This window comes from Falco cherrug, chromosome 10 (assembly GCF_023634085.1).
Source record: "Falco cherrug isolate bFalChe1 chromosome 10, bFalChe1.pri, whole genome shotgun sequence".
In the NCBI taxonomy this organism is placed as follows: domain Eukaryota; kingdom Metazoa; phylum Chordata; class Aves; order Falconiformes; family Falconidae; genus Falco; species Falco cherrug.
In genome coordinates this window covers 38,977,393-39,049,481 of record NC_073706.1, presented here as the reverse complement: position 1 = coordinate 39,049,481, position 72,089 = coordinate 38,977,393, and the positions used below count along the sequence as shown (strand labels likewise).

At 46.5% G+C, this 72,089-nt stretch overlaps 1 protein-coding gene and 1 non-coding gene across 2 annotated transcripts; both read right to left on the bottom strand.

The window, feature by feature from the left end:
• Positions 1 to 20,708: 20,708 nt before the first annotated feature.
• On the bottom strand, positions 20,709 to 37,322 carry LOC129736969 (aprataxin and PNK-like factor). Its single transcript, XM_055722594.1, is given in 6 exon segments — positions 20,709 to 21,487; positions 27,545 to 27,591; positions 30,078 to 30,203; positions 36,919 to 37,014; positions 37,016 to 37,088; positions 37,091 to 37,322. Coding segments are annotated over 6 exon segments (714 nt in total). The 3' UTR covers positions 20,709 to 21,347.
• An 8,549-nt stretch (positions 37,323 to 45,871) lies between these two features.
• Positions 45,872 to 45,956, bottom strand: LOC129737023 (small nucleolar RNA SNORD45). The gene has a single exon (XR_008734356.1). It is a non-coding gene; the product is annotated as a small nucleolar RNA SNORD45 (small nucleolar RNA).
• Positions 45,957 to 72,089: the final 26,133 nt, after the last annotated feature.

Genomic DNA, 72,089 nt, shown 5'->3' with positions numbered 1-72,089 from the left:
CTGGGGAGGCGCCAAGACACGCTCCTCCGACGGGGCGACAACAAGGACGCCTGCGCAACGGCACTAGCACGGGCTCCTCCAGCGCAAAGCAACAAATGGCTCCTCCAGGGCGCTGCCACCATCGGCTCCTCCTCGGCAGCGTAACAAAGGGCTGCTCCTCTGCGGCACGACGAGGGGCTCCCGAGGCGCTTTGCCACCAATCGCTCCCCTGCGGCGCTGCGCTACAGGGCTGCTCCGGGGCGGCGCCACTGGGGGCTCTCCAGGAGCAACGCTATCAGCATCTCCTCTGGGGTGGTGCGAGCGCAATGCAACACGACTCATACCACGCTGGAAAGAACAGACTTGAAATACAATACGTCATACCACGTATTACAAACAGCCCAGCAGAAAACACAAGACGTACCATAGGTTACAAAATACAACCCTACGCACACCATACCCACTAGGCCGGAAATACAAGATACAGCTCAAGAGACCCTCAGTACAATAAGCACTAAACCACGCAAAACCAAAACAATACATACAGCACAAAATACAGTCCAGATCAGATCATGCAATACTCAGTAGGCACAGGACGACGCACTATGGAACACAAAACCAACTACAGTATGCTCCACCATGTACCCCCCGCCCTTGCTACAGCCCATCCCCGACAAAGGACATTGTACAGACCACTTAAGAGACACAGAAGATGCCGTACAATCAAATACACCAAACCAAACGCCATACAAAAGAGCAAACGCAATGATGCGGCGATGACAGGCTCCTCCGGTGACATCTGGCAAAGGGCTCCTCCGGGGTGCCGCCATTCAGGGCTCCTTCAGCGCGGGGCGACGAAAGGCTCCACAGAGACGGCCTGGGCTGTGTGATGAACATGTCCTCTGGGGCTGGCACGATGCAGGGCTCCCCAGGCTAAACAACCCCAGCTCCCTCAGCCTCTCCTCGAGACACACACCACCGAAGAAATCGCAGGAGCCAGTACATTACAAACCATAGCGCATGTCACAAGACACTTCCAGAAACAGCGCACAAAACCAGACGCAAAAGACAAGACAGGAAACAGAATCTGGGCGGGAAATACCTCAAAAGACAATACGTACCAGAAAATACAGGCAAAACAAGACAAAACCCAGTAAACGACACACAACAGAAGGTACTATGCAATACATATAACATACAACAGAAAACAAAACACGAATACATACCATCAAAATCATCCTGCACAATAAAAGACAGCACAAAGAATACACAGAATACTGAACAGACAGTAAAAAATACTCTACAGAAAACAAAATCCATCCCATGCAATGTATACCATACAGCACACACTGTACAAGAACTACGACTCCATACACACAATACATATGCTACAATACAAAATACAAGTACCACAGTAGAAAAATACAGGCCAACTACAATGCGACACCATCCCAGACTGGACAGGAGATACCACAGGCAGGGACCAGACCCACAGTACCTACCCTAGGGTACGTACCAAATCACCAGCGTCAGGAAGATCTCCCGTGGGGCACTGCGATGCAGGGCTCCTCCAACATAAGTTGACACAGGTGCCCTAGCAGGCCGCACGAGAAGCGGCTCCTGCGGGGCGGCACAAAGAAAGGCTCCTCCAGGGCTGCGCAACCAAGGACTCCTCCAGAGCGGAAAGACAAAAGGGCTCCTCTGCCGCCAAGCCATCAGGGGCTCCTCCAATGCTGCACCACCAAGGGCCCCACCAGCATAGCACCACCAACAGCTGCTCCGCTGCACCAAAGGGGCTCCAAGAAGAGCTGGGCATCAAACAAACTGCTCCTCCGGCGCTCCCTGCTAACCACTGCTCTGCTGCGGCGGCACAAAGCCAACCTCTGGGGAGGCGCCAAGACACGCTCCTCCGACGGGGCGACAACAAGGACGCCTGCGCAACGGCACTAGCACGGGCTCCTCCAGCGCAAAGCAACAAATGGCTCCTCCAGGGCGCTGCCACCATCGGCTCCTCCTCGGCAGCGTAACAAAGGGCTGCTCCTCTGCGGCACGACGAGGGGCTCCCGAGGCGCTTTGCCACCAGTCGCTCCCCTGCGGCGCTGCGCTACAGGGCTGCTCCGGGGCGGCGCCACTGGGGGCTCTCCAGGAGCAACGCTATCAGCATCTCCTCTGGGGTGGTGCGAGCGCAATGCAACACGACTCATACCACGCTGGAAAGAACAGACTTGAAATACAATACGTCATACCACGTATTACAAACAGCCCAGCAGAAAACACAAGACGTACCATAGGATACAAAATACAACCCTACGCACACCATACCCACTAGGCCGGAAATACAAGATACAGCTCAAGAGACCCTCAGTACAATAAGCACTAAACCACGCAAAACCAAAACAATACATACAGCACAAAATACAGTCCAGATCAGATCATGCAATACTCAGTAGGCACAGGACGACGCACTACGGAACACAAAACCAACTACAGTACGCTCCACCATGTACCCCCCGCCCTTGCTACAGCCCATCCCCGACAAAGGACATTGTACAGACCACTTAAGAGACACAGAAGATGCCGTACAATCAAATACACCAAACCAAACGCCATACAAAAGAGCAAACGCAATGATGCGGCGATGACAGGCTCCTCCGGTGACATCTGGCAAAGGGCTCCTCCGGGGTGCCGCCATTCAGGGCTCCTTCAGCGCGGGGCGACGAAAGGCTCCACAGAGACGGCCTGGGCTGTGTGATGAACATGTCCTCTGGGGCTGGCACGATGCAGGGCTCCCCAGGCTAAACAACCCCAGCTCCCTCAGCCTCTCCTCGAGACACACACCACCGAAGAAATCGCAGGAGCCAGTACATTACAAACCATAGCGCATGTCACAAGACACTTCCAGAAACAGCGCACAAAACCAGACGCAAAAGACAAGACAGGAAACAGAATCTGGGCGGGAAATACCTCAAAAGACAATACGTACCAGAAAATACAGGCAAAACAAGACAAAACCCAGTAAACGACACACAACAGAAGGTACTATGCAATACATATAACATACAACAGAAAACAAAACACGAATACATACCATCAAAATGATCCTGCACAATAAAAGACAGCACAAAGAATACACAGAATACTGAACAGACAGTAAAAAATACTCTACAGAAAACAAAATCCATCCCATGCAATGTATACCATACAGCACACACTGTACAAGAACTACGACTCCATACACACAATACATATGCTACAATACAAAATACAAGTACCACAGTAGAAAAATACAGGCCAACTACAATGCGACACCATCCCAGACCGGACAGGAGATACCACAGGCAGGGACCAGACCCACAGTACCTACCCTAGGGTACGTACCAAATCACCAGCGTCAGGAAGATCTCCCGTGGGGCACTGCGATGCAGGGCTCCTCCAACATAAGTTGACACAGGTGCCCTAGCAGGCAGCACGAGAAGCGGCTCCTGCGGGGCGGCACAAAGAAAGGCTCCTCCAGGGCTGCGCAACCAAGGACTCCTCCAGAGCGGAAAGACAAAAGGGCTCCTCTGCCGCCAAGCCATCAGGGGCTCCTCCAATGCTGCACCACCAAGGGCCCCACCAGCATGGCACCACCAACAGCTGCTCCGCTGCACCAAAGGGGCTCCAAGAAGAGCTGGGCATCAAACAAACTGCTCCTCCGGCGCTCCCTGCTAACCACTGCTCTGCTGCGGCGGCACAAAGCCAACCTCTGGGGAGGCGCCAAGACACGCTCCTCCGACGGGGCGACAACAAGGACGCCTGCGCAACGGCACTAGCACGGGCTCCTCCAGCGCAAAGCAACAAATGGCTCCTCCAGGGCGCTGCCACCATCGGCTCCTCCTCGGCAGCGTAACAAAGGGCTGCTCCTCTGCGGCACGACGAGGGGCTCCCGAGGCGCTTTGCCACCAATCGCTCCCCTGCGGCGCTGCGCTACAGGGCTGCTCCGGGGCGGCGCCACTGGGGGCTCTCCAGGAGCAACGCTATCAGCATCTCCTCTGGGGTGGTGCGAGCGCAATGCAACACGACTCATACCACGCTGGAAAGAACAGACTTGAAATACAATACGTCATACCACGTATTACAAACAGCCCAGCAGAAAACACAAGACGTACCATAGGATACAAAATACAACCCTACGCACACCATACCCACTAGGCCGGAAATACAAGATACAGCTCAAGAGACCCTCAGTACAATAAGCACTAAACCACGCAAAACCAAAACAATACATACAGCACAAAATACAGTCCAGATCAGATCATGCAATACTCAGTAGGCACAGGACGACGCACTACGGAACACAAAACCAACTACAGTACGCTCCACCACGTACCCCCCGCCCTTGCTACAGCCCATCCCCGACAAAGGACATTGTACAGACCACTTAAGAGACACAGAAGATGCCGTACAATCAAATACACCAAACCAAACGCCATACAAAAGAGCAAACGCAATGATGCGGCGATGACAGGCTCCTCCGGTGACATCTGGCAAAGGGCTCCTCCGGGGTGCCGCCATTCAGGGCTCCTTCAGCGCGGGGCGACGAAAGGCTCCACAGAGACGGCCTGGGCTGTGTGATGAACATGTCCTCTGGGGCTGGCACGATGCAGGGCTCCCCAGGCTAAACAACCCCAGCTCCCTCAGCCTCTCCTCGAGACACACACCACCGAAGAAATCGCAGGAGCCAGTACATTACAAACCATAGCGCATGTCACAAGACACTTCCAGAAACAGCGCACAAAACCAGACGCAAAAGACAAGACAGGAAACAGAATCTGGGCGGGAAATACCTCAAAAGACAATACGTACCAGAAAATACAGGCAAAACAAGACAAAACCCAGTAAACGACACACAACAGAAGGTACTATGCAATACATATAACATACAACAGAAAACAAAACACGAATACATACCATCAAAATCATCCTGCACAATAAAAGACAGCACAAAGAATACACAGAATACTGAACAGACAGTAAAAAATACTCTACAGAAAACAAAATCCATCCCATGCAATGTATACCATACAGCACACACTGTACAAGAACTACGACTCCATACACACAATACATATGCTACAATACAAAATACAAGTACCACAGTAGAAAAATACAGGCCAACTACAATGCGACACCATCCCAGACCGGACAGGAGATACCACAGGCAGGGACCAGACCCACAGTACCTACCCTAGGGTACGTACCAAATCACCAGCGTCAGGAAGATCTCCCGTGGGGCACTGCGATGCAGGGCTCCTCCAACATAAGTTGACACAGGTGCCCTAGCAGGCCGCACGAGAAGCGGCTCCTGCGGGGCGGCACAAAGAAAGGCTCCTCCTGGGCTGCGCAACCAAGGACTCCTCCAGAGCGGAAAGACAAAAGGGCTCCTCTGCCGCCAAGCCATCAGGGGCTCCTCCAATGCTGCACCACCAAGGGCCCCACCAGCATGGCACCACCAACAGCTGCTCCGCTGCACCAAAGGGGCTCCAAGAAGAGCTGGGCATCAAACAAACTGCTCCTCCGGCGCTCCCTGCTAACCACTGCTCTGCTGCGGCGGCACAAAGCCAACCTCTGGGGAGGCGCCAAGACACGCTCCTCCGACGGGGCGACAACAAGGACGCCTGCGCAACGGCACTAGCACGGGCTCCTCCAGCGCAAAGCAACAAATGGCTCCTCCAGGGCGCTGCCACCATCGGCTCCTCCTCGGCAGCGTAACAAAGGGCTGCTCCTCTGCGGCACGACGAGGGGCTCCCGAGGCGCTTTGCCACCAATCGCTCCCCTGCGGCGCTGCGCTACAGGGCTGCTCCGGGGCGGCGCCACTGGGGGCTCTCCAGGAGCAACGCTATCAGCATCTCCTCTGGGGTGGTGCGAGCGCAATGCAACACGACTCATACCACGCTGGAAAGAACAGACTTGAAATACAATACGTCATACCACGTATTACAAACAGCCCAGCAGAAAACACAAGACGTACCATAGGATACAAAATACAACCCTACGCACACCATACCCACTAGGCCGGAAATACAAGATACAGCTCAAGAGACCCTCAGTACAATAAGCACTAAACCACGCAAAACCAAAACAATACATACAGCACAAAATACAGTCCAGATCAGATCATGCAATACTCAGTAGACACAGGACGACGCACTACGGAACACAAAACCAACTACAGTACGCTCCACCATGTACCCCCCGCCCTTGCTACAACCCATCCCCGACAAAGGACATTGTACAGACCACTTAAGAGACACAGAAGATGCCGTACAATCAAATACACCAAACCAAACGCCATACAAAAGAGCAAACGCAATGATGCGGCGATGACAGGCTCCTCCGGTGACATCTGGCAAAGGGCTCCTCCGGGGTGCCGCCATTCAGGGCTCCTTCAGCGCGGGGCGACGAAAGGCTCCACAGAGACGGCCTGGGCTGTGTGATGAACATGTCCTCTGGGGCTGGCACGATGCAGGGCTCCCCCGGCTAAACAACCCCAGCTCCCTCAGCCTCTCCTCGAGACACACACCACCGAAGAAATTGCAGGAGCCAGTACATTACAAACCATAGCGCATGTCACAAGACACTTCCAGAAACAGCGCACAAAACCAGACGCAAAAGACAAGACAGGAAACAGAATCTGGGCGGGAAATACCTCAAAAGACAATACGTACCAGAAAATACAGGCAAAACAAGACAAAACCCAGTAAACGACACACAACAGAAGGTACTATGCAATACATATAACATACAACAGAAAACAAAACACGAATACATACCATCAAAATCATCCTGCACAATAAAAGACAGCACAAAGAATACACAGAACACTGAACAGACAATAAAAAATACTCTACAGAAAACAAAATCCATCCCATGCAATGTATACCATACAGCACACACTGTACAAGAACTACGACTCCATACACACAATACATATGCTACAATACAAAATACAAGTACCACAGTAGAAAAATACAGGCCAACTACAATGCGACACCATCCCAGACCGGACAGGAGATACCACAGGCAGGGACCAGACCCACAGTACCTACCCTAGGGTACGTACCAAATCACCAGCGTCAGGAAGATCTCCCGTGGGGCACTGCGATGCAGGGCTCCTCCAACATAAGTTGACACAGGTGCCCTAGCAGGCCGCACGAGAAGCGGCTCCTGCGGGGCGGCACAAAGAAAGGCTCCTCCTGGGCTGCGCAACCAAGGACTCCTCCAGAGCGGAAAGACAAAAGGGCTCCTCTGCCGCCAAGCCATCAGGGGCTCCTCCAATGCTGCACCACCAAGGGCCCCACCAGCATGGCACCACCAACAGGTGCTCCGCTGCACCAAAGGGGCTCCAAGAAGAGCTGGGCATCAAACAAACTGCTCCTCCGGCGCTCCCTGCTAACCACTGCTCTGCTGCGGCGGCACAAAGCCAACCTCTGGGGAGGCGCCAAGACACGCTCCTCCGACGGGGCGACAACAAGGACGCCTGCGCAACGGCACTAGCACGGGCTCCTCCAGCGCAAAGCAACAAATGGCTCCTCCAGGGCGCTGCCACCATCGGCTCCTCCTCGGCAGCGTAACAAAGGGCTGCTCCTCTGCGGCACGACGAGGGGCTCCCGAGGCGCTTTGCCACCAATCGCTCCCCTGCGGCGCTGCGCTACAGGGCTGCTCCGGGGCGGCGCCACTGGGGGCTCTCCAGGAGCAACGCTATCAGCATCTCCTCTGGGGTGGTGCGAGCGCAATGCAACACGACTCATACCACGCTGGAAAGAACAGACTTGAAATACAATACGTCATACCACGTATTACAAACAGCCCAGCAGAAAACACAAGACGTACCATAGGATACAAAATACAACCCTACGCACACCATACCCACTAGGCCGGAAATACAAGATACAGCTCAAGAGACCCTCAGTACAATAAGCACTAAACCACGCAAAACCAAAACAATACATACAGCACAAAATACAGTCCAGATCAGATCATGCAATACTCAGTAGGCACAGGACGACGCACTACGGAACACAAAACCAACTACAGTACGCTCCACCATGTACCCCCCGCCCTTGCTACAGCCCATCCCCGACAAAGGACATTGTACAGACCACTTAAGAGACACAGAAGATGCCGTACAATCAAATACACCAAACCAAACGCCATACAAAAGAGCAAACGCAATGATGCGGCGATGACAGGCTCCTCCGGTGACATCTGGCAAAGGGCTCCTCCGGGGTGCCGCCATTCAGGGCTCCTTCAGCGCGGGGCGACGAAAGGCTCCACAGAGACGGCCTGGGCTGTGTGATGAACATGTCCTCTGGGGCTGGCACGATGCAGGGCTCCCCAGGCTAAACAACCCCAGCTCCCTCAGCCTCTCCTCGAGACACACACCACCGAAGAAATCGCAGGAGCCAGTACATTACAAACCATAGCGCATGTCACAAGACACTTCCAGAAACAGCGCACAAAACCAGACGCAAAAGACAAGACAGGAAACAGAATCTGGGCGGGAAATACCTCAAAAGACAATACGTACCAGAAAATACAGGCAAAACAAGACAAAACCCAGTAAACGACACACAACAGAAGGTACTATGCAATACATATAACATACAACAGAAAACAAAACACGAATACATACCATCAAAATCATCCTGCACAATAAAAGACAGCACAAAGAATACACAGAATACTGAACAGACAGTAAAAAATACTCTACAGAAAACAAAATCCATCCCATGCAATGTATACCATACAGCACACACTGTACAAGAACTACGACTCCATACACACAATACATATGCTACAATACAAAATACAAGTACCACAGTAGAAAAATACAGGCCAACTACAATGCGACACCATCCCAGACCGGACAGGAGATACCACAGGCAGGGACCAGACCCACAGTACCTACCCTAGGGTACGTACCAAATCACCAGCGTCAGGAAGATCTCCCGTGGGGCACTGCGATGCAGGGCTCCTCCAACATAAGTTGACACAGGTGCCCTAGCAGGCCGCACGAGAAGCGGCTCCTGCGGGGCGGCACAAAGAAAGGCTCCTCCTGGGCTGCGCAACCAAGGACTCCTCCAGAGCGGAAAGACAAAAGGGCTCCTCTGCCGCCAAGCCATCAGGGGCTCCTCCAATGCTGCACCACCAAGGGCCCCACCAGCATGGCACCACCAACAGCTGCTCCGCTGCACCAAAGGGGCTCCAAGAAGAGCTGGGCATCAAACAAACTGCTCCTCCGGCGCTCCCTGCTAACCACTGCTCTGCTGCGGCGGCACAAAGCCAACCTCTGGGGAGGCGCCAAGACACGCTCCTCCGACGGGGCGACAACAAGGACGCCTGCGCAACGGCACTAGCACGGGCTCCTCCAGCGCAAAGCAACAAATGGCTCCTCCAGGGCGCTGCCACCATCGGCTCCTCCTCGGCAGCGTAACAAAGGGCTGCTCCTCTGCGGCACGACGAGGGGCTCCCGAGGCGCTTTGCCACCAATCGCTCCCCTGCGGCGCTGCGCTACAGGGCTGCTCCGGGGCGGCGCCACTGGGGGCTCTCCAGGAGCAACGCTATCAGCATCTCCTCTGGGGTGGTGCGAGCGCAATGCAACACGACTCATACCACGCTGGAAAGAACAGACTTGAAATACAATACGTCATACCACGTATTACAAACAGCCCAGCAGAAAACACAAGACGTACCATAGGATACAAAATACAACCCTACGCACACCATACCCACTAGGCCGGAAATACAAGATACAGCTCAAGAGACCCTCAGTACAATAAGCACTAAACCACGCAAAACCAAAACAATACATACAGCACAAAATACAGTCCAGATCAGATCATGCAATACTCAGTAGACACAGGACGACGCACTACGGAACACAAAACCAACTACAGTACGCTCCACCATGTACCCCCCGCCCTTGCTACAACCCATCCCCGACAAAGGACATTGTACAGACCACTTAAGAGACACAGAAGATGCCGTACAATCAAATACACCAAACCAAACGCCATACAAAAGAGCAAACGCAATGATGCGGCGATGACAGGCTCCTCCGGTGACATCTGGCAAAGGGCTCCTCCGGGGTGCCGCCATTCAGGGCTCCTTCAGCGCGGGGCGACGAAAGGCTCCACAGAGACGGCCTGGGCTGTGTGATGAACATGTCCTCTGGGGCTGGCACGATGCAGGGCTCCCCAGGCTAAACAACCCCAGCTCCCTCAGCCTCTCCTCGAGACACACACCACCGAAGAAATCGCAGGAGCCAGTACATTACAAACCATAGCGCATGTCACAAGACACTTCCAGAAACAGCGCACAAAACCAGACGCAAAAGACAAGACAGGAAACAGAATCTGGGCGGGAAATACCTCAAAAGACAATACGTACCAGAAAATACAGGCAAAACAAGACAAAACCCAGTAAACGACACACAACAGAAGGTACTATGCAATACATATAACATACAACAGAAAACAAAACACGAATACATACCATCAAAATCATCCTGCACAATAAAAGACAGCACAAAGAATACACAGAATACTGAACAGACAGTAAAAAATACTCTACAGAAAACAAAATCCATCCCATGCAATGTATACCATACAGCACACACTGTACAAGAACTACGACTCCATACACACAATACATATGCTACAATACAAAATACAAGTACCACAGTAGAAAAATACAGGCCAACTACAATGCGACACCATCCCAGACCGGACAGGAGATACCACAGGCAGGGACCAGACCCACAGTACCTACCCTAGGGTACGTACCAAATCACCAGCGTCAGGAAGATCTCCCGTGGGGCACTGCGATGCAGGGCTCCTCCAACATAAGTTGACACAGGTGCCCTAGCAGGCAGCACGAGAAGCGGCTCCTGCGGGACGGCACAAAGAAAGGCTCCTCCAGGGCTGCGCAACCAAGGACTCCTCCAGAGCGGAAAGACAAAAGGGCTCCTCTGCCGCCAAGCCATCAGGGGCTCCTCCAATGCTGCACCACCAAGGGCCCCACCAGCATGGCACCACCAACAGCTGCTCCGCTGCACCAAAGGGGCTCCAAGAAGAGCTGGGCATCAAACAAACTGCTCCTCCGGCGCTCCCTGCTAACCACTGCTCTGCTGCGGCGGCACAAAGCCAACCTCTGGGGAGGCGCCAAGACACGCTCCTCCGACGGGGCGACAACAAGGACGCCTGCGCAACGGCACTAGCACGGGCTCCTCCAGCGCAAAGCAACAAATGGCTCCTCCAGGGCGCTGCCACCATCGGCTCCTCCTCGGCAGCGTAACAAAGGGCTGCTCCTCTGCGGCACGACGAGGGGCTCCCGAGGCGCTTTGCCACCAATCGCTCCCCTGCGGTGCTGCGCTACAGGGCTGCTCCGGGGCGGCGCCACTGGGGGCTCTCCAGGAGCAACGCTATCAGCATCTCCTCTGGGGTGGTGCGAGCGCAATGCAACACGACTCATACCACGCTGGAAAGAACAGACTTGAAATACAATACGTCATACCACGTATTACAAACAGCCCAGCAGAAAACACAAGACGTACCATAGGATACAAAATACAACCCTACGCACACCATACCCACTAGGCCGGAAATACAAGATACAGCTCAAGAGACCCTCAGTACAATAAGCACTAAACCATGCTAAACCAAAACAATACATACAGCACAAAATACAGTCCAGATCAGATCATGCAATACTCAGTAGACACAGGACGACGCACTACGGAACACAAAACCAACTACAGTACGCTCCACCATGTACCCCCCGCCCTTGCTACAACCCATCCCCGACAAAGGACATTGTACAGACCACTTAAGAGACACAGAAGATGCCGTACAATCAAATACACCAAACCAAACGCCATACAAAAGAGCAAACGCAATGATGCGGCGATGACAGGCTCCTCCGGTGACATCTGGCAAAGGGCTCCTCCGGGGTGCCGCCATTCAGGGCTCCTTCAGCGCGGGGCGACGAAAGGCTCCACAGAGACGGCCTGGGCTGTGTGATGAACATGTCCTCTGGGGCTGGCACGATGCAGGGCTCCCCAGGCTAAACAACCCCAGCTCCCTCAGCCTCTCCTCGAGACACACACCACCGAAGAAATTGCAGGAGCCAGTACATTACAAACCATAGCGCATGTCACAAGACACTTCCAGAAACAGCGCACAAAACCAGATGCAAAAGACAAGACAGGAAACAGAATCTGGGCGGGAAATACCTCAAAAGACAATACGTACCAGAAAATACAGGCAAAACAAGACAAAACCCAGTAAACGACACACAACAGAAGGTACTATGCAATACACTATAAGTGCAATAAGCACTAAACCACGCAAAACCAAAACAATACAGCACAATATACAATTTTGACAAAGGTCGTGGAATACATACCCATGAACACAACACATTCTTTAGAATACACGCAAAACGCCATACAAAAACTACACTACACTACATTACATATGATGGAAGATATAATACAGGACATATACTACAGATTTCAAAATAAAATACTAAATACAGAATGCAATACGAAATACTACACATTGCATAAGATAAACAAGAGACTGTTATAAATCATTAGGGTAGAACACATTATTGCACAGTAAATACCATATTACACAGCATACAATAAAACTCACCCCACTCTACAAAGGACACATAGAACACAGGAAATACATTGCATAAAGAATTCTCTACAGAAAGCACAATCCATTCCATTGCATGGATACTACATAGTACATGCAGTACAAAACCTACAGTTCAATACACATAAGACATCCACTACAATACAAAATATAAATACAATAGAAAATACAATACATACAAAATGCAATACCTTACCATATGATACCATAGATACCGGACTTAGATTACATACCACACAATACATGCTAAGTTATACCACACCTGCTAAAAAAAAGGCATGCATACCATACATTACAATGCATACCATGCAATACATACCAGACCGTTCCCCACACCATCGCCTAAATACCACAGCATACCTGAAATACCCTGTAATAGCATACCATGCCATCCTACAGCATAAAAAAATGTACCTTCCCATACTAAAAAAACCCACCACTATACATACCATACTGCAAATACAGGAAAGGCAATACAAAATGCAATATCACGCTTAACGTAAAACAACGCAGACCACACAATACCATACCCAATGCCAAACCACATCCCACACTACAGCCAATGCTTCTGGGGCAGCACAGCGAAGGGCTGCAAGGAGGCCTGGGCAGCACGATGAACAGCTCTGAGAAGGAGGCAAAATATAGGGCTCCTCAGGCATGGGGCAACAACGGGCTCCTCCACGGCAGCGTGATGAAGATCTCCTCTGGGGCGGCGCAAGGAGGGGCTCCTCCCGTGCAAAGCTAATAAAGGCCTCCTCAAGGGCACTGCAATGAAGGGCTCCTCTGCGGGGGTGCAAGAACCAGCTCCTCCGCTACCAAGCGACTAGGGGCTCCTCCAGGGTCACATGAGGTCACATAATTCCACCGAGCTATACAACCCCACTTCCCTCTGCCGCTCCTCAGACAACTTGCAATACACACCCCAGATACAATACAAAACAAGATACACACCAGACATTCCATACCATACCCGACATACAAAACGTACAGTACAATTCCTAGAATAAACATAATAAATACCATACAACCTATAGAATACAAGAAAGCCAACAGATTACATACATAAATACCATACAATACAGAAAATACACGCTACAACACAAATAACCGCACACAAGATGGCACAAACTGAAGCACAATACAATACATATGAGACAATGCAAGAGCCCTACATAAAATACAGTACATACAAAACATACCAAACAACACAGGAAATCATACAGCACCACACATACCACACAATTTATGACAAACCACACCATACAAACCACAACACAATACACGTCATCCTAAAACACACATCACAACACAGAGAGAATACAACACTACACACAAGAGACGGGAAATACTAAGTGTCAAATACCATGCAGACAGGGCATTACAAACCATCCAACAGAAAATACAGGGCATACCCCAGAATACAAGACTATACTATACATACCATACACGCAACACACACAGAAGTGCATGACACACAACACAAAATACAATCTATGCAATACCAAACCATACAACGGGAAACGCATGCAACCCAAAATACAGTCCAATACAAAATACAACCCATACCACGCAATAAAATACAGACCACAAGAAACAATACATACATATTACTGTGCGTGTAATACTATGCCACACAACACAATGCATAGAATTCTGCACAACACAGGCAATACACAATACAATATACAATCCAAAACAACCTGCAGTACAATATGGTACATACTGTATGGTCTGTCTCACAGGGTATCTACTACACCGTACGTACCATGCAACACAATACAAGAAAACACAGAATACAAAACACAACACAGAATGGAAAAAGTAGTATACAATAGAACACAAAATACAATAAAACACACAAGAGAATACAGTACATCTAACAACAAAATTCCCACACAATACATACAATAAATATACAACACATACAGTAGAAGTACTACACAACACAATGCACTAACACACTAACAGAAAAAATATAAAAAGAGTACATACGATCCAATATGATACTACACATACAATACATACAGATACACACAACACAGTACATAAAACCAATACACAGAATACATACAGTGCAATACAAAATATAAATACCATACCATAGAATAGAAAATACAATACATACAATAGAAAATACCATACCGCACTATACCATACCATACAATGGATACCATACATGCAAGACATATTATATTCCATACAATACATGCCAAACAATACTATACATGCTGTACAATACAATGCATACCATGCGGTACATACCATATAACTAAACACCATACCCTAAACACCGTACACTAGCATAACCTACCATAGGCACAATACCATACCACACATACTATACCATACAAAATACACCTTACCATCCAAACCAAAACACCATACATACACTAACGGCAATACAAAATGCAACACAACGGTCAAAGTAATGCATAGAACACAGTACCACAGCCAGTTCCATACCATATCCCGTACCACACCAATACCTCTGGCACAGTATGCTGAAGGGCTCCAAGACCACCAAGAAACACAATGGAACTGTCAAAAAACACCAACTGGGGAATCACCCCAAAGAAACTAGGAAGAGAATGGCTCCTCCAGGGCCATGCAGCGAAGCCCCTCACCAGCGTTGTGTGGTGATGCACTCTAATAAAAGCTGGATGATGAAGCACTACTAAACAGATACACAGTGAATGAAGCTCCCCAGAAAATCCAGGTGGTGAACTCCCCAGGAAAGCCAGGCAGTGGAGGAACCCAACAAAGCCACTCTGTGAAGGACTAGCTGGGCATTCAAGCATCCTCCAGGACCTCATGCTGACGCACTCCTCACATGCTTCAAAACCCTTGTGAGCACTTCTAGAAAACAGCACTGAAATAGCTGTTCTTATCCTCAGTCAGAAATACCCAGCCAACAACCGTACAGAGATAATTCCTAGGAAGCTGCAGGAAAGTTCCTGAATGCATCCAAATTCATCACCTCCTAGGCCTTCCTGGGAAATTCCTCATTTCTCACTGGTTTTACTGTGCTAAAGAACTGCACTACACCATTCCCAGAATGGAAATGCTGCCTGCGTTTAGCCAGGCTACACCTCACAGGGACACAAATGCCGCATCTCTTCCCAGACCACTGCTGTTGCACAGGGATCAGTCAACTTTGTGGGCAACAGAGTTGAGAAGAAGCTATCCTCTTCAGTCTTTATGTTAAATATATACTACCTTTACAGGGGACATAGACATTCTCAAGGCCAAGGGAGGAAGGGCTTGTCCCTGCATGGCATTTAACAGTCTGTTCCAGAAGAAAAATAAAGTACCGAGATTAATTTCTGGGCCCCAACACCACAATCCAGCATATCCTGTAAATGCAGACTTAAAGGGAAAGCAGTGAGCAAGCCACTGCACTTTAGACACAATCCTGCAACACCTTCATGCATACGAGGGCAGGGGGGTCTCCCTGGCAGCGAGTTACCTCCTCCCCCTGCCAGCAGCAGGGACAGAAGAGCGACAAGCACTCACACCATAAGCAAAGACATGTTTCTGACACTGCTTGGAAAAGACCACTCCACACCACCTACTCACACACACGGAGCACCACAAAGCTGGGCAGCACTAAATTCAGCCTGCTCAGGCAGCTCCTGCTTGCCTCGGGGGTGATCCACATACCCTTCTCCCCACAGCCAGCACAGGAAGACTGGAGCTCCCTGAGCACAAAACCCTGGCATCGTTTCTACATGCACCCCAGGGTGTAGCGCAGGGCATGGGCCAGGCTTCATTTATTCCACATGAAGAACTGCCTGAAGAACAGGTTCTGAATGGACTGGTGCCCATGAACCATCTTAGCTGCCCCTCACGTCAACAGCACATCCATAACCAGCTCCGTTTAGTTTTCAAATGCCAAGGGGGGTGTGCGTTCAACGGCCTCTTTTGAGGTGGAAACTGGCAGCACCAGAGGTCCCCGGTCCCTATCTCCAGTGCTCAGCCTCTGAACCGCGGGGCCTGATGCTAAACCACCCGGCGTGACACAGCGCCACAGCCCGGCGCACACTCGGGGCCTGTCACCGTGCCGGCTCCTCACGGCAGGGCCGGGCACAGGCTCCAGACCCGCAGGCAGGCTGCCCGCCGCCCGCTCCGGGGGAAAAGCGCCTTTCTCCCCTCGCCAGTCCCGCCGGACAAGGTGTTGGCTCACCCGGCCGTCCTCCACGAAACTGCCGCCGCCGCCGCCGCCTCAGGGCGCTGCCGCCTCAGGGCGCCGCAGCCGCGTCCTAACGACAGCTCCGCGCGCGGCAGGACCCGCCCCTCGCACCGGCCGGTGCCGCCCGAAGTTTCCCGAAGCCGCGCGTGCTTCGCACCCACCAATGGGAGGGGAGGGGAGGGGAGGGGAGGGTGCCGACAGCCCCGGCCGGAGGCCAGAGCAGCCCGCCCGCAGCTCTGGCGGGCCGAGGGAGGGGAGAGACAGCGGCGCCCGCGGCAGAGCCCGCCTGGCAGGGCTCGGCTCGCCCGCCCGCTCCTACCCAGCCCCCGTAACCCCGCACCTCAGCCCCGGCCCCGGCCGAACCCCACCTGAAGCCAAGCCTGGGGCGAGCCCCAGTCCCAAGCCGCAGACCAGCTCCTGCCTGTCCCGGGGAGGACTCGCTGAGGCGGCTCCGTCCCGACACAGCCCGGCTCCGATGCCTCGCTGCGGCAAGAGCTCTGGCCGCGGCAGCTCCCCGCCGAGGGCAGCTCCCCCCGCGGGCAGGGGCGGCTCGGCCACAGCGGCGGCAGCAGCGCCCGCCGGCCGCAGCCGCCCGCGGGGAGGCGCTGAGGCGCAGTGCCCTGGCAACAGGCAGACGCGCTCCGGGGAACCCCTCAGATTCCCTCTCCTGTGACAAGGCGCCACCCCATTGGCCGGCGGCCCCGACGCCTCTGGGCCCAGCCAATGGCGAGCGCCCTGGCCCCCCCGCCCGCCCGCCCGCCCGCCGGCAGCCCCGGGCCCGGCCGGGCCCAGCACAGGCCCAGCGCGGGGGGCGGCAGGCTCAGGGCTGCGGAGGCCGCGCACAGCTCGGGGCGGGAGCAGAGGGGCCCCCTCAGGGCCCGGTTTGAGTCCCCCTCGACTCCTTCCCCGAGAGGAGCCTGGTCACAAGGGGACGGCCACACGAGCTGGTCAAAGAACACAGCAGGGGTGTTGCAGAGGGCACCGCGTCCACAGAGGCCTCCTCAGGCGGCCACAGGGAGGGCAGCGGGCCTTCACCCCACTGCAGGGAGAGGGGACTCAGCCAAGCCCTGTAACGTGCTTCCCTGTCAGCATCAACACCGCTCACGGTGACTCCCTTGAGCAAAACTATTGGGGGACAAACTTGGAAGAAACCTGCAATAAACTTTGTCAGAATCCACGGCTGAGCCTATGGAAAGCTCTTACTCCTTTGCTGTCTGCCCAGATGTCACGGCAGGATGGTAAAGAACTAAGAGGCAAGAAAAGCAGAGAAAAATCAAATTCAATTGAAAATAAATTCCTTTAGTTTAAAAATGAAATCACATTAGTTTAACTAAAGAACTCCTTTTCAGGTCCCACTCCAAGATTAAGTCATTATCCCAGAGTTACGTGTATTCGGGCCACCACAACAAAAAATGGCAATAAAGAGAGGACTGTGCAACAGGAGCAGCAGAGCAGCTCCCTCCTCTAAGCCCCTGTCAAGGGCAGGTACCTGGGCACGGACCCCAGACGGCCTCCGCGCCCCCTCACCTGCCATGCCCATGAACAGGCCAGCAGAGGTTTGTCTCTGCAATCACTGACCGTCGGTGGAAAACCCTTCCCAGGATCATGCCTGGGCTGGGGTCTCCTGTCATTCTCACCCGAAACAGTGTCTGTTTCTGAGGATCACTCTTCCAGAAAGACATAAGCCAAGGAGAAAGCAGCCAGAGGCTATGGTTAAGAAGGGTCAGGGCTTCAGGAAACAGGGTCTCACAGGATTAATCATAGGGTGAATGGACTTGTTTAACATCAGCATCTTCTTAACAGAAGAGCTGTCTAAGGGCCTTTAAATATTTAAAAGGATGCTACAAATCAAAAAGTAATTAACTTCTCCCCATGCTCTGGGTTGAGGGCACTCCGTGTTGACCAGGCTTTCAGTGAAGCAAAGGAAATGCATTTGAGGTGTTACGGAAGGAGAATTTGGGGGCAGTTTGAGAGCAGTCTGTAGCACCACAAGATAAAAGGAGGGAGGAGTTACGGTCTGCGCCCCATCACACAAGGAACAGAGGCTTGCACATCTTAGCCATATTATTAAAACAGATGGGTACCCTCTCAGGTGGCAGCTGGAGAGAAGCACTTCCTACTCACTTCATTTGAAGTACAGTATTTCAAAATGGATTTTCTGGGGAGGAGGCAGGGGGGTAAAGATTTCACCAGTTGCTTTTTTTCAGAGCAAATAAGCATGTATTACAGGGTAATGTGATGCAGAGTCTACGTGGTGAAACGTTACCCTCTGCCTTTCTGGGTAACTTGAAAATTTTCAGGGTCTCCTGAGTGCCCGGGTACTCTCATCTGTATCTCCAACAGAGTAGTTTCAATCAGTATTCCAGTATCCTGGAGTTACCAATTCATCCTGCCAGAAGAATAAAAATGCATCCTGCTCTTAAGGAAAGAATACAAGAACAGGGAAATGCACTTCAACAGAGAGAACTTCAACCTACCAGCACAGAGCAGCTCACAACGGCTTTGACTGTCCCAGTGTGCTGCTTTGGTCATACCCAAGTTTTTCAGTCCCGATGTATCAGTAATAAAACTTGATCTATCATGCAACATCAAAATTTACTTCCAAATGTGCTTTTGTGATTACAGATCTGACTGGGAGCCTCCAGCAATAAAAAGCTATTTCTGCTTTCAAAATAAAGGCTAGTAGCTCCTGTGAGCAGCTTAAATAGCCATTCACAGACTAATGCTGTGATACAGAATGCTTTAGCTTGAGGAAGGTTATGGTCACAGAAATCACTGTACAAAACACCAAATGGATTCTTTCTGTATGGAATAACTTGAGCAAACAGTAAGCCGTTGGCCAACAGAAGCTGATGTTCTCCAAATTCGCAGGAGTTCCCCATCATAAATGTTTGTATTTTTGACATCTACAATTTTTGAGAGAAGCTTCTGACACACAATTGGCAGAAGATGGTCCCCACATCCAAAAGCACCCAATGCCAGCTTGCAGCAACAGCCATTTCATTTTAAGCAGAGCACACTGAGCCACACAGCTGAAAAGCTTGAGCGTATTTGGATGTCTGTCTCCAGCTCCCAGGGGAGCCAGAGCCACACAAGAATAATTCCCCTGCAGAATTTCCAGATTTGGCACCTTTTTGGACACAATTCACATGGCTCCAGTCACCTGCCCTGAAACACACTAAAACTTTTACTTTCTTGAAAGCTCAGGCGTGCTGCAAACACACAGAAGGCAAGATCCTTCAACAGTCTTTAGAAATCACAGAGACACAGGCAAACGTTTTTCCCGCAGTATGTTACAAGTTTAATTGTGCAAAAATACAGTCATCAAGACTTAAGCTTTGTTGTAAACTGAATGTAATTCCAGTGAGGTACAGGCATGGAAAGAGGTCCTACTGTAATTACAGCAAATACACCATAGTCACTGTGTGTATGCGGTTCGATACACTGATATACTGTTCTCAAGTGATTTACACATTCTGTATTTAACTGTATTAATCTGTATTTAATCTGTATTAATCAAGAGAACCAAAGAAATGACACCAAAGAGGAAAGCCAGTAGCACTGCACTAACTCAAAAGAACGTTAACAAAATTTAGACAAACTCCCCAGTGATGGCCAAGAATTAATCTGTGATATGGCAGGTGGGCAGTGTAACTCCCCTAACTCCCCTTCATCCAACACAGTATATACTGTGCTTCAGCAAAAGAAAAGGCTTTCCTAATGCCAGCATTTATTTCAAGCACAGGAAGATGAAGCATTAACAACCTTTAAAACTGTGTTTCAAACCATGAAATACCAATGGTGTTGCATAAGAACATAAGAAATAGATGGGGGGGGGGGGGGGGGCAGGAAACACAAAAAACTTTCAGAGCTCAGTTCTCTGGCTCCACCACTTAATAAGACAAAAAACCCATATGGAAAAGACAGACACTGCTGAATCCCCTCGCTGACTAAAATCCTCCTGCAGTGCCTACATCACTGAGGAAAAAATAGCTTTCAAAGCAATTCCCCTCCTTACACATTCATGTTTTAACATAACCAGCTTGGGCATTCGTAATGCTGTCCCCCTATGGCTACTTTTTGGTTCTAACAAATCTAGACGCTTCTTGCAAAAGCATTTCAACATCTTTGTTATCCTTGTCTTCTGAACTTGGTTCCCAGTCAGAGTCTTCATCGGTAGGTTTGCACACCTCTTCCTCATCATCTCTAAAGCCGCCATTAAGGTCATACTCATGTGGTTCATCTTTCTGCAGGAGCGGGCTGGAAACCAGGACCATGCATGGCAATCAGTTAGCTGAGGGGAATGTGCTCAAGCTTGTCTAGACAACAATTAACATGATGAGACGTGTTTACAGAGCACAGGGGAGTGGGAGACGGATGGCGCCAAGGATGGCGCCAAGGAAAGGTAACAGCTTGCTGTTAATTGATGGCAGTTAACCACCAGTCAGGGATTGCCTAGGATGCAATGCTTAGCTTCAAGAACCAATCTGTTTAAAACGCGCAGCTTCTGAAAGTGTATATAACCTCGTGCTTCTGTACAATAAACTGACATTTGCTTGCATCAAGCTGCGTCCCGTCTCTTCATTCGCCGCATCTTTCTCCACAGCCCTTTCTCCTGTAGGGACAAAAATGCCATATATTCATGAATAATAAATACAGAACGAAAGAGACCTTGCAGGGGCCATCTAGTTAGCCTCTCTCCTCAGCAGGAGAAAGGCTCAACTAAAGCACTCTATCCAATGCTGACAATTTTGTGTTTGACTTTCAAGACTCTCATGTAAAGCTGTACCATCCCTCTCTGACCACTACTGCAGGGCTTACCAGTCTGATCAATTAAGAAAGTTCTCCTTAGTGGCTTTTCTTCCAGCACTTGGAAAACAGTTGCCAGGCCTCTTCTGATAACATCTTCTGATATCAGAAGAAAACGGTATCAGATAACATCTTCTGACAACTCTCCTTTCCTGAAGGAGTGGCATACACAATTTTCCTGGTCATCTTCCTGCTACTTCTATACCTAAACAAGGCATCTTTCTTGCCCTTTAGCCCCTAGCTCTTGCTAGACAGCTATTCCGACTCTAAATTTTCTGCCTTCACCCACCCATATTTACTTAGGGCTACTTTATACTCTTGCTCTTTGGAATCTGACATGGCTTTGAATTCCCATTCACTTCTTTCCTGAGCTTCAGGTCAGCAAAGACAATCTGCTAGATCACTCACCTCCTACGTTCTCAACTTCGATCTGTGCTGTGTAGTCTGTGCTTCCTTTCTGAACACACGTTAAGGAAACAACAAATGCTGAACACTTCTTTCCTGAGCTGGATGCAGCCTACCCCTTTCCCAGTTCAGTCTGTTCTATCGCGCTGCTGTCCAATCTGCTGCCTATCCATCTTCTGCACAGCTCACACTTTGTGATTAAATTGCCTTCTCTCTTCCCAGTATGTCACAATACTCTACATTGGCAGGAGTCAAAACTTGGAAACCTCTATTCACAAGAAATGGATGCTGCTCGCTGCATGTTCCTAAACTTTTTTAGGCAGCTTGTCTTGCAGTAGTCTTTTAATTGCTCAAATATGTTGACATATATAAACCAGTTCCCAGAGACAGGGCAAGCCTGATTTTTGAAGAAGCCTTATCTACCTGACTTGGTAGCATCGATGCAAAGCTGCTGCCATAGCAGCATTGCATTCTCCTTTTACTTATCGGTAGCTGTGAACCTTTAACAAGTTTATTTCCACTGCTTTGGGACTTTGGCAGATGTGCACGACCATTGCTCTACCAGCCTACGCTACCTCCCTTTTTCTTACAGGCCCACAATTCCTAACTAGCCACAGTCTGTTAATATTCCAGTCATGGTATGCTGCCCTTAAGTCACACCCCCGAGTAAAGCTGTATTTGTTCCTTTTCTTCCCAGCCTCCAGTTTCTGCATTCTTACCTCATTTGGAGATAACCTGTCAATGATCTCATAATGATTTATCTGTTGAGCAGTTCTTATCATCTTTTATATGAAACTAGAAATGTGTCTTCTCAGCTACACAACCCAGTCCAAATCATCCATGTTTATATTAACCTCAGGTATTTCTTAGCAGCTTCTTGAAACCTCAGGTCAGAGCTCCAGACACTCAAGCTGTGCGTGTGGTGAACAAGCAAGAACACCAGCGCCTGGTGTAGTCAGATCACATCCTCTGTCAGTTACATTTTTCTGCTAGTGGGAATGTTACTATTCCAGAATCATCTTATGGTCTGATTAACATTTTATACTCTATAGCAAGGTTTTCAAAAGCACTTACAGCAGCAGTCAATTCCCTCAAAGGTACACAATTTTATGGGTGAACTGTGCTACAGAGGCACCCAATGACTTCCTAGAATAAAGTCAGCCATGCGTGACACAGCCAATACTACAACTGAGAAATATCCTATGGCTAGCAACCTATATAGCACCTAGCAGAAAATCCTGAAAATATCAGCTGTCAATTTCGGCTGTAATCCCATCCCATATGATGCTTGCTAGTTTACTGTTTACCAGACTTTAGAGGAAAGTAATTATGCCCATGTTTACCCATAACAGCAGAATTTTTTCTAAGAATCACAGACTATAGTCGTGCAGAAGGAATTATGTCTGGAGGGAGAAGTCGAAACAAAGATTCTAAATACCTTAAGAACAAAATCTCTCTTCTCAGCCTAAGCCTGTGAGAATAATAAACCCAAGACCGGATTAACAAAGAAAAACTGCTCTTCACTTTCACAGCACTGCAGGTGGTATTTTACAACAGAAATAGGAATTCTGGAAAAATACTGATTACTTCCATATTTCTCCTACAAATGTATGAGGAACATACGATGTTGGTTTTCGTCCACCAGTGTTTTTAGATTTCAGCAGTGAATGATGCACTTCCTTCCATGTCTTCCCACTCCTCTCTTTCTGCTATAGTTTAATTCAGCTCCACAGCCCCTGAAGCTGCTCATTAAGCACAATTCTGCCTTTCCCCTAGTACCATATTTATAAATATGACCTTGAAACATTCCCTGGAAGTATCTCCTTCACATGGGGAGAAAAAGCTTGCTGACCACCCCTTTACAAAGGGTTATGTTTGGAAGTGAGCCGATCAGCTTGCTAGAAAACATACACAGAAGCGTGCAGGAGAACTCTCAGACTCCATAGCCACAGCAGGTCATTCATCTAAGTAGCAACAAGGCAGTGAAGTCATTCACTAGTGACAATTTAATGACAACACACATTCCAGCCTTTCTTTTTTTTTCCCCTTCCTCCCTTACAGCTATTTCCCCAGTAATTAGCCTTAGACTGTTTCTCAGAACATAGACCACATTCTCTATTGGCAATTTGTAATCCATCTCGCAGCAATTAGACTATCAATGTTAAAAACTAAACATGGCAAATGTCATGTAGATAGCACCCTTCTTTTCTTGGCTGGTGGAGTTTCAGTGCACTTGAACAGAAATTAATCCTGCTGTGCTTAACAGTGCAGTTGTGCCAAACAGCACGAAATAAAGGCTAATGGAACCTTGCCTGTGTGATCTTGCATGGCTCGGTACGACTGCCTCAGACGTGAGCTTGCTGAGTGCAACCTTTTACAAGCTTTGCCCTCAAGAGAACGAAGCAAGCCAGTCAACAAGATATTGAGGGGAAAAAAGAAATTTAAACAATCATTAAATATGAACAGAACTTTAATTAATGAATTCCCTTCTTCCCACTGTGCATGGAATATCATTTTTTCCCTGGTTCGTTCTTAGGATGAGGAGTTGAATTTAACAGATTGAATTTCACTTCCATGTCAAAGATTTACATATTTACAAGAGAAGCACTTTTCCATCCATAGCCATGCCTGGCTGACCACCTGCCATGAGCTGCACACACAGGATCTACCATTCTGGTAAGGAAGGTCCTCTTATGAAAGACACAGCTACAATTTTAAACCTTCAAGATTAGCTTTAAACTTCAGATATGCACACAGTCCAGCTTGCTTCATTATTAAAATTTTAACCGCTCGCTGCACTTACAACGCTGCTTACAACTCTTGCCACTCTTTAATGCACATTTCTGCAAGGGAGCGGTGATCAAGATGGGGCTCATACTTGCATCATGGGATGTGGCAAAGCGTACAGCTAACAAATATGCCTCAAAATATGCTAGTGCACAGATACACCCATATCAAGCATTCAGTGACAGCAGAAGTACACACACATGATAAGGAAATGGGATGGGAAAGACATTCCCGAGTGGAAAGTAGGTCGCAGAACAGAATGGAGGCCAAAACACTTTGTCTAGAAAACTACAGCTATTTGCACTTTACTTTCTCTAGAAGGCAGATCTCTGTTTTGAAGATTTCTGTAGGAAATGCCCAGCCACACCTTGGTGATCTCAAAGAAGACAAGTCAGTTCCCACCTCCACTCGAGATGCAGCAGTTCCACATCCTCATGCCTTGTTCAGGCCAGTGAAAGTAAAGATGGCATATCATCAGGCTTTCAGACTGCTCTTCAACGCTCACTTTTAAATTATTTTAGAAATAACAGGAAGCTTCACATTTGGAAGCCAAACTGAGATACAAGAGATGCCTTGAAACAGAGCTAAAGGATATTTAAAACTGGAGCCCATGCACCTGCCACATGTAAGTTAATATTATTGGCAGCAGCAAAGCAAGCTAGGTGTACTACTGGTAAATGGAGGAGATACTCATACACAGTATTACAGGTTACATTATCAAGAGAGACTACAGCTTGCCTGTGATACTACACAATCCTCACTGATTTCTAGAAACTAAAGTTCGAAGGATACATACATAGTTCACAGGGAACACTGCCCCAGCTGAAAGGCATTACCCTTCTTCGACACTTCAGTCCTAACAAGCCTGTAACATCAATACCTCAGAGTAAATATAAGAAAAGCTCATCACCACATCCGCAGATATCTTTTGACATTTATTTAGAGGTCAATGCAATGCAGAAGGAGTATCTCAATGTTTCAAGAGCAATCAGTCTTCATGGGGTAACCTTAACTAGCTGTGGATGAACTATTGGCTCCTTTCATCCTATTATGAACCCTGTTCAAGGAAGGAAGAATTGACTTGGTCACACATGTCTCTCAAAACATTTGTTTGTTTCGCTGCCTGCTTCCAGGGAAGGACAGGTGTGCTCAGCACACAGGAATTCAATTCCAGCACTATTACTTGCAAAAAAGGAAGCAGAGTTTTACTAAAATAATGACTACCTTCTTCTCAGGTAAGTATTATCAAGCATCTCCAGCACCACTAAATGCCCCAAAACCCAAAGCAGATCAGTTGCATCCCATGCTGATGGGCCCATTCATAACATCAGAACATACCATTTTTTGAAGTTTTTGTCGTGTTCTTCTTTCAGGTACTAAAGAAAGAAATGTTATTAGCCAGGACAGAGTACAACCTAGCAATAAGGTTATTCGGAGAGGTTGCTACAACAGAAGACTGACTTATTAAAAGAAATGCTGCAATGGTTGTGCTGTATTTACAAGTATAAAAACTACTCTGCTGCCCCCAAAAACCTTTTTTTTTGTATTAAATGATTCTTGAAAGATTACCCAGATGAACTGTTCTTACAATTATGAACCATGCCATCTGTAGACAAACATCATCGGTACTGTTTGGGGTTTTTACAGCAGACAATTGCAGTATTTCAAAGCATTTAAATATTTTACGCCATTGTTTCCATAAATGCAATTTCTCCTTAATAACCATAGAATCATAGAATGGTTTGGGTTGGAAGGGACCTTAAAGGTCATCTAGTTCCACCCCTCCTGCCATGGGCAGGGGTAATGTCATAATCCTGATTTTTTGAAGTAAAATGCATTATCATTACATTTCCCTAACTGTTCTGCTCTAAAGTATTGTCTTTTTGCATTGGGAATTAAATTGGGGAAAAAAACCCCTCCAAGTCCAATAATTAAGAAAAAGCACAAAAAGAATGCAAAGTACATCTTTGAATTCTCTAAGAACAGACAAAATATAAACAGTATATTCCCCTGTGTTTTTCAACAAGTCTAGTTACTGGAATACAAAAAGACTTTTAGAATAGAATCTCAGATTCAGTTTTAATTATATTCCCTCCAAGCCTCAACAGAACATACATGCTATAGGGATATACACATTTTGCTGTGGGGATGGGAAAAAAAGCTACAGAAAAAATTTACTGCAGTATCCATTTGAAATGTTGAGAAATACTTCAGTATATTCCCTGTTTTCACTGTAATACTCCAGCTCCAAATGGAGGAAGCAGAATAGAGAGATCTGGTAAGACCATGCTATACCATGCTTAGTTTTCAATAAAACCTGTTAAACTCATGAAAACAGCCACTTGCCACCTGGCATTTTTGTCAAATCCTAAGATACAAAGCATACAAACTATGTCAGCGGTGTCTGACCCAGACCATCTTGTTTCAGTTGAAAAACATTTGAAAAAGTGAATGTAAGTGTGCAGCGGCCAAGCAGCCTTACCTTCCTTATCACAGACAACGGCAACACCGCATGCTCAAGAAGAGCAAGGGTGCAGGGCAATACAGAGCAAGCTGCAAATGCAATGTTACTTTCTCACTTAAAGCATTTTATTCCAAGGTGTTGGCATCCATTACTGGGTTTGGGGGTTTTTTCCCCCCACTTTGAGCTATACTGAACAACTTGGCTTACCTGGAGGTGCACTGTGCTTGTATTCTAGTTTATGCTGTGGATTCTTCCTGCAAAGAAAACAGTAAAAGCTTGATTTGCCACCTTGTTCCACACCTAACAAGAACCTAACAAGTTCCCAGAACTCCTCTGTATTTTGTGAATAATTTTCACTTCTTTTTAAAATAAAATTCTGTGACCAGTGCCTTACTGCAGTGTCTCAGCTTACGTAATGTAGGGTGGAAGAAAAAAAGGGTTCCATAAGAGTTCCTTTTGTTTCAGCCTTTTAAAAAAAAATAAAAAAGACAGCTGACCAAAACCAAGAGATGAGATAGTTTCCAAACTTGTAAGATGAGATGCATTTGTTCAGCATAATAAGAACTGATCCAATTATTTACTCTCACTAAAACCAAAACCAGAACATAACCTCTGGTGCACAAAGTGCAATGCACACACAGTGCATCACAAGTCTGAGATACCCAGCCGTAACTTCCATATTCTGCAACATAAGGCTAAAAATCAAATAGTTTGGGAAAATTAAAGAAATTGAAAAGAATTGCCTGTCTCAAAGTATCACAGGGAAAGGCCAAAGAAGGACTGTTAAGAGAGTTTACTCATTTCTGCAATATGCTGCTGCAATCTGGGAAGTTCAATATACAAGTGTGTATGTCTTCTATTAAAAAACAGCATCAATGCAATGAAAATTAAAAATTTAAAGTCAACTTACTCTTTGATCTGCAATAAATGCTCCCCTCATTCAGGCTGCGATCCAGGTCATGAACACACTGATTTATCCCACCCCCTAAAGCAGTTATCCAATGCTGTTCTAATGTTTTAACTTGGTCCCACTTACACCGTGCTGATCTGTTGTGTTAGTGTATTAGAGCGGCACGTTAAAATTGTTTCAGCTCAATTTACTTCTGTGCAGAAAATTAAAATTAAAAAAAATTCTAACTTTGGAAGAAAACTGGTTCAGTTGTCCTAATTTCTCCTTCTGAAAAAGAATCAACAATTAAAGCCCACTATTTAAGAATGACATACCATTTGACATTGCTTGAAACACAAGATTAATTTCTATAACTGCAGAATTTTTTTGATATTTTACAAAATACCCTTGCTGTGAAGACTGCCTTGTAAAACTAGTTGCTTATGTTTTCTTATTCTTCAAAAACAGAATACTCTTCAGTAAGAAAATCTTATTTTTACATCAAATAACTTGTTACACATTCACATACTTGAAGCTGATTTACAGTTTTATAGCTACTGCTATCCCAAAGTGCATTTCATGTGCATTAGAAGGGATAGTTATCTGAATAAAAACATGCAAGTACAGCTTTCTATTAAATACCGTACTGAAACAGAACAGTTGCTTAATCCAGTGTTTTGCAAGTGTTGGTAGCATCAGAGCATTTGATCCCAACTCAAGGCACAACATTTAGATAACTCAATTATGTATTCCAGTAGTAGCCAACAGATAAAGACAACAAAAATAACATCCAAATCCTTCAAATGACACCTGTTGCTTTGTGGAAAGAATTATCATTGCTTTGTGGGTGCCTCCTTTCTTCTACCCCAAAAAGAATGAAACGCTGTTTAAGAAATGATCAACTAATACAGCACAGGAGTTGACTTATCTGCAAGGAGAGACAGTTTTAGTTTTGGACAGTGTCCATTGTACTCCTGAAAAGTATGTTGGCAATTTCAGGAGCGGTATAAACCTAGATTTCGCATCCTGAGATGAGAAATTCATCTCACAGATGGTTTTTGAGAAAAGAAACACTTCTTCTGCATTAGTTGAACATAAGATGGCTTTTCCTTAAAAGTTACTCCCATTTTGTTACACTTTATAAAGAACACGCTCTTTAGGATCATCACGCTTCCAGGGAGAGAGAGAGAAAATGTTTCTGCTCAAGCACAATCTTTAACAGCAGCTGTTAGTTTCAATATGCCCCCACAGAAGGGCTGTTGTCTCAAAATATATCCTTTTGTCCATTGCATCAATTACAAAGCAGTCCTTACACTCTGCTAAATACAAGTGTAAAACCTAGATATTAAGAAACAAATGGAACAAAAGGATCTTTTGAAGAAAATCAACAGCTGCTAAAAGAAACAGCAGTCAGCCATAAACTGGATTTTCTTGCTGGTACCTAAATTATGCTTTCTAACAAATCAAATACTGACTAAAATAGAGGGTTTGTACAAAATCTTAACAAATATTTTGTCAAAATCTGAACTAAAAGTTACATATCAAGAAGAACATGTAACAATAAATTATTGTTTCTATACAAGAACAGTTTACTTCAGGTTGAAAAATGAGAAAGTTTTGATCTCTAGGCCACTGAACAGGTTCCAAAAGTCAAGGCTTCATGTTCACCAGCTGAAATCACAAATACTTTGCACAGACCTTGGAGGCATAAAGGTAGCAGTCTGGCGCCAGTAAATTTGGAAAGCCACAGTCAAGATTTAACATCACTATCCTACTGTCAATTTGCAACTCCAGGGGAGAACATTCTTAACCTGTAAAACAAGAAAAGCCATTTTGTACAGTGCTTCTTACCTATAACAAGCCGTTCCATACAGACATTCAGGCCGGTTATCATTGTTATCCTGAGTTACGATCTCTGTTTCATGATTGTCATCGTCATTAGGGTGACTAAACTGCTGAAAGTGAATGGGATTCTTCCTGCAAAAGACAAATATAGATCAAGAACTGACTATTCCATTTAAACAGGAGAAGTGGAGGTAAGAAAGGTGTTACTGAATCAGTGACATTTTCAGCGGTTACAGAAAGAGAAGCTTTTAACGTTTAACTTGGTGCAGAATGTAAGACCTGCTTTCAGGATAACTGAAGAAAAGTTTTGTTTCAGCAGAGGCCGCAAGAGGTTAAAACATGAATTCTCCTATTTGCCATCATCAGCTTTACGTTTCAGGCCTCCAACACATACACAATCTACTGATGTAGTCCCATAGCATGAATCTCGCTCCGTGGCTTGCTCTGTCATGACTCCCTCTGGAGTTACCAAGTGCTACACAAACCTCTCGCAAAGTCTGAGCTCAAGCTGCGAGGGCCAACCCATGGCAGCCGAGCAACTGCAGTCCTGAAGCCTTCCCACGCTCTCGGGTGATCACCTGTGAGCTTCAGGCAGCATGTCTCAATCATTACTTCTGTTCCATATGCAAGTTACTACTCACTTGAACACTTCAAATGCCAGCGTATTATTCCAGAGGGATGAAGTGCTGGGGCCTGAGCAGCAGGCCCTGAGCCGAAGCTGACCTCCAGAAGAACCCGCCAACCCAACCTTAAATATATGTATTTAGTATCCAATCATTAGCGAAATATGCACGGTCATTAGTGAACCATGTATGGCCATTAGCAAAAGATGCACCTTGGATAAACTACAATCATGAGAGAAGAGACAGCGCATCCTTCCTTGCTTAGAGGCAGGCGGCCAAAGCCATGAATCCAGCTGTTTGGCCTTGTCTGGAAACCGGTGGTTAAAATCCAGTCGATAAAGGGAACTCCCTCGGTTCCTCCCAACCCCTGGCCAGGCTTTGGTGGCATCTGACAGGAGAGTGAAACCAGATGTTTCCACGTTTGGAATTACGTGAGCTTGTTTATTAATAGTATAAAAGCTGAACCCTCTTGCAGCGACGTTGCAGACCTCACCTACCAGGAGATGCCCTGCGCAGGACTTCCCAGCTGCCGGGACAGGCTCTCCAGATCCTCGTGCAACAGGGGCTCCCCAGCGACTGCGGAGCTGGAGGATGGCAACCTGTTAGGGCAACGGGTGATGTATCTTTCTGAACCACTACAGCTAGCTGTGAATAGTAACGATTAGGTGCATTGCCTTGCTTATCTGTTTTATTGTTTGAATCAGGGTATCGTAGGCTAATCCTTCTGTATGTGCATATTGCCTTATTTTCTGCATTAATTTGAAACAAACAGTGCATCAAGGGTATCTTCTGTATTGGTTTCTGTGTGCTATCTATTGACCCCATCAACTGGCAAAACAATGGAGCAGTCTCCTGGACATTACATTGATTATGCTCTCAGGTTTGCCTTGGCTACCGTGGCATTTTATTTGAAATACCAAATCACAACGATGACATGAAGTTGTACCCTAAGACATAACGCTGTGTGTAGCTGAGCCACACCGATGTTAGTGATGAGAGCACCATACAAGACAAGGCAGCTATAAACAACATCACTTTGTGAAGAAGTGATGTTAAAAAGAACACAGAAAAATACATTATGACTTCAGGAGAAATTCATGGGGCAGATCAAAAGACACTACAAAAAATTATGTCATAGTGAACATACTGTACTAAAAGCAAATCTACTTTTTCCCTCTGATTTCTTTTAGAGACACTTTTTTTCAAGCATATTTGAAAGCAAGAAAAGTGAGATGTTTTAATAAATGATTTTCCAAAAGATATACACAAAATACTTCAGTGATTTACCACTAATCCCCAGTGTACATAATCAACATCTTTGTGCAAACTGTAAAAGTGAACTGCTTGCCTCAAGCAAGAGCAATGATAACTTTAAACTGCAGAGGGATTACTGCTGTCATTTGCACTTGTTACAGCTGCATTTAGAAACACCAAGCCAGAAGCACGTATGCAGCTAGCGACATACACAGCAGCTTCCTCACTGACCACAACGGGCTCTTATGAACTTTCTAGGGAACAGTCAGTATTATTTTCAGCATTTCAACCAACACCGTAAGAGAAAAAGCGTTTGTTATAGCTTTTGCAAAATGATTACTTAAGCACCGTGAGCCCCACTAACCCATTCAGGCCTCCTTTCAGGCACCGAAAACAGATTAGATATTTAGTATTAATACTTTTACATCTCCATCTGCTTGGTATCTTTCACTCGGGAAACTCAGCAAGCAAGCTACAGATAAACTCTTCCAGGAGCTACTTATCAGAGATCCAGTGTCCCTTAGTCCTATTTACACAGGTGACAGACGCCTTGTTCTGGTTCTGGTCTTTTCTGTTGATTTCTGCAGACTGTAGGGTAAGTAAATACTGTTTCACTAGATATCATTGCAAGGCTGCATTTACCAGTCTTTTATTCTACAAGTTCTCAGAAAACATCACTTCTAACCCCACATTCAGGCTGGCTGCCTACTTCTTTTGCCATTTAAAAATAAATGGGATGAAACCAAGTCATTTTAGAGGCTACTTGCTTTGTTTTCTAAATGCACGGAGCTAACGTACTAGCAATATTAGCCAGAATTTGAGTTCAGTCATTTGAAACACAATTCATCTTCTCAAAGGGACACAGAAGCAGCTAATGCTCTGTGAAATCATTTTAATACTTATTCCTACAATAAGATACATGCAGCATCATAGTCATGAAGGAAAGAAGGCCTAAGAGCTGCCAGTTAGCTAACCTATTCTGTTTTAGGTGATAGCCAGTTCCTTTCATGAATTTACTTCAAAAGCTATTTGGCCAATACCAAAGAGCCTTTATTGCAGGAGAGAAAAAAGAAAAAAAAAATTGTATAGGAGGAAGCAAGAAAAAGGGAAGGGTCTTGAGGTACGCACCCTATCACTGGGCCTCAGGATTCTTTGGGCCAGTGGATGATGCTCCTCAAATTATTCATCACCTGTGAAGCACCTTAAACATGTCCTATTTCAGATGCTCAGGACTAGTAACAACATCATAGTTTCTCTTACCTTTATGTGGATAATTTATACTTACTCCATTTCTAGATGTTGTGCAACGATATCCAGCAAAATAAATAGAAGCAGAGAAATGCACAGCTAATATTAAGTACACATTATCCCTTCTTGCAAAAATCTTCTTCCTTTTATTAAGAGTTTGGGTTGTTTGAGGGTTTGTTTGGGTTTTTTTGAATACAAGAGATCTGAGTTGTAAGAGCACAGCACCCTTCATGCTGGAAGCTGCACTCCAAAGTTAGTTTTACAACAAAACCTTGCTGCACAGGAATACGTTATTAATTTGATCAAAACAAAATCATTAAGCTTTACTCGCACAAAAAATAACCAATTAAAAGCCTATTTTAAGAATAAAGTTTTAGGAGAGTTGCCTTCTCATACACAGAAGCTCTGAATTTGTGGCAGAAAATTATGCAAATAAAAATTATGCAAGTAACACTTACAAAGTTCTTCAGAATCAATGCAGTCATCTCCAGCAGCAGCTGAGCATCGCTCAGTGAAATACTCAAGACAGTTTTCATCTATGCAGCTCCCAAAAGCATCTTAAAAGCTTTTTCTAAAACAAATTTAAGTGGTAAGGTCAGAATCCCTGGCTCTTCTTAATCACATGCAGGAGACCCCTGTCATCTCAAGGGCTTATTTTCTCAGCCTACTAAAGAAACTGGTAAGGAAAACGTAATGACTCACCAGCACTAGTTATAAAGCCATAGTATTCAAGCCTGAAGTTAACGCCACAAGTGCGTGTAAGATGTTTATAAGTTCTAAACTCTAAGTCTTACTAGAAAACAGGTCTCATAAAAAGACAGATGCAAGTCTGTAGCTGCCAGATTTACAAGCTGAAGGTGAAATGAAAAATACTTCTTTTCATAAACAAAGAGCACAGTATTTAGAAGAATGCACATACAAATCCAAAGGCTGGTTGAGCATGCCCTGCTTTGACAGTTACAGGAAAGATTCACACACACCCAGTCAGCACAGAACTGTACCACAGGCTAGCCAAAGGACAGAATTGTGGACAAAAATTGTGAAATTACAGTTTCAGAGATGAGAGTTCAGCTGTACCACACCCCTACTATGCAACTCGAAATGGGGGTTGGGTTTGAATTTGTTTTTGTTTTTAAATCCCTATTCTTCTAACTTCTGAAAAGCGAGCAGCAGACAAGAAAATGAACACAAGACAGTATTCAAAGAGTAAGTTCCTTGACAACAAATATAGTCAGATATAACACAGACAGAGCACTTGCCTCCTAGTGGTAACAGCAGTTTCTTTCGATTTGGAAAAAGCTTCAGACTGCCACAGGAAGAGAATCTCACACTGACGGAGGATAAGAAGAAGAATCTCTGCAGAGAGAAGTGTGAATCAAGCTTGACTCTTTCAAAAAGCAGCGTTTTCAAATTCATAAATGAAGAAACTGAGCTATGGGTTACAAAGTTATTTCCTAAACATTTCAGCTATGTGTTAGAGACATCTAATAAAATCAACTAAACTAACATTTCATCTTTTCCATTTGTGCTGTTCAACCACGCACCCACCAAAGGTGCCTGTCATATGCAGAAGACAAGTATCTCTTACTAGGAGTTTATAAAATACGGATTAGAAAACTGAAGGGCATTCAGTTATTGGAAAAATGACATTTTATATGAAACCTCACCTAGAAAGAACACTGTAAGGAAATGTTATGGTTACCAAAGCAGTCCTCATTTAAGACGTTGACTCCTACAGCACATTGTGCTAGAAGACACCTTTCATAAGGTTAATGGAAGGAGACAAAAACCAGCTACTCATCGTACTCAAAAGAGCACTCAAAGCAGCTCCTCTTCCTTAGCAACTCTAAAAAACAGGTTTTGCTCAAGGAGAACACTACACAATCAAAAACTGAATACGCTATCAGTGCGTTCCTTCAAAGCGTCCATTCACATCACACTTATATACACTTCTGTCAAGAATATGGGTAACTGCAATGGCTTGCTTTACTGCAACATAGCTATCTCATTGATGCAGAATGACTACTTGGTGGTCTTGCATTAAAAGCACATACAGGACAGACGATAAAGCACCTTTCTTTGCAAACAAGCAGGTTTAGTCTCATCACATTTCCTGAAGATCAAAGCTGATGGTTTTGATACTTCCTATTTACAAATTTCTCCAACAAAATAAGATTTCGTTATGTGCTATTTCAGAGCATTCTTTTCTTCTTACAAAGCAACACTTCCCAAAAGTACTGCTGCCAAATGTTTTAGAATAAAGACCCAAGAAGAAACGTGCACATGCAGACTCCTATTGCATGTTACCTGTAACTAAAACTTGCCTTCCAAAACATTAGGAATCCTTCAGCGTGTCAGAGCACTGAATCAGCTTCACCCCCACAGAGGGGAAAACTTGTCTGAGCAAAATGAAAAGTAGCTGGAGCAAACTAAAGGCTGCATTTGTACTACTGGATCAGCTTGGCTGCCTAATGAACCATGTCCTCCTCATAATCATGAAGGGCAAAAACTGAGATATGCGAAGGAATGCTACATGAAAACTGGAAGTCTGATGTGCTCATGAACACAACAGCTTTACGCAGTTATCTGCAGCAACAGGCACACCAAACATACACAAGAACCCATTTACTTGTGCTTGCTTGTTTGCTGAACAACCTAAGCTTTTACTGTCACTCAAGCCCCTTGGGGGAAGAGGTAAAAAATACAAAAATAGTAACAGTGATAATATTTTAAAAAAAAAAAAAAATCACAGGACCTCCTGTTTCCTGGATTAGCCTTATCTTTTGTGCTTACAATGTACATAGATTTATGTAGTGCTCAAAATCTTCTCCTAAAGGCAGTTCTCAGGTCACTGGTCACTTGCTACCCTCAGGAACACCTCTAGACGCCTATCTTCTCTTCAATATATTAACACATGGCATTACAGATCTTTTCTGGGCAGAAAGAACTAGCAGGAGACCAGGCACTCAGCACTGGGGTTTTTGGGATCTTGCTGGAACATTTGTATCGCACAAAACATTTGTATGACAGATTGTGAATTGAGAGGATATGAGTAGCAGAAAAAAAAATAAAAATCATCCCTCAATTGAAGTATCGCCAAAGACACTGACCAGATAAGGGTTCACAGGGAGTTTATAAGTGTGACTTGTTCTGGTTTTAAGAGGGGACTGAATGCTTAAAAAAAAAATAAATAAATAAAAAAAAAAAATGGTGCAGATTGGCCAAGTTACAACAGAAGTAATTCTCCATTGTTTAGGGATAACAAATAATAAGCATTTTAAATAGTCAGATCACAAAGCATACAATAACTTCATCTTTCATAAAAGTTTCAGCTGCAAATAAAATAAGCCTACAGGGTCTATGTTGGGCATTTCAATCATTTACATCTCTTCTCCCTGCCGGTACATGTACTGTACACACAGGGGGGTTTATTTCTTTCCTTTTTAAAGTGGACCTTTGTTTCTTATTTCCTAGAACTCTGCATCGTTTAATCTGCTGAAGTACATCATCCCTTGTTTAGGTTATATTGAAAGTTAGCAAGACATCCTGGCTCCTCCTTTTATACTTTTAAAATTCTTGCTATGCCATTGGTTTCTCATCAGTCCCCATTTACCAAAAGATTTCTTTCAAATCAAAGCTTGTAACGACTTTACTGTTTTTGGTAGCTAATACAGTACTTCTTAATAACAAGCTAGCTTAAGCTGGGTTTATTTTTGCTTCACCTGTAACAGCCTGTTCCATACACGCAAGGTGTCCTCTTACGCTTGTTCTGTTTGGAGCTTTCTGAAGTATCTGCACTTCTGGTTGAATCAGAAATCTGTCTTGTAATCCAGATTTGCATCAGGCTCAAGAGTCCCTTCCTGGGCACCAAAAGATCAGGAAGTCCTGCCCAGTGAGCCTGTTGGCTTGCAGAACCAGTCATCTGCTCTTTGTTTACTGTTTCCTCAATTCTATTTCCTTTACTGGAGATCTGACCTACTCTTTTAGACAATTTACTATGCTGCTGCCTAGCTTTTCTTCCCACAGAACTTCCAGGGGTTTTTGTTCCAGTCTTGCCATTCCCTGCCATGTTTCTCATGGTATTCTCAAGAGGAAATCCAGAGCATTCTGTGGAACAAGGTTCCATTTTGAAGGACCTGAAAATGTACATTCTTCAGAACTAAAAGCTTTAAGGTCAAACTCTGCCTCATCATTCCTGTTTTCAAAGTGAGAGAATCATAGTAGAGCCCAGGCTGGAAAGGACCTTGATAGAGATTAAAACCAGCCCCGTGGGCACATATTAGCTTGGGGCTCATCGTTAGCCAGCAGATGTGTTACACTTGAACAAAAGGTTAGATGATGGAAGTGTAAAGAACTCTAGTAGGTAACAGAAACTAAACAACAGACTGCTAATGTATGCAAAGGTAAGCAGGAAATTTAGGTAACTGCCCAATAAGATGAAAAGTACATCCTGAAGAGGCGCCAGAGGGAGGAGGTTATGATAATGAATTTTTGGAAACCTTACGTATTTGCATGACTTTGTATAATAAATATCTGTCGGCTTGTTGAAACAGCGTGCAAGTTAGGAGTAGCGATCCCCCTTGCACCCAACGCTGCAATAAACATACCTCTTTGTAACTGCCCTCGAGTTGTACAGTTCGATTCCACATGTCAGTTTGGTGACCCAGGTGAGACCCTCTCTGTCCGGCTGTAGGACCTGCTGAGGACAGGACTCCTCTGGGTGCCCCCAGGGTTTCTCAGGAGGACTCCCCTACTCACCTAGATGACTGCGAGGACAGACAGGGACCATCGTCGGTGGACCAGGTATGTTGCAGTTGGGTTGGGGATACCTGTAAGTTGTGAGGAGACGTCCTACGTGAGGTAAAGAGCGCTGGTGCTTGCCCCTGGAAAGGCTGGGGGTGGGAATTCGGGTGCTCTCCTCGCTGCGGTAGCGGGAAGGGGCCTCTCGAGGGGTAACAGGTTTTCTCCCAAGTGGTGTGTTTTGGCCAATTTGGGTTCTCTTCAAGAATGTCTTTTGGCCATTTTGTCATCTGTTGTAAAATTCGGTACCGTGTATTAGTTGAGACCTCTTGTTGATATTTGACGTTCTGGGGTGGCATAACGGTGTTTGAGGTCGGAACGTCCATCATAAAATGGTATTGTTGCTATCTATCTGAGTAGCAGAGTGAGTGTGTAACGGGCCCTTTTGTGCGAGTGTTTTGTGCAACTGAGACGTAGCTCAGCTACAAAGCGAGTGCTGAAACCTGCAACTTGTGATAATTTGTATTATTTACTGTATTGCATAAAGGTGAAATGGGAGGTCAACAGAGTGGGGAAAGAGTGAACATGAGCCCTTTGGGTTGTATTTTGGCTCACTGGAAGAATACAGGAGGACCGCAGGGTGGGAGTGTGAGGGAAAGGGTTAAAGAAGTTTTAGTAGGTCTAATTGCTTAACGATTACCTAGATTGTTGTTGATAAATAATGCTTTGTTTTACTAACTATTGTGTAAATTAACTGAAGCAAGGAGTCTACAGCTCCTCCTGAAGGACAGTTTGTGATGAGAACTAGCTAAAACCAACTCTATAGTCTGGACAAAGACCAAGGAGCAACTGAGTCTGGCAAAGAGAGAAGGTTCAGAGTGAGAAAGACTACCAAGCCTTCATCCCCATGACCCCCATGACCAGCAAGAGGCACTACGCAAACGCAGTTGGGAGGGACATATGGAAATGACTTCTTGGAACTAATTTTAATATGAAGCAGGGCTAGGTTATGAATATGTATCGGTATATTTGGAAATCTTATGTATATGCAACATTTGATTATATAAATTGAGACAAGTTGTTGCCCCTGGCGCACACGGCTTTGGTGGGACTACCCCTGGTGCTGCCCAGCGCTGAATAAACATACCTACTTTACAATCTGATAAAGATTGTGGAGTCTGATTCCACACGTCAAGCAAACATTGATAAAATATTATAACCAATGGTGGCCTTTATGTATCTTAGAAGATCAGGAAACTGTAACACCTCGCTACAGTTAATGCTATTTTTAAGATGACAAGGGAAATGGGACGACACATGCAGATTTGTTTTTCACATTGAGAAGCCATACAGAGTGTGGCAGAAGGAGCGTGGGATTAATATAGCACCACCTGATCCTTTGACTTTGGCTCTAGAAAAGGACAAGGAAAAACTGAGACCTAAACTAGAAAGATGCTCTTGTTGAAGTTTTTTGTGTAATATAGGATCGCTGTGTTTTGTAAAGACAGAGCCTCAGGCTGTGGCTCCTCCTGGGGTGAAGCGTATTGGGAGATAAAAACTTGCACTAATGTAGGACCTGAGGCGGGGGAGTCAAGGACCCCAGGGAAGGGTTAAAGTCTTGGGGTGAGTTTGTACAAAGCCCCACACCCGCTGGGAGGTGCGGCTGAGCCAGGCTGGACGCGTGGCAGGCTGGTTGCTGGTTGCTGGCAAAGGCACCACAGGTAAGGACACAGACTTAAAGCAGCACAGAGCAGATCTGCGTTCAGGGTTCGAAAGGGTCAAAGCAGGGGTGCTGTTGCAGAGGCAGGCACTTGTGCCTGCTGCAGAGCAGGGAGCATCTCCTGCCCGGAATCCTTCCAGTGCGAGGAGGCGGGGGTCGCTGTTGCTGACACCAGAGCTGAAGGACCTGACAATGTCACCCCAAGGGCCGCAGCATTTGCAGCACGACAGGACCGGGAACTGGCCCCTTCAGGGCACGCAGTGGGGGCGGGGGGCGGGCGGGAATAAAGGCGAATCTGTGATGGGAGATTTAGATGCTTGGAAGTCGGTTGTGAAAGACTATCAGGATGACCCAACAGGAGTAGAAAAAGGGTTGACTGTTACTGGGTAATCGCCATGTAGAGAAGCTGACAGAAGCAGCACGGCACAAGCACAGCAGGTCAGAGAAGAAAAGCTGAGTCGTGCTGTAGTCACAGCTACGGCGGCGGCTTCGGGAAAAGTGAAAACTGGCAGAGGGACTAAGGTGAGAAGACGAGGCAGAGGCAGAGGAGGGATGCCTGGCAGAGGTGAAAGAGCGAACCCTGCCCTGCGGGCCCAGATCAGTGGGCACATCGTAGGGAAGTGGGCACGGGCAGCCAGATTGCCCAAAGCTGAAGAACCATCAGGGGGTTCCGGTGACTGCATCAGAACCAGACTGAGAGGCCTGGGGAATCCGCCCTAGCGGATCCACTGGTTAAATTAAAGCTGGGGACTAGAGAAAAAGGAGGTGGGATTTTTAGTGAATACAAAACCAACTTATTTGGTGTTAAACTTCAGCGAGAAAAGAATTTATTACAGTTGTGGGAGCTACTGGCCGCCAGGAAAAAGCATTGTGAAACCTCTGAAGTACAAATTAAGAAAAAAAAATCAGAATGCCATTTCACCAAAATCTTTAACCAGGTATATCCGGGAGTAAACTCCAGGCAAGGCGAAAAATGCTTTACCTGTTACAGCAGAAATGAAAAGGGGGGCCTGCCCAGTTCGGGTAAAACAGTATCCCTTGGTCAGCAGGGCTGTGGGGGATATTGGCACAAAAACTGAAATAAAACGCACTGTGTAGTGGTTCTACTACCAATGTAAATCTGTGTGTTTTGCCATGGCAGCGACTTGTTATGGGATGCGCAGATGAAACTCTGCATTGACAACAAAGTACAAGGAATAAGGTTGGTCAAGTGCCTCCTACCGTAGTCAAGGGCAAGACTGGGTTGGCCTCTGTGTTTGCCACCAAGAAGAATCTTGAATTCTGCTGTTGGCTGCAAGCCAGTAGGTGCCGAGTGGTGGGAACATGTGCCATGCCAGACCTTGATGTGAGGAATGGCCCCCGCTGTTGTAAGAGGGTCACCCAGGAAGGAAGAACGTCACAAGACCCATTGGGGCACTGACTCATAGTATAAATATTTAGACTGACAAAATTGTAGGGAGAACATGAATCAAATGGGGACAATTGGAGAAGAAAAATATCCAGGGCAACCATGACAAACTGATTTCTCAGAACTCCCAAGAAAAGGGGGGTCTTGATACCTGCTGGTCATGACGGATGCCTTTTTAGGGTGGCCAGAAACACACCCTTGCTGAACCAATAAAGCCAAAGCAGTAACCAAAGCACTATTATAAGAAATAGTACCGTGATTTGGGGTTCCAGCAGTAATCTCATCAGACTGGGGGCATTAGCAAAAAAGGTTGCACTTGCTATCCAATACTCAGCAGTGGATACAATCTGTAGCCACAGGAATGTTAAGGGAAGGTGTCCCCTACAAGAAATGGGTTTCTGCCTTGAACTAGCAAACATCTCTGTGCTTAAAGAGAAGCCTTTTTGCCTTGATGGAGATAATTTACTCTGTATTCTGTATTTATGCTGTATTCTGAATGTGGAAATTGGCTGGGACTAGGAGGCTGGCTTAAAGGCATTTTGCAAACAGGATTATTATTTTTGATCATTATTGTAATAATAGTTTTTTGATCAAAACCAGCCAAAATTATTTGTAAGCATTAGGCATATCTGAAGAGAATGCCTTTATTTGAATCAGCAGTTAAGGTGTAGTTTAGTCTGATGCTGTGGTTTTATCTGCTTCTGGTGAATTTTTGAAGTGATGAAATCAGAGATACTAAGAGTTATGAGGTAGTAAGGTAATAATCTAAGTAAGGGTGCTGTCTTTTATATCCACAAGTGCAATATGCTTTTATGTAGCAGAGAGAAACTTTGACAATAATGTTGCTTGAGCAAGATGTGCATGTGACAACTTGGGAAAAGGGATATCACAACTGGAGCGCAACAGTGTTTCTATGTCTGGCAGAGTGAAATCTTTCAAGACCTGAGTTTAGACAGTCTAAAATAAATTGTCAGTATTCAAAAAACCCATCTTAAGCCTCTTTTGCTTACATAGTGTTATGGAAGTCAACTGCTATTGTAGATAATTAATGATTTTTTAATACATATTAACAAATACTACTATTTTAACTTGAGGCAGTTGAGTGAGAAATACTCACGTGTAGCATTTGAGGGAATGTCAGCATAAATCACACTTACAGTAAGACTGCATTTTTAATTACTGTACTCATTAAGATTCAATGATGCCATAAGGCTAAGGCCTTATATCACAGATTGGTTCTGAACTAAAAGGTGTGTGCACATGTAGTTACGCACATTTGTGTTATTTTCCTTAATTGGCTACAAAATAATATAATTAGGTTGGGGACTAGATCTTGGGAATTTACCTATTATACTTCTGTTTGTTAAGGAACGTGCATAACACAGAACCCATGTAGGCTTGGCTTGTGGCACAGTTGTCAAATTTAGCATAGACATTCAGACAGATAAGCAACGTACTCTTCTTGTGTGTATCACCTACAAGCCATTATGGCTTAGTGTGTAAATCTGTACGCAACTATTGAAAAATCCCCTTATGAATGTATATAGCTTAGAACTAATTTTTTCCCTTTGTTAATTCTTTGATATCAATGAGGAATTCTTCAGAAAATGTATGGATTGGTTGGTTGCATAAGGGCAGTTGTTATTTGGACAGAAAATTGTTAATGGTCAGGGATTTTCCACTAAAATATTTGCAAATATTCCTAGTCAAACATCAGTTTGGTTTCTTTTTGGGTTTTGAGCTTGCATTAGTCCATGTTCAGAACTTTAAAATTACCTTTGAATTTTTTAAACTTTTTATATCACTGGAACAGAAAGAGCATCTAAATTAAAGCTTCAAGCTAACTTTATTTTTCAAGTATTTCAGGAATTATACTTCTGAACTGAGATTTTATAAGTTGGCTGTGTATTTTCCTGTGTTAAAATGCTGTTATTGAAAATGGTCAACCAAGCCTATGTCGCCCAAAATAAAAACGGGGGAATTGTGGATAACTGGCTAGCTGAAAAGGGTCACATAGACATAGTCCAGCTGGCTGAACAAAAGTGCGCATCGCTCTCAGCTTATCTGAAGTAAAGCAAAATACACTGTCTTTGGCTGTCCTTGTTACACAGTAACAGGAAGATTTTGGTGGGAAAAGAATGTTGCAGGTGGGAACAGAAAACTACAGAAGAGAAACAAGGGGCGGGCTTGGTATTTAGGCAACTAACCAATAATGAGCTTAACTTTTGTAATATGTATGAGCTAATTATAACAAGGCATAAAAGGTGACTGTAAGGGACAATAAACGAAGTCTGCTGATCACTCATATTGAGTGACTGTGTCTTCCCTCCGTCGCAACAGGAAGGAACATCAGGAATACTATCTCAAGAAATAAGGGAAATAATAGGCAAAACCAGCCTCACCACTCAGTTTGAAAAACATCACCAGGCTTGGTGACAACTAGTAAACTTCACCTACAACCCACAACAGGAGCAAACTGAAGCATATGTGCTCCCAATTAGTGCAGCAAAAGAACAGGCAATCTTTCCCGTTGCGACACTAGGAGCCATACACCAGAAAGTCACTGTCAGACCCCTAGGCCATAATGTTTGGGCAAGTTATGGTCAGACCAAAGGCAAGTGGCAGTCAATGAACATGGAATGAACATGTTCCCCAGGGAACAACTGGGATACATCTGTGAAAACGCAGTAATAAGAGAATGAAGATCTGTGTTTAGATATCAAAAAGGCTATGCGTGCTTTTGAAATGTTTCCACATATTAAAGCCCAGCCACAAATATTTTATGTAGGAAATGGATGCACATGTGTTACAACTTCTTCTGGTAACAAGAGTATTGATAATTGTCATGAAATGGCAAATGGTACTAAATTTTGTATGTATAATTTTACTAGAATTGTAGGCTGTGACTTTGGTTATGTTGTTCCTGTAACTACCAGACAGTTAATTGGAACTGATTATACCCTGTATCATGATATACCTAAATTAAAAATAGGCATGAACATTAGCCTCTTCAAAGCAATGCTTAGACACCCCAACATAGAAAGACTGGTCCAAGAAATAAACAGAACGGCCCAACACATGCTTCGACAGGAGAAACGTGACTCTGAAAATATAAAATCCATCTTTAGCCGATGCAGAACAAGTTGGAGAACATCACTGGTGGGACACCTTTGCAGGCCATTCCCCCAAAGCAACACAAGTATTCTACTATTTAATACATCCCATGTTAAGTCATGTTGGAAGGAATGATCCTGTTATCTCTCTTAAACGTCTGTCTGTGGTATAAACTAAGTATCATAGTCAGAAGAACACAAATAATGTGATCAATGATGCATGTCTACCAAAACCCTTTGTCTTCAGAACTTGACAAAAGACTTCCCAAGTCCTAAGAAAAAGGGGGAATGAAACAGAGCAAGGTCTTGAAAGATTATTCGGGATGAGTTTGGTACCATGCTCTGGGGGATGCTCTGTTTATGTTGAGATATAACAGAGACGGCACGGCCTGTTCTGTTCTGCTGATGCTACTGAAGTAAGAGACAGGAGAAATGTACTCTGAGCAATCTAGCAGTCATAAATAAAGATAAGGTGGGCATTTGAAGGAGATGAGAAGGCCATGAGTCAGGAGGCTTTGCAAGCTCCAGCCAAAGAACGGAACGACCACCCAAAAGTCTCCCCAAAAGACAATTCTAGAAGACTCCACTTCAAGCTCCACCTAAACCCCATCTATTATGAATATGATGATTAGATGTCAAAATCAAATGAATATGTATGTAAAGATGTTGTAACCTCTCGTGAAAACTGTATAAATTACCTGACTTTTCACTGAAAACTTTGGGGCTAGTTTGTCTGGTGCAAACTGGCTAGCTCCCCAGCATTGCACGAAATAAATACCTTTGCTGCTTAAAGACAAAATTCATCTCTGAGCAGTTACTCTGTGCCGTTTTGGCATCACCCTCCTAGAGAACTGCAGAGCTGTGGACTTTCAGAAACACCGGGGCACAACGCTTGGCCAGCCTGAAATGTTCAGGAGGCTCTCAGCAGTAGAAACCGTTCTGACTTTACAGCAAGGCTGACCACACTTGCGAGTTTTCTTTTGCATGCTCACACCTGCAAGCCAAACCAGAACAGCTGCACACACAGCAGAGCAATTGCTCAGCACATCTACACCAACAGAGCTCTCCTAAAGCACACCTGGAGCCACTCATACCCCAAGTCAACATCTACAGCGGAACCTGGCCACAAGCTTTGACACAATGTCATTTTGGGGTCAAACTGATGCACACCAAAAAATTAGTAAAACACACCTCCTTCTCTGCCACGTCAGGTATCGTGCTCCTTCAGTTGAGCTGTAACTGTTACATTATTTCCCAAATGCAAAGCCAAACAGAGAAAATATAACCAAGCATGCTCCTTAAAAAGCACAGGCAACTGTTCATTGTGTGTGACCAAGGGATGATGTGACCACGGCCCTTCAAACTTGCGGGATGCCTAGGCGGGACTAAACAGTGCTTGCAAACAAAGAACATGCCTGCTCGTTAAGACAGGCTGGTCAAGTTTACCACCAAAACTCTACATCAGCATTTGCCAACCCTGTCCAGCTTTGGGTCGCCAGAGCCACACTCAGTTCACTTGAAAGCATCTCCTAGTAGCAGTATCAAGCTCAGAACTGTACCTCCCAGATGCCTACGTGGAAGAAAACTCAAACTGTGCCCCCTTCTCCTTAAGCTGGGTTACAGCTTGTGACAGGAATTTCATCCCACTGCTTGGAAAAGCTCCAAGGCTGCAGCTGAAGGGAACTGGAGTTCCCTGCGTCTCAGAGTAATTCTAGAGCTAAAGTGGTGACAGACATCAGCTCTAGATCAGACGATACATGCCAGCACTCACCACTGACCCAGGGTGGCAACCTCCTTCTGTCCTACCCAAAGGTTTCAAACCCAACACACTGTCTTCCTACGGCAGGAAGCTTTTAATTTTTTACTTTTTAATTTTTTACAAATTTATAATTCGTAACACCGTTAACGCATTCCTTGAGACGGGACTACAGATACATTATGCAGACCACCAACCTGCCGTTTGGAAGCACTGGAGCTTTATGGTGAGAAATTTTTTCTACAACAGAGCGAGCAATGGTGAATAAATAAGACTGAGACAGGGTCCTTTTCCTCGAGGGAAAAGCACGCAACACATCAGCGATTGTTGAACAGACGGGCAGAATTCTCAGAAAAAGCAACCCCTAACTCTTAACAAGAAAAAGAAGGTCATTCCTCTTAATAAAAGCACAGCTGTGCTGAAACAAGTCAACACAATGTACTCACCTGTCCTCCTCCCAGATGAAGGCATATAAGCAACATGTTTCTCTGGAAATGACACGCTTAGGGCATCAGGTTTTCTTACCCCATCCTTTCATGGCATCACCTTTAAAAAACACCAAGAAAAGGTCAGTTGTGGTGTTGGCTTGGGAGATTCCCATGCCTGGGGGGAGTCAGGAATTCCACAGTAGTAAGTGCCTCTTTGGACACAGACTTTCCTGAGGTGCTCCCCACCTCCAGACAACTCCCTGGACCCCGAGTGGCACGTACAGGTGCAAGGAGGAAAAGAACGTCAGGGAACAGACCAGAGGCGTTAGGGAAAGGCGGGGGGGGGGGCGGGGGGGGGGGGGGCGGGGGGGGGGGCGGGGCGGGGGAAGAGAAGAAGAAAACCTAAAAAGAGACAGGGATACAGATGAGGACAGAGATGTAAAGGGAAAACCAGCCCTGGGCTGCAGGACAGAGGCGGAGGATGAAGAAAAGGGGAGAATGAGAGGGAGTGGGACACAAGCAGAGAGAGTAAAAGAGAAGGGAGCAGCAGAATGAGAGAGAAAGACAGAAGGGAAGAGGGAGCAGGACAGAAGAATAGGATGGAGAGCTACAGGGAATCAAAACACGATGGGTTTGTATGGCAAGGTTTGGGGAGGAGGAGGAAAAGGAGGAGAAAGAAGAAGAAACAACTGTGTGATCAACTGACCGCAGCTGCCGTTCCCCATCCCCCTGCGGGGAGGAGACAGGGAAATCGGCAGTAAAGTTAAGCCCCGTAGAAATGGGGGCTGGAGGGAAGGTGTTCTGAAGATTTGCTTTTCCGGCACGTTCTCCTGCTCTGACTTGACTGCTAATCAATCGCGCTGATTTCCCCAGGTTCAGTCTGTTTCGCCCACGGAGGTAATGGCGGAGTGACCTCCCCATCCTTGTGCCCACTCGTGAGCTTTTTGTTATATTCTGTCCCCCCTGTCCAGCGGAGGAGGGGGAGCGGTAAGAGCAGCTTCGGTCCAGCCCGGGTCACCCCCACACAAAATCACAGCGGCACAGGGAAGGGGAGGGGGGGCAGAGGAGGGGCAGGGGGCGCCTGGGGCACACAAGAGGGGAGACAGGGTCCCACGGACCAGGACTCACCACAGCTCTCGCTTTGGTACCGCTGCGAAAATGTGCCAGTTCAGACGCGCCTTTCCCCCTCTCCTCTCCCTCCCTCCCTCCCGCAGAACGCCGGCCGCTCGGCTCCCCCACCCCCGGTAACCCCCGGGTGTCTCACAGCTGTTCCTCGCAAGACGCGGCCTCCCGGACACGGCGCGTCGCTCCCTCGCGCACCGGGGGCCGCCCCAGGCTGTGGGTGACACACGGACCCCGCGGGTGACACACGGACCCCGCTGTGCACGCTGGCACCCGGCTGCTGCGGGGCTGGTCCCCCCCCACCGCAGGGCCAGGCCCTCTGTGCCCGCAGCAGGAGGCAGCTGCTGCCCGCCTGCCCTCGGGTTCCTTCTCCTTCGCCTCGCCCCGGCCGGCCCGGCTCCTGCCCACACCGGGCCGTGCCCCCGCTGCCCTCCCGCACCCGCGCCGCGGGGGGCGAGGCCGGGCAGGGACAAACCCCGCCAGCCCGAGGCGGCGCGGCCCCCGGCAGAGGGACAGAAGCGCAGGGGGCCGTGACCGGCGCCGCTCGGCCCCGCCCGGAGCCGCTCCTGCCGCAGGCCCTTCCCGAGCGGCAGCGGGGGGCCGGCTGGCCGCCGCCACGGCAGCGCCGGGGGCACCTGGGGCTGGGGCCCGGCTGCGGGGGAGATGCTGCAGCGGGGGCAGCGGCGCGGGGCGAGCGGGGCCGCGGCAGGCTCGGGGGTCTGGCGAGCTGGGGAGGCGCCGGCGCCCGGGGGGCGGCCTCCTGCTTCCCCGCCTCCCCCCCCTCAGCCCCCGGACCCTCCGGGGCTCCCGCACCCGGCTCGCGGTCGGCTGGAGTCCCCCGTGCCGCCCCCCGAGGCGGCCGGCGGGCAGGAGACACCCCCACGCCCCCCGCAGGGTCCGCTCGCCTCCCCTGCGCCCCCGCACCCCCCGCCGGGCTCGCCCCCCGCAGCAAAGCGCCCCCCGCGCCGCGCCGGCAGCCCGGGCCCCGCCGCTCCGGCCCGCAGCGCCGCCAGCCCCCGGCACGGCCCGGGCAGCGCGGCCGCAGCCCAGTGCCGGCAGCCGGCACCGCCCGGCGCTCCCGGCACAGCGCGGCCGCCCCCCGGCAGCGCAGCCCCCGGCCCCCCGCGCAGCCCCGCGCCCCCCAGCGCGGCTCCGGCCCCGCTCCCCGCCCCGGCCCGGGCCCCGCCGCCCCCCCGGCGCTCTCCCCCCGCGCCCGCCGCTCGCCGCCCCGGCCCCCGCTCACCTGCCCCGGCGCGGCCGCGGCCCGGCGGCGCTCAGCGGCCGCTCCGCTCCCCGCCCCGGCCCCGCCGCCGGCAGCCGCCCCGCTACAGGGAGGGGCCGCCGCCGCCGGCCCCGCTGCCCGCCCCGGGGTCCCCCCGCCCCGGCCCTCAGCCGGAGCCCCGCGGGGAAAGGGGCCCTGGCCCGACCCCTCCCCCGGGCTCCTCGCAGCCCCTCGCCCGGCGCCGGGGGGTTACTCGGGGCACGGGGAGCGAGCCCCGGGAGCGAGCCCGCTGCGGGGCTGGGGGCCCCCGCGCCCCCCCCTGCCCCGGGACGCCTCGGCCGGCGTTCCCCGAGCCGCGCTCGCCGTTCCGGGGGGCTCTGCGACGCTCCCCTCCGTGCCCGCGCCGGGACGGGCTCCCCAGGGCACGGACCCCCCCGGCATGTGGGCACATGAAGGAGACCCCAGCGGGGTGCAGAGGGGCTGGGGCGGGTGCGGGGCGGGTGCGGGGCAGGGGGCAGCTGAGCTGAAGGGGGAGCCGGGAGCCAGGTGAACTCCTGAAATCCCCGTGGGGCCGCGGGACAAGGTGGCACCGTCATCGCAATCCAGGCTCACCGACCCCAAAAGGGGGGTCCTAATATAATACCTGCTGGTCATGCAGGAGGTATTGAGGATGCCTTTTCAGGGTGGCCCGAAGCATGCCCTTGCCGAACCAACAAAGCTAAAGAAGTAACCAAAGTACTATTACAAGAAAGAGTACAGAGATTTGGGGTTCCAGCAGTAATCTCATCCGACTGGGGGCCACACTTCATTGAAAAAGTCATTCTGCAAGTTATTAAATTTTTAGGAATAGACTGGCAGTTACACACCCCATATAATCCACAAGCAAGTGGTCAAGTGGAAAATGAACCACCTAATTAAGCCGCAAATTGTAAAACCTGGACAGGAGGCTGGTTTATCTTGACCTCAGTCATTGCCTCTGACGCGCCTGAGAATTAGAACCAAGCCCAGAGCTAAAGAAGGGCTAAGTTCTTTTGAGATATTGTATAGGAGACCTTATAGTATACAAACAGGAGCAGAGCGTCAGCCCGAGTTGAGAATGAAGTACTTACTGATTATGGAAGAAGCATGCAGAAACAGCTTCGAGACGTAGTTTTAGGAACTGGAGCTCCAGGTCTTGATGGACCTGTGCATAACATGGAGCCAGGAGATTATGTATGTGTCAGACCTCTTTCAGGTTCACCTCTGGAACAGAAGTGGGAAGGTCCTTTCCAAATACTGCTTACATCCCATACCGCAGTCAGAGTTAAGGAACAAGCATCCTGGATCCGCCACACCAGAGCGAAGGCAGCCCCTAAGTCACAATGGAAATCAACACCTACCAGACCTCTGCGGCTTCGGATCCAACAAAAAGACCATTGATTGTTTGTATATTAACAATGTTCTGTACAATAGGAACTCATTCTTGGGACCAGAATCTGTTTGTACAATTAACCCATAATGTAACGAATGCTTTGAATCTGGCAGATTGCTGGGTATGTTCAGCATTTTCCAGAGGTAGTAGAGAATTTCCATTATATGGTGTAATGGTATCACAGGCAAATTGGAGCTGGCCATTTAATCATGCAGGATTTGGTTGTTACAAATCTCCAGATAGTACGGCAGGACCCTGATATGAAGTACAGAAATCAGGAAATTCTACAATAATTAGAGGGAATGATGGGAATGAATGCTCCACTGACAGGATGGCTCAGTTTAAACTATACTGCTCTGAATTGGAGTGTATGTGGCCCGCCAATTCTAACACCAACTAATACAAAAGGAAAATATAGTATTACCCTGAAATGTGGAAAAGTGCATCTAGATATGCTCGCTAATCAGACCTATAGCTGCTTACATCAAGGATTATGGTGGTTATGTGGAGATGGCAGGGCCAGGAAAAGACTACCTAACTGACGGCAAGGTGAATCTGGGGTAGGATACCAGTTCCCCAAGGCAGGATATTTAATCATTCGCATCCTCCACCAGGTGTTTTGAGATCCCCATGGAAATTGGTTAAATGAGGAACTAATAACCCCCTGATGACCCAAAAGCCCCTCAGCATTCCATAGTTTTGCGAGACGGCATCTTCCTTCATTAGGGGTGAGTTAGAAAAAGCAATAATAAATATTTCTGCCACAATAGAACAAATGGAAAAACTCACCATGGACGCTGTACAGGGAGTCCAACAAAGTTTCTTCATTAAGAAATGTAGTACTTCAAAACTGAATGGGTCTGAACAGACTTTTAGCAAAAGAAAGAGGATTGTGTATGGTTATTAATCAAACTTGCTGTGTCTATGTTAACCAAGAAAAACGTATTGAAACGGATTTGCAACAAATTTGGATAACCCCCAAAATACTACATCAAGTATCCCTAGATGACACTTCCTTTGGATTTTCTGACCTCTGGGAAAAGTTTACTTCTTGCCTACCTCATTTTATGTGGCTGAAGCAGCCCTTTGTTGTAGTTATCATAATTATTGTATTAGAATTATTGATTTGTATTACGTTACGATGCTTTCTGTGCATGTGAAAAAAAAATAACAATAGCAGTTATGAAGAATGGAAGAAACAAGGGCTAAGACAAAGGCTAGAAGATGGGAAATATTTTACCAGAATCCATACTGGGGGAAGGGGTGCATCTCAGAGGCAGAGGGGCTCTAATCACCCCGTTTGCAGTGAGGAAGTAGCTTGTGCAAGTGAGTCCACATCACAGAGCAAAATCCTGCCACAGGACCTGGGCTACCCAGGAGCACACAGCTAAAATGTATGGAGAGTGGGATACTGCACTGCCTGGTCCTACTCCCACCTCACACAGTGCCCGCCTCAGGAGCCCTCAGTGGGGAATTCCCCTGTTTTCTCGCAATACCCAGTATCCCCATCATCACCTCCACTCCAGCCAGTTCACACCCCCATGCCCCTTCGATGGGTGTGCAATTGCATCCGCAGCCCAGCAGCAGCACAGTGAAGCGGTGCAGTACCCAGGTGGGTGGATGCCCCCTCCGTGGGGCAGATCCGTCACACAGCTACAGCACGAGGTAGAGCACAGCACTCCCCACTGTGCCCGGTGAACAGGCATGTCAGTACTCATTTCTGAATTTGCTGATCTTTTTAATGCATTCTGTAGCCCAAGGCCTTATTTATCACCCATGCTATCCTCTGCACTGACAGCAGTGCTGATCTTCCTCGCAGGCTGTTGTTTTCTCATCCCACCCGTGACATCAGAGTGCATCAGAAGTAACAATTTTTTTCCTCTGTGGCCTCTTAATGTGAGGGCAGTTCCCTGGCATCCCTGTCTAACAGCTAGGCACTGAGGCACAGGGCAATTACAAACATCCCTTAGATCCTGGGCCAGGTGAGCCGTGGGTTTTGCTGGCAGACCCGAAGTGCACGGTGCAGTGAGTATCTGGCTCTGCAGCCACAGCAGCGGAGCGCTGAGCACCAAGAGGTGCTGTGCCAGTGGAAAATGAGGGACGCACCCTGGCACGGTGGTGGAGAGACTGGATGAAATGATCTTCCTGTAGGCCCTGTGTAGCCTCCGCCAATAACATTACCCAGAGTGATTTAAAGAGTCAGTCACCAATATTCGAGTGAGCGGAGGAGGTTATCTTTATTCACCAGCGCTGGGTGCATGGGGGATCCCTCCACCAAAGTCACCCACACCGAGGGGATTTTTCAGTCCCCTCTTTATACAAGCAACTCAGACCTATTCATTAACTTTCCAGGAAATCGTTTACATATTCATTACAATGCCAGGAACTCATTTACACATCTCACTAAACTAGTGACCATGATTTAAGTCCTTGTCTTTGCCACCTTTCATAAACAGCAGGAACTTAGGACCAGAGAGCCTTTTTAAAGATGACAGATCCAAGGACTTTGCAATTAGTACATCCCTCATGTTAGCAATAAGGGTCCTTGCATGTTTCCCAGCTTTTAGATAAACATAGGTACATCATCCTATAGATAAGTGGTGCATCATTCATCATTCAGCACTTCGTTGTCAATGCAGTTTCATCTGTGCATCCCGTAACAAGTCTGTGTCGTGGTAAAACACACAGATTTACATTAGTAGTAGAACTACTACACAGTGCGTTTTATTTCAGTTTTTATGCCAATATCCCCCACAGCCCTGCTGACCAAGGGATATTGTTTTACCTGAACTAGGCAGGCCTCCTGCTTATCATTTTTACTGTAACAGGTAAAGCATTTTTTGCCTTACCTGGAATTTACTCCCGGATATACCTGGTTAAAGATTTCTTTTACTTCAGGGATAAAGATAAGCTCAAGATTTCAATTAATTGATTATTTTTAAATTTTGGGTTCATTTCTCCTTCTTTAAACATCTAGATGTTCTAATAAATCTCATCCCAACAAAGATTTTGGTGAATTTGGCATTCTTACTTGTTTTCTTAGTTTGTATTTTAAAGGTTTCAGGATGTTTTCCTGGTGGCCAGCAGCTCCCACAACTGTAACAAATTCTGTTCACTGAAGTTTAACACCAAGTAAGTTGGTTTTGTATTCACTAAAAATTCCACCTCATTTTTCCTAGTCCCTATTTCACCAGAACCCCTTGCTGGTTCTTTAGCTTAGGGCAATCTCGCTTCCAGTGTCCACTTTCCCTACAATATGCACAGTGATCCGATCCCATAGGAGAGGGATTCACTTTTCACTTCTGCCTGACATTCCTCCTGTCTCTGCCTCATCTCCTCTACCAGTTCAGCACGACCCAGCTCTTCTCTTACCTTCTGTACAGGTTCCCTGTTCCTTCTATCAACTTTTCTACATCACAGTTACCTAATAACAATCAACTCGAACCTTTATCTAGTCCTATTAGATCATCCTGATAAGTCTTTCCCAACCAACTTTCAAACATCTAAATTTCCCCATCAAAGACTCACCTTTATTCTCCTCAGACCCACCGCCTGCCCTAGAGGGGCCGTTACCGGTCCCATTGTACTGCAAATGCTGCAGCAATTGGGGTGACATTGTCAGGTCCTTCTGCTCAATCGTCAGCAACAGCAACCCCCTCCTCCTCACCACCAGAAGGATTCGGGGCAGGAGATGCTCTTCCTGCTCTGCAGGTTACACAAGCCTGCCTCTGCTACAGCACTTCTGTTTTAACTCTTTCTTACCCTGAATGCAAATCTGCTACTTGTTGCTCTGTGTTCTTACATATCACGCCTTCGCAGGCAAACAGCAAACACCCTGTCATGCGTCCAGCATGCACCTTCGAGGGGGTATGGGGGTTTGTACAAACTCACCCCAATACTTTAACACTTTCACAGGGTCTTTGACTCTCCACACCCCGCTTTAGGTCTTACATACGTTAGTGCAAGTTTTTATCTTACAACGTGCTTCATTCTGGTTGCTCCACAGAAGGAACCACAACCTCAGCTCTTCTCTCTCTTCCCACCCCCCCCCACCCCCCAAAAAAAAAAAATTCAACAAGAATATCTTTCTAGTTTAGGTCTCAGTTTTTCCCTTATCCTTTTCTAGAGCCATAATCAAAGATCAGGTGGTGTTAATTCCACTTTTGTTCTCTATGAAGAAACAGCATAAGGTGTAAAATTGTGTTGTAATATAAGACTTCCTTCGAGTGGCCATCTTTCACCATCACCTAATGTATACAAAGGCCACCAATTCTGACAATATTTTAAATATGTCTTTTTGTTCAAATTTCCACTGGGAATTCTGCCAAATTCTTTCCAATGCTTCAAAATACATCCCAGGGGTGTTTTGGTATTTATTTCTTGGCTCGGTCTGCCCCCCATCGTCCTAATAAGTCTGGCATTTTTCTACAATGTGTTAGTTATTACTGGAGGTACCATACTTATCTCAGAACACACACCACAGTTCCAGACCTCTATTTAGCCTTATTTCTTGGTCTCATTATTTTTCTTCTTATTATTATTATTGGGGTTTTTTTGCAAGGAGATAATATATCTTAGACACTTGCAACCTCTTGCTCGAGTATACAGACAGCACCTACGACACTAAGGGCAGAGGCTAGTTCGTGCTTTTTCCAATGATGTTAGTTCTAATGTTTTGTCCACAGTCTCCCGCTATAATGTCTAATTATGCATTCCAACACTTCATAAACTGATTTTGCAATCGCTCCGTCCATCTCTGGCTGGCCCCTCGCGGGGAACACAGACACACAGATCGGGACTCCCCAGTCGCTTTGCAGTGACACCACGTCTCTCACACACGCCACACTCTCTGGGCAGCCCTCAGTCACACAGGCAGTATGCTACACGGTACCGTGCACTTACAACTCTAGGAATGCTGACAGTTTACGTTATCACACAAAGTACGCATTTCAATGAACAATTGCCAAAAAACAGATTCTCATTTTTTTCTGGCCTTAAGCAGAGTGTTAAGTTTTCAGCTATTTGCCTAGAATTACCAGAATATTTTTTTTTTCAACATACATTTCATAACTCCAATTTTGAACATGTAACAAGACAATACGTAGAACAAACAAGACACAGAGCGCTATTTCAGTTGTTATATTCTAGGAATTCCTCAAATCTTAAGACAACCTAAAGGAAGTTTTTAGCTTCCCAAATCTTAAGATAATCAAATAGGGCTATTACCCTTTTCAGAAGGCGTCCCTTCTTCTCAACCCTGCAAGACGGCGCCCTGTCTTTTGTCTTATGGGGTAAAAACAAATCTTAAGACAATCAAATATTCAAAACAAAGAATAAATATAAATACCTTTTATGTTGTGCAGAAGTCCTTGTCCACCTGTGTGAGAAGCCGAGAGGCAGGGGAGTCTTGCCGACAGAAGATGCAGTCGGGGGCCCTGAGGGTCCCCAGGCCCCTGGATTCCAGCACTGGTGGAGAGCTCTCCTGGCTGGCTCGCAAAATCGATGCCAAAACAGCACAGAGTAACTGCTCAGAGACAAATTTTGTCTTTAAGCAGCAACTCCCACCATATACTCACTAATTCTTTACACTATATGCGCTTTAAAACATATAGAGGTTTACACTCACCCCTCGGATGTTCAAGACAATAACCACATGTCAACATTCATGATATACCTAATACAGAAATGTTCTCACATTTCCAGCATAAAATGAGTATAACAAATATTATTAGTAACCCTATAATTATTAATCCTATATACACAGATTGACTTCAAATCATCAAACGTGTCAGTCTTCCAACCAAAACAGAATTAGAGTTCCGATATTACCTCAATATCAGAACAAATACCAGAACAGAATCAGAGTTCTGATATTACCTCAATACCGGAACAAATACCAGAACAGAATCAGATGTATACCTGCGGTGCTAGCTACCCGGCATACGCCATCCTGCATAAGCATGCAATGATCTTATGTCTTACGGACAGCTTTACAGATGGACCAGTCCCAGAACAGAAATATCCAAAACAGTACTGTTCAAAATATAATATTAATATAATATTTACAATTAATATAATATTTGAATAAAGATAGTACCTTTGCTCCGCAAGATGGAGTCCTTGTCTGCTCCTGCGGTGATCCAGATGAGACGAGGAGCCCCTCCGGGAAAATCCCCGGGGGTACCCTAGGGAGTCCCCGCTCGCTCTCAATGGGTCCCGCAGCCGAGCAGAGGAGGTCCCACCTGGGTCGCCAAATTGATTTAAAGAATCAGCCACCAATATTCGAGTGAGCGGAGGAGGTTATCTTTATTTGCCAGCGCTGGGTGCATGGGGGATCCCTCCACCAAAGTCACCCACACCGAGGGGATTTTTCAGTCCCCTCTTTATACAAGCAACTCAGACCTATTCATTAACTTTCCAGGAAATCGTTTACATATTCATTACAATGCCAGGAACTCATTTACACATCTCACTAAACTAGTGACCATGATTTAAGTCCTTGTCTTTGCCACCTTTCATAAACAACAGGAACTTAGGACCAGAGAGCCTTTTTAAAGATGACAGATCCAAGGACTTTGCAATTAGTACATCCCTCATGTTAGCAATAAGGGTCCTTGCATGTTTCCCAGCTTTTAGATAAACATAGGTACATCATCCTATAGATAAGCAGTACATCATTCATCATTCAAGAGCATGAGGAGGGGAAAGATATTCAGCTGCTTTAAGGTTTCTATTCTACAGCACCTTATCTTCTCACTGCCTGTCATCTAGCACCCACAGCAAATAAGCAGGGCACCCGCAGAAGGCACCTTCCTTCAGTTTACAAACCCTGACCCACTCCTTGGGCAGATCGAGCATGAATGAGTGTCCCTGAGTCCCAGAGCAGCTGCATTATAGAGCCTTCACTGCAATGCTTGCAAGGAAAGGAGCACCTCTCAATTCTTACTGCACTGTTTTACCATAACTAGTTGTCCCCAGCACCAAATCTTGTGCGTTTCTACTTGAAATGCAGTTTAGAAAGCCCTAAATGATGACAAAGTTTCTTTCTAATTTTTTGCTCCCAAGTAAACCAAGTGTTTTGTTTGTCTTGCAATAAAATGTTTTTGATTCATATCCCAAAACTGTCAGGGCTTGGTGAATCCAACATGGATTTCTTCCAGGATACAGAATGAAAAGGTTGAGTTGTTCTCACTGCTCTGGTCTCCAGGAGGAGCAAAGAAAAGACCGAACTTGCTCCATACAGGAAATCGGGCCCACTGATGGTAATAATGATGAGGGAGAAGTGGAGCGGCACTTTCCTAACAGCTATTCTTGGTCTAAATTCTAATATATTTTGCAAATGCTGGGAAAGTAGTACCCCTGAAAGCCAGAAGGTCAGTCTTTCTGATGAGTGCTGGCTTCTTACCACTGTGCCACCACCAGGCACAAACAATACATATATTTCTCCTAAACTAACTTTCAGAGGCAGCTGTGGAAATAAACCATTGTCAGCCCAGCCTGAGAAGAGCACTTGAAATGTTATCCCAAATTACTGTTTTGGAGGCAATGGTGGGAAGCCCAAGTGACTTGGAACTAGTGCAACCAGTTCTGCCTCTTACACAAGAGGTCATTAGCATTTGAACAAGGTAGTGACATGACACTTCACAGGCAGAAACCTTGCTTTGAAGAATACACAAAAGCACACACATATCTCAGTTATTTGAATGGGGGAAAAGGTTTCTCTTGTCCATCCCAGATTTTCCAGGACACCGCTATGTTGTTTACTTGTCTGGAAGATGTGCCTTGTATACCCACCCAAAAGTAACTCACACTCCGGTGTGGAGACAAACACACACACGGGTTACTGGTGACAGGTCTTTCCCAGTGTTGGTAGACACAAACTGTTGGGATGCTGTCAGGTACTGCAGTGCTGTCCCTGCTTGCCACAGCTGAGAGACGGGATGCAGCTTGATGCAAGCAGACGTCACTTTAACTAGCCGAATATCATGATTATATACACACAAGCAATTGTTACATCTAATTCTGATCGGTTCAAAAACTTGCTTATTCAATAACTATGTGGCAACTCCTGCGAGGATCTCACACTAGCTATTTAGCAATTCAGCAATAAAGACAACAATGTCTGCAGCTCTTGCACCACGTCTTTGAGCAAGCTGACAAACTGACTGCCTTATTCCTTGTATAGTCTCAACTTGATGATTAGTCCCTGTTTCTATACCCTTCAGAAATTTCTCATGTCCCTTTCACCAGGGCTTGTGACCCACAAGCTCGAGCACATTCCTTTCAACTAACTGATTGTTATTTGTGGTCCTGCTTCCCAGGCCCCCTCCTGCACCTGCTCTTGTCCAGCACATCTGTGTGGTTCCCCCATTCCCAGCTGATCTGCTCGCGCCCACATGCCAGGACCTGTCCAGAGCAGTTTTTCCCCTGTGATGGAAAGTGCAGCACAAGGCTGTGCCGCAAGTCTGGAAACCCCTCCGTGCCCCAGCAGAGTACGGGACAGACTACCACAGCACAGCGCCTTCCCTTACCTCCTCCCACCCTTGGGGTCTGCAGCTCAGAAACGATCCCTTCCCCTCACGTGCCCTGCAGCTCTGGAGTCCTCATTTGAAATTTCAGGGGCAGAACTTATGAGCGGGGCTCCAACAGTCCAGCTGTCTGGGCATGCTGGACTGGCAGAAAGGCATCAGTCCAGTTTCCAGGGCCTTGGTGCAGTTTGGTGCCTCACAGCACAAGGGTTGTATCGACATGATGAACATCCGACGTTAGGGGCAACCTCCATCTGCTCCCCTTCAGGAGAAGTTTAAAGTGGTTCCCAAAGTCAATAGGAGTCATGTGTGCATATCTGAGGGTCTTCACTAATCCATCTGCTAATTAAATAATAATTAAAAGCCATGCTGTCCACATGCACTGCAATCATTACTTTTCATAATTAGCTAAACGTGTAAGTCAGAACCACTGCTTCAATTTTTTTTTTGTCCGCTGCCTCAGCCATCGCTTGCTTTGACTGCCTAGGCTCTTCACCAAGGCAGAAAATTGGTTTAGCTGCATTTAATGGGTCTGTGCTAAGTACCACTACATGCTGTGAACTCCTTGATGCCTATTTAATGACTCTTGCCTATTACAACGGAGAAAAAGAGATGATTTCATGATGACGTTCAGCAGTGGTCTGGAGCAGCAATTGAACAAATCCAACGAAACCCAAAGAAAATGGTCATGCCGCCTTAAGGTTGCTACAGCAGGTGCTTACAATTAGAAAGCACTCAAAGAAACCCTGAGTGTGGGCCAACACTGTTTACTACGTATTGACACGCTCTTTCTTCAGCTAAACACGTCTGTTGGACCACTTGCATTGGTGCTTTCCCCAGCTTTGGAGAGAGAACAGAAACAGTGTGAGCAAGACAAGAGAGCCACGGGCACAGGGAGGCTCCCACCTGTGTGCAAAACACTGGCCCTTGGGTTGCTTTTAAGACTCAGCCCAGTCCTCACTGCCTGGAGCACATTTTCTAACAGAATTCAACTCCAGTTCAGATAAAAGCCTATGTTTTGGGCATTATTTTGATGTGGTGTAAGGAGAGAGAGACACACAGAGTAAAATTAGGCTATGGCTGGTTATCAGCCCAAGGAGGCTCCCTAGCACCAAAGTAGGGTTGGGTCCTCTGCTAAGCAGAGCAGAACTGCCAGTTGGACAACTCAAGCTCAAACTTCTCTGGAATAAGGCCCCACCTTTTTCCTGAATGAGTATTATTCCCTTGCCAAACTGCAGTTCTACTCAGACCTCAACATTCTGCCTGCAGGCTTCTCGGGAACAAACATAAGTATTACTTTTATAATGGGGAAAGTTTCTTTTTTCATGCTGCCCTAACTCAAAGCCAGCCAATGCAATTTTGCTCAAGCTTTCAAACAATAATGCCATCCCAGAAAATGTCTACAGATTGTATTTTTGAATGACTCCAAAACTTGGAAGCCTGTGTCTACGTTGCAGGAGAACAGACTGCCCAGTTACACGATTGCTTGAATACTCCCAGATCATCCCATCACATGTAGGCTCTCAACTTCAGCATTGAATTTAAAAGTGCAGCAGCTTTAGGCATCCCTGGAGGCCACAGTACAGGCAAGTACCTCAAGCAGAAATTCAGATCTTTGGTGCTGAAAACGGTCTCCTGGAAGTGCTCACCTGCCTCCATTCCCTAAAGATGGAGCCTAAAGCAACCATACTCCTAATGTAGGTACCACACCTAAGTGACTAATGGGTAACTGCTGGGCTCATGCTGACTGTGCAGCTCACCACCCGGGGAAGCCGGGGGTCTCTTTGCCTGGGAGGGGTCCGTGTTACATGGTTCCAAGCAGCGAGCGGCAAGATACAGGTGTCTGGCACTGCACTGAATGATGATGTGCACATATATATATATCTCCAGGGCGACCAGGCAAGCCCAGAAGAAACTGACGCTCAGGCTGAACACAGGTAAACGAGCCCAGCAGTGGATCTGGAAAAAATCTACACCTAATCCTGCCCAAGCCTGAAGGTGCTTAAATTCCAGAAGTATATTCTTTTTCACCTGCAAGAGCCCCGGGCATTCAGAGGAGTATCACTGCAAACCCCCAGCCGGCCTGATGGTGCAGGGGAGCTGGAAACACGAGGCACAGCTACGCCCGGCAGGACTTGGAGAGGACTCTGTTAAATAAAGTCCCCTGAGGTGTTCAGTTCAGTAGGCATTCTCAGGACAGATCTAACATGCGCCAACTGGATGAGAGTCATCTGAAAGCTCAGCTGCAGCAGCCGTTCTCACTGAAAACGTATCCAGAGGAGACACAGGAGGTATGCCCAAGCTTCCAGAATTCCTTCAGCAAGTTGTGAATGAGGCATGAGATGAAAAATCTCTCCCCAGTGGACAACACACAGACAAAGCTCAGCATACACTGCCCTTCCCTTTTTTGTTTCCCTCTGCTTTAATCAAGGACACTCCGCAGTCAGCTCGAATGAAAAAAAAAAAAAACAAAAGGAAAAAAAAAAAAGCCCTTTACAAATGCCCATCAAGCCCAAAAGTGTCAAGACTATAGAAAAATGGATGGGGAAAACCCCTTGAGAAGGTATTTAAAATACTCAGTACGTATTAAAAATTTCCCTTTTTTTAAGTTCACTGAAGCTCCCCCTAGCAAGATCAGCTCCTGCTTAGGGAAAAGTGTGAACTGTGGTTATTTGTTCAAAGGTAACTTTTCCCACTAATATAAAAAAGAATAACTGAACCAAGTATTTCAGAAGTTGTAAAGACTGTTTGAATCTGTGCTTTGGGTTTTGTTGGTTTCTTTCATCCTAGTTAACACTGAAAGTTTACTCTTACCTCTTCCAGAAGTAGCCAAACAGGCAATCAGGGATATTCTCCAGACCTTGGGTCCTACTGCTGGTGACTGTCTGCCTGTTTTACAAAGTACTTGGAACACCAGGTTAACCCAGGACGGTACAAAATACATGGGCATCAGGTGAACCAGGTCTGGACCTCAGAGCCCAGCCAGATTTCCCAGATCAGTAAATGGCTTTTGAAACAAGCACTACCTACAAGTCCTTCAGGGTTGTCTTAAAATTTGCTCATTTTGTCTCAGGTTTAGTGAATAAATAAGCTTCTCTAATTAGTGGCAACATTTCCTTTAATGTTCTCTATACCTGCTGAATGTAATCTAAATGCTGAGATAATGTTATTCTAACGTCTTCAGGAACTGGCACCTCTGTAACAGGGACACTGACTGATCTGTGGTGAACAGCGGGAGTAGGTAAGCACTGTGAGAAAGCAAATCTCTTCCTTCATCCAACACCTTTGGTTGACTAAATGCATGGATTGTTTTTGCATTTGGTCACAAGTATCAAGATCTCAGCTATACTTTCCATTCCAGCTGTAGCAGTCAGGGACTTGTACTTCTAAGTTTGTGCATCTGCTTTACTCCTAAAAACATCCTGAAACCCCTCCATGAGAAATACTTCAGTCACAATTCTTCCTCTTCCAAGTTCCTGAACCTTGATTTTCAAATACATGGCATCAAATTACGATTCCCTCATCATAATAACTGTTGCAAAGAAATTACATGCTTTTCTCCCAAGAGCAAAGTTTCAACAACTGTGGAATAAATCTGGGCAAGTGGCTGGTGTAAAGGCAAAGTATCTTTCCAATGGTAGAAAATACTCATCGCACCTACCTGCCTGAAAAAGTGCTGTGTTGTTATAGCAAAGGCATCAAAGCCACAGCTGGCCCTTTTAAGGTCACCTTGAATATTGCTTAATTGCTGGGACTGCTCATCACACTCTTCCTTCAGTCTCTGAATGAACTGCTTTTCAGCATCTCGACTCTCTCCCGGTTTGGGGGAGAATCCCCTCTTTGGGGTGGTTGGCCTTTGCTTGGGATGTCCTACAAAGGAGAGAAGAAAAGACCATCAGGGTCCCTTTATATGTATGGATATGACCTTCCTGTGTTTTTAAGGCCCTTGGGACTCAGCCCTATAAAAGAAAAAAAGGTCTGTAGCATTCACACAGATCTGTAATGACTTTCAAAAAAAGCAAGAGCACAGCGCAATATGTTTCTGTAGGGGCCAAAGCTCAAACCTTCGTAACAGTCATCTCACCGCAGGCTCTGAGCCTGAAGGTCTGCTATGAGCCGAGGAGAGCTCTCCTAAGAACGTCTTACTGAGAACTGAGGTTGTTAGAGGAAGGTTCCCTCTCACCTATGTTAGACATCGACAACAACAGAGGTCTGCATCTTGATGCATGATGCTGGACTCCCTTGGATAACAGTGAGAGAAACGGGCACGTCCAGACTGAGATTCAGCTTATCCTGTTGTGGATGTGGGAAACAGTAGGATGATGTCTACACTCTACACATGATTTCTTTGGCCACCTCAACCCCAAGTCTGGTGACTTGACAGAGGTCCCAGATGGCCTTTGTAGATTTCCTTTTGCCTCCAAATAGGACAATGTGGGACTGGAGTTGTCCTTCCCTGAATGCAAACACAGCATGGGTTGCTTGCTATTGGGATTCGCGACTTCTTTTTCTCAGCAATACTGCAGTCTACCTTGCCAGTCCCCCTTGCTCTGCCCTTTGTAACACTTCTAAAGTTGCAGCACAAAACAGATCTGTACAGAAATGCCACCAGGTGCCACACGGTGCTGACCGTTACACCACTGACCCTGCATGGCTGCTCTCTCTGCACCGTCGGTCACAGCAGCAGCGCTGTACGGTTTGCCCGCAGAAATGGGCCCCGACCGACTCTGGCTCCTCTGACGTGCTCCAGGTTGGCTTGAAGCAAGTCTGATCCTGTATAAAGATGTGGAACCACGGGAGTAGCTTGTGTTCAGGATATCGGCTCAAACACGGTGTCATATTCACGTGAATGGCTCAGGAACTAAAGCTCGCTCATGATAAGCCACTTTGGGGAAGTGAGGCCTTTATCCTAATTTAAGGTCATATCCTGCCTGGGTCAGCTACTCCTTTCTCTGGAGATACTCGGGAGGATGAAGCAAGAAAGGGCAGTGTTCTGGTAGTGCCAGGTTGCTCAAGCCACTGCTTGGACCATCTGTTTTGTCTTTATCTTCTCAGCTTCCTGAGAACTCTCTGCAAACATCAGGCTGGGGCAACACCTTTGATTTAATGATTCTTGTTGCTACCCTTGTGTCTCCTCAGTTGTTGCTTTCTAGCTCATTCCTGAATACTGGCCAGGAATTCCTGGTTCACTTCTTGAGCTCCTCCCACTAGTATCAAGCTTTTAGCCGAGGAGCTGGAGTCAGTAAGAAAGAGGCAGAAAACAGCCAGACACCTTGTTCCCATGCGTTACTAGAAATGGAGGACATTGGTCTGGATAGATGAAAAACGAACACTGCTGTGCTGGCAGCAAGGGTTGGGTACGGAAGAATCTGGGAAAAAAGAAAAGGAAGAAAAAAAAAAAGAGTATCTTGTGGTCTTACAGTCTTGTAGCACGCAGTTCCTGCAAAACAACACAGGAACAATGTCTCCAACTAGTTGTCAGCAATGAAGGTAACAGGGGACAGTCTTCCACTGTGGATACTACCTACCCCTTTCCCAAAACCCAGAAGAATCTTTCCACAGAGATGCATCTAATGGTATGAGTTAGAACCAATTTACGAAGCCGAGCATTGCTCCAGAGGTAATTTTGTTAGATGTGCTTGAGATATTTTAGATTTTTAAGACTGTGGCCTGGGTGTGCAAACAGACCCTTAGGGCAATTTTACTACATCAGGCAGGGAAGCAGCATAGCTTTTCCAGAACAATACACCAGGAGCATATTCCTACTTTTTTAGATCCCTGACTTGCGTGGAGCCACTGGGAGCATGTCTTCCAATTTGCTGGACTGTGTCCTGGCTCCAGGCTAAGCTTACAGGGAACTAGCTCCAGAGATGATCCCTCATGACCCCAAGTATCTCGTGCTGCAACCGCAGAGAGCCACGAGTGCAAAACAGCCTTTGACACAATTTGTGCCCATGACTGGCATTTGTAAGGAGGAATACCAGGTTTCCCAACATGTCAAAACTAACTTTACGATGTTGCAAGTCCTAAATACTACAATACGGGATGAGAGAGAGAGGACTTTCTGTCATTAAGAGAGTTCAACCAGCACAGCCATTGCCCTCTATCCATTTTCATGTCAGTTAAAGCCTGTATGCCTTTTTGTTCAGGAATGCTATTTTCTTACAGATTCTTCCATTCATGTAAAGGGGCTCTTAGCTGGGCAGTAGGCAGTAGGTATTATCACAAAATAAGAGATTCATAGGAGCAACGGCCACAAATATCTGTCTTTCTAGTGTAAAAATCTTGGGTTGTTGAGGCAGCACGGTGATGTTACAACAAAAGGCATAGGCAGAAGTGTAAAGGGAAGCTCTTGAAATCAGTCCAGTTTTAATGAAAACAGAAACCCATCAGGTTGCTTTGTCTTATATCTTTCTAGCTTTCCTGTTCACTGGAACACTTGAAGCACACATCTCTGTGTTGTCCTCGTCAGTGTTATAAGCTGTCCTTGCAAATGAAATTGTGCTATTCTCCTCAGGGATGAATCTGAACTTCTCAGTTCATTTGGGTCTGAAAAGCAGCTTACTAAGCTTACTCTGCCTTTCGTGTCTCCCTTCTGTTGCTCTGCACAAAACAGGGTATGTATTAATGATGCTGGCCCTGATCCTGAATGTCCTTTTTGCTGATGGTGGGACCAGGGGGGAGACCTCGTGTATGCTGAAATAATCACCGAACCCCTTTGATCCACTTCAAAACTCCCAGGTCTTTTTTATCTACTTTTGTTTGAACTAGGGGACATGACAAGTATATACTCACAATTAACACAGTCCATGAGTAAGGGCTGCCCCTTAGCCCCAGCTACACTCACGCCTTGTCCTGTTTAATGGCTGCTTTGATTGTTTTTTGGAATTGTTAAATAGGTGAAAACATTGTCTGCTTGTTATTTCTGTTATTGCTGTTGTCATTTCATAGAATGCTAAAGGCTACTCTCAAAAATAAAGATGAGGTTTACCTTCCTATTTGATCCTTACAGTGATAAACAATTTTAGGTTGCCATAATCTCAGACAACCAAGCTTAAGAAATCCTAAATCAGTCTGTGCAGTGGGAGAGAGGGCACTTACTCAACCTGTCATGACAATGAAGCAACATTTGAGGACTTACGAATTGGATATGCCAAAAATTTCAGCCTTGAAAACCATTAAGTGACCTGTGGAAATGCAGGCCTCCTTAGGACAACAGAAATACGCAGTACAAACATGCCTATGTTTCATTTTGCTTTCCAGTTCTAGTGGAAGCAAATCAGCTGTTCTGTAACATGCTGCTACCACCACAATCAGTTCTGGTGCTTAAACTGGAGTCCCACCGTTATAAATGCTGGTGAGCTGCTGGTCAGGCACTCTGCACAACAAATTTTTCTTTGGATCTCTCTTGGTGATCTCACCAGTTGCAAAACAGCCTAAAAATTGTATGATTCAGAAGACAGCAGTAAGTTCATGTTTTTACCCTAGTAGCTTCGTGAGGAGAATTCTGAATCCTATCGGTGCCTGGGAAGATTAAATTTAACCTCCCATTTTCTGCATTTTCTTGGGTGTGAAGGAGGAAGAAGAGTTTGAGTTTAGTAAACATGAAGAGACTCTTGATGAATGTTCTAGAAGCCAAAGAGCTGTTCTACATTTTTTTTACTTTACCATCAAATGAAGAAACATGGGGTTCTGCCCCCCATAATAATAACAACTCAAGCGTCATATAGCTGTAGAGATGACATTTGAAGTATTTAAGTAGAGTCTAAAAAATGAGGCAACAGAGCAGGAGATAAACTGCAAGCACAAAGAAATCATTGGGACCATGCCCACGCATTTCAGAAGCGTTATCAGCCAAAGGCCAGCCTTAGAAAAGCCTTTAGGTACCTTATACATCTGTTGATGTACACTTAGGAAACAAAAATAGAAAGAAAATCCCTTCATTTTAGTAAATAAGCAAAGGTATTCTTCAGAAATGCTAAAACCATGTGTTTGTACGCAATGTTGAGGGCTAAGCTGACAATGCCCCAATAGCACTCCGAAGGTTATTTTTATAGATAACCCCTTTTCCAGTCATGCACAGAAACAGCCCAGGAAATTCAGCGCCTCTGCAAACAGTAAGAGTAGATCCCAGGCAATATACAGTATACTCTCATTCCAGGTATCTGAGGTGTCTTTTATTTCACTATACCTATCTGTTCTCTTGTTAGATAAGAAAATTGTAATGATAAACATAAATGTTCCCATGACCTTAAAGATGTAATAGCAACAACTCTTTGTTTTGACGGAGAGATGACTTCGCGGTTGTAACAAAGAAAACAAAAGTCTGTTCAGCTCATGCGTTGGTATGATAAAGCCTGCTGTACTCAGAGCCAGCTTAATGAACCTTGGACACAATCAGTCCTCACTTAATAGCAGGTCTCCGTTTAGTGTGTTGACAAGAGATGCAAAGTCAACAAGTTTAAATCTTCCCTGAGCAGTGGGTTTTGGTTCATAATTACCTGGTGAACGGAGCCTGGTGGTTGTTACCGCTGATCTCTTAGGGGATGAGACAACAGGCCTGTTAGCATCCTGACCTTTTTGTACTTCTTTCTTCACACCTTTAGGGGAAAAAAAAAAAAAAAAAAAGGAAAAGGTAGAAAGAAACCCGTTTTATAATTCTGTTTGCAACTGTGCAGAACTATGTCACTAAGATACATACCAGAATGGCAAAATACCAGTATTTCATCCATGCACACCCTGGGCTTTGCACAGAATGATACTACACAGTACTTCTGTGTTGGATATCAACCTGCCCCTTCTGCAAGCATGACTGTGTGCATGTGGCTGAGCTGACACGCACAGCACTAAAGAAGGTCAGAAGGTGCCTTACACACCATCTGGGTTCTCCAGCCACCTGCACGGTGGCAAATGCCATTAAGGCACAAACAGCTACATAGGTAGCCCATCCTATCTGTTCTGAGCTCTGTGTTCTCTCTCTTTACCTTGCTGTGCATCCTCATCCTGGGCTGGAGGAGAAGCTGAGTAGGACTATGCAAAGCTGACTGAAGTTACCTGCAGGGCCCTGCTCTATCAGCTTCTTCTCCAGGTTAGGAAACGGCCTTTTCTGGTGGCCAGCTTTCCCAAGAGGGTCTCACACAGGCAAGAGACGAGCTTCTGCAGAACCAGAAGCAGGCAGGCTGTGTCCGGGCTGTGCTGGATGTGGCGTGCCAGACAGGAGAGGGGGTCTCTGCCTGTGCACTAACTCAGCCAGGGCCAGAGAGGTGCAGCACAGGCAACGCACAAAACCGACAACACGCTGTGCAGGATACAACAGGGCCACATCATTTTCTTGATGTCCACAAGGCCGAACCAAAACCTGGTTCATGCTCATCTGCGACCCAGGCACGTTCCAGGCTGTCTGCCCTCCCTCCTCTCCCCTCCGTGTGTGTAGCTCTCCACATTACTCTTGACCTCTGCATTGATCCTTTTTTTCTGCAGCCACTAATTCTTCCCACTGACCGCAGAATGCCCCAGAGCTCTTGGATTATGACCTCCAGAAACTTTGCGCTAGCCTTTCCTCTTCCTTTAGTTTTCCAGAGGGAGGCAACTGGGTGTCTGTTATTATCCCTCCCATGGCTGGAGCTCTCTGGTTAGGGGCTTAGGGTGGTCTGTCAGTTGTCCAGGCTCTGCAGCCGCCGACTGCCTCTTGTACCAGGGAGATCCAGCTTCATCTGGAAGCCAGAGCGGCCACCCAAGCTCAGCCCACCCCTCTCGCCCACCCACAACTCTCATCAAAATAGCTTTGGGGACCATGCTGAGTGCAGGAACGTGAAAGACCGGCCCTGCTTGTTTGCCCGTGATGTGACAGTCAAGCCACAGGATTTCATGTGGAAAACACCAAGGAAGTAAGAAGAAAGAGCAAGGAAAAGCAAATCTCTGAGACGGTAAGGGATTTTTCTGTTTGCTTTCCTTTTTTATCGTTAGTGTTTGTTGGGGGTTGCATTTTAGTCTGCAGGACTGTGTCACAGCCCCCGGACACACAGGAGAAACAGACACTTAAGGCAAACAATGTTTGCCTCATTAGCTTGCCCTTCTCTTGAGTAAGTTCACAGACGGCTTGTAAGAAAATGTCAACGTCCCACAGAATCTGTAGTATCTGAAGCAGGAAAACAAACTCCTCTTTTCTTGCTGGTGCTTAAAGACAGTGACAGTCCAAAAACTAATGCTCTCTTCCATTTGGCTTAATGCATATGTGGTACGTCTATTTCAATAGTGGAGAAAAGTGATAATTTTATAGGGAGATCAAAGCTTCAGGCACACTTACTGCATGACTAGTTTTCTGCTCTTTCCAAAGCCACAGCTAGTCACAGTTGCAGTATCAGATGCATCATTCACCCTTCCACTTCCGTCTGCATCGGGACTTGCAAGCAGTGAGCTGCAGACACAGCATTTGCCGTGCACCGAGCTTCATGTCTTCTAGCACCACATCTCAGCATTCCCTTGCAGAGTTCTGCGAAGAACACGTGCACACCCACCAGCCCCGAGCCCAGCCATCTGCAGGAGGATAGCACAAGAGAAAGTCTAAGACCCTCTCTGACTCCCTTCCACCACTCAGAGGCAAATCACACCATCAGTCATCAGGGGCTGGTAAAGACTGAACTTTTCTTCATACCTTTACTTTGGTCCGTCTCCATTTTCTCTGCTGTTTATAAATTTGACATGTTGAGGCTACCGCTCATTTGTGATCAATACCTTTCACAGTGAAGTGACTAAGAATATAAATTTCTTGTGTCTGCCACCTACTACACTGTGCTTTACTACAGAGCAGGACATAAAACAAGTTTATGGTGCCATTTTATCACCAAGGACCAAGTGAAAGCAACCTGAGATGGGAGCTGTGAGAGAAAAGCAGAGCTTGTTTTATAAAGTATAGTTTATATTCTTACAGATTTGAGCATTACTTTTTCATGGCAATGAGGCTTTGGGTTTCTTGTGTTTCCAAATTAAAAATATGATGCACAAATGGGCCATACACCAAACTCCTCTGTAAATTTTGCTATGGCAAATGTCAAACAGGGACAATGGTAGGGAAAGTGTGTTTTCCTTTCGCTTTCAGGAGTAACAAGGGGCATATAAATACTTAACTACTTTTGGGTTTGGGACATTTTCAATAAGGAACACCTGGGGAACTAGTTCAGCTTCTTAACCTTAAGCACAAAGCAAGGAACAATTCCACGGTTAGAGCTCAGGCAGAAGAAAACAGAGCAAAGAGGCAAAGAAGCCCAGCAAGCCCCACTGTTCCGCAGGGGGCAAGGTGAGGTCTGCGGAGAGCAGCAGGAGCCACAGGCAGGTGCAGGCAGTGGTGCCTGGCAGGGGCGGCTGCATGGGCGACATCGGCCCTGGAAGGTGGGAGATCAGCAGGGCGAAGGTGGAAATAGTATCTCGACAAGGACAGAGGAGTAGGATTAATAGTAAGAGTGGGAAATGAGGATAGCCACCCTCCTTCAGTTTACAACATCAGGAGAGCTCCCAAGATCTGGTAGGGGCAGCAATGCAGCAACTGGGGAAGCGAGGAGGGGCTGCGTAGCAAGGGAAGAGCCAGCGCACCTGCTGGGAAGGGTACGGAGAGAGGGGCACATGCAGCTAGCAATTACTCAACTTCTCCTTCACAACTAGAAGGGTCCTGGTGGCCTCTCTGTGGCCCTCATTAGCAGGGAGGGATTTGGGAAGCATGCAGCTAGCAAAAGAAAGGACAGTCCGCAGGAGCAAACCGTTCCCGTTCTGCTGAGCTCAGCAGCCACAGGGAAATCTTAGCTGCTTCCAAAGCTTTCAGTGAGCAGGAGCGTGCTGCGGCTGGACTAAGGCTTCCAAACAGAAATGACCTTACGTGTTTAAAACCTGTGTCTCAGCCTGAACTTTCTTGGCCTCAATATACAGCTGACGGGTCTTTTTGTAACTTTGCTGACTGGGATATCATCAGTTAGGCACAACATCTGCTGTCGCTTAAGAAGAGAAGCTGTTCCAAGTGTCCTGAGGGGAGCAGACCATAAGAAATGGCTGCACGGTGTCTAACCCTGTGTCCTGTTGCCAGTCGTGGCCACCAGCAGGTGCCTGGGGATGCAAAGCCTCCAGTGACACCTCCTGGTATGCACTCTTGCCAAGAATGTGCAGCTTATGGACCTCTCCAGAGGGATTCAGGAAAATCTTTGCATTTATTAGCTCAACAGAATTTCCTGTCCAGGCTTTTACACAGTGTCCTCTTGAGATCGTGTAAATGGCCATCATTCATAGCATCCTACAGCAAGGCTTTCCACCAGTTTAACTACATATTGTATAAAGATTCACCCGGTTTTGTTCAGTGTGAACTTGCCTCCTGCGAGCTTCATTGGCTGAACCCTAATTGTCCCACAGGGAAAGAAAATAAACAATAAACTTCTCTGGCTATTTATGCTTTTATATGCCTCTGTCACATATTGGAGCTTTTCTGGGCTGAAGAGTCCTGGTCTGCACAGTCTTCCTTCACATGGAAGATACTCCATACCCCTGATCTTTGCTGTTCTCCTATGAGCTTTTTCCCACTCTGTCTTTATGAGATGAGGCAAATAAAGCAACACATTTAATAACTGGGTGTTGCGACGGAGGGAAGACACAGTCGCTCAATATGAGTGATCAGCAGACTTCGTTTATTGTCCCTTACAGTCACCTTTTATGCCTTGTTATAATTAGCTCATACATATTACAAAAGTTAAGCTCATTATTGGTTAGTTGCCTAAATACCAAGCCCGCCCCTTGTTTCTCTTCTGTAGTTTTCTGTTCCCATCTGCAACATTCTTTTCCCACCAAAATCTTCCTGTTACTGTGTAACAAGGACAGCCAAAGACAGTGTATTTTGCTTTACTTCAGATAAGCTGAGAGCGATGCGCATTTTTGTCCAGCCAGCTGGACTATGTCTATGTGACCCTTTTCAGCTAGCCAGTTATCCACAACTGGGTGCAAAATACATCTAAACAGTTTCTCAGTTTTGTTAGCAGCTTCTGCAGTCCTTGACAGTTGCTCCATCCTGAATAACTTCATATTATTTGTAAAGATCGATACCTCATCTGTCATTGATACCTACTCCTAAGTTGCTCATGAAGGTGAAAAACAGCCTTCTGACCATTTACTGAACGTTTATCCTTATCTTCTGTTCCCTGTCTTTTACCCAGTTATTTAACCATGCAACTGCCTTCCTCCTTATAATGTCTGAATTTCCTTAAGAGCCTTTGGTGAAGGACCTTGCCAAAAGCCTTCTGGAAAACCAGCAGTCAAGCCCCTATTAATATGCTTGTCAACTCCTAGAACCTGCAGGTTGGCGAAACAAGACTGCTCATCACAAAAGCCACACGAGTCTGGCTCAGTATCTATATAATGGTCCAAATCTGCATTAGATACAAATTAAATTTCTAATACAAAACGAAAAAGTC